Source organism: Triticum dicoccoides, chromosome 5B (assembly GCF_002162155.2).
Source record: "Triticum dicoccoides isolate Atlit2015 ecotype Zavitan chromosome 5B, WEW_v2.0, whole genome shotgun sequence".
NCBI classification, from domain to species: Eukaryota; Viridiplantae; Streptophyta; class Magnoliopsida; order Poales; family Poaceae; genus Triticum; species Triticum dicoccoides.
Genome location: NC_041389.1, coordinates 635,404,518 through 635,476,606, shown reverse-complemented (window position 1 = coordinate 635,476,606; position 72,089 = coordinate 635,404,518).

Here is a 72,089-nt window from a genome sequence, read left to right as displayed (position 1 = left end):
GATGCCAGATCAAAATTCGGGGGCCGCCTCCTAGTTGGCGTCACGCGACTCGGTGATGTAGAACCACCCCGATTGCCACCCCTTCACGGTCTCCATGAAGGAGCCTTCAAGCCAGGTGACATTGGGCATCCTGCCCACCATGGCGCCTCCGCACTCCGCTTTCTCACCCCCACTATCTTCAGCTTCACGTTAAAGATCTTTAGCCACAGGCCAAAGTGGGGCGGGATGCGGAGGAAGGCCTCGCACACGACGATAAACGCCGAGATGTTGAGGATGAAATTTGGGGCTAGATCATGAAAATCTAGCCCGTAGTAGAACATAAGCCCGTGGACAAATGGGTGAAGGGGAAATCCCAATCCACGGACGAAGTGGGAGAGAAATACAACCCTCTCATGGGGTTCCAGAGTGGGGATGATCTGCCCTTTGTCCGGGAGCCGGTGCGTGATGAATGCGGCTAAGTATCCGGCCTCCCTAAGCTTCGTAATGTCCTCCTCCGTAACAGAGGAGGCCATCCACTTGCCTCCCGCTCCGAACATGATTGAAATGGCTTAACGGAGAAGGTGAGAACTTGGGCGCTGGAGCTCGAGAGTGCGAGAGCAGATGAGCAATGGAGGAAGAAGGCGTGGGTGAAAAAGGGGAATCCTTATCTCTTTATAAAGGTGGTAGGAGCCATGTGCCTCCCCTCTTGCCCGTTGAAATCGCTTATTCCCCAAGCACCATGGTTGATGGCACGGTTGGGTTACCCACACCCATATTGATGAGAATCCCGTGATAAGAGGACACGATCTCTGCTTCGACAAGACGTGACAAGGAAACCGCCTCGCAGTATGTGCAGTAGCTGGTTGTAAAAAAATAGTTCGAATAATGACCGGGCCGTGGCATGATGTCACTCTACAAAAGTTGTCAGCAGATTAGATTTGTGGAGTATTGTTCTCTCTACGGTGGTACATGGAATTTGTTTTGCAGAGCCGGACACGATTCTCGTGTTCAAAATCTTCTATGGAGTATTCGGAGGAGGAACCCGCCTTGCAATGCCAAAGACAAACTGCGCACCGGACTCATCGTCATTGAAGCCTGGTTCAGGGGCTACTGAGGGAGTCCTGGATTAGGGGGTATCCGGACAGCCGGACTATATACTTTGGCCGGACTGTTCGACTATGAAGATACAAGATTGAAGACTTCGTCCCGTGTCCGGATAGGACTCTCCTTTGCATGGAAGGTAAGCTTGGTGATTCGGATATGTAGATCTCCTTCTCTGTAAACCGACTCTGCATAACCCTAGCCCCCTCCGGTGTCTATATAAACTGGAGGGTTTAGTCCGTATGACAACAACAATCATAATCATAGGCTAGCTTCTAGGGTTTAGCCTCTACGATCTCATGGTAGATCAACTGTTGTAATACTCATATCATCAAGATCAATCAAGCAGGAAGTAGGGTATTACCTCCATCGAGAAGGCCCGAACCTGGGTAAACATCGTGTCCCCAGCCTTCTGTTACCATTAGCCTTAGACGCACAGTTCGGGACCCCCTACTCGAGATCCGCCGGTTTTGACACCGAGAGGGGGCGCCACCTCCCGTGGTTGCCTCTCCTCTCCACTGAGGCCCATGTGGCTCATTAACTTTACCGGGGGGGGGGGGTTCCGGTAACCTCCCGGTACTCCAAAAAATCCCCGAACCTCTTCGGAACTATTCTGGTGTCCGTATATAACCTTCCAATATATCAATATTTACCTCTCTACCATTTTGAGACTCCTAGTCATGTCTGTGATCTCATTCGGGACTCTGAACAACCTTCGGTCACCAAAACACATAACTCATATAATACAAATCGTCATTGAATGTTAACCGTGCGGACCCTATGGGTTCAAGAACTATGTAGACATGACCGAAACACCTCTCCGGTCAATAACCAATAGCGGAACCTGGATGCTCATATTGGTTCTCACATATTCTATGGAGATCTTTATCGGTCGAACTACAATGTCAGTATAGTTATTCCCTTTGTCATCGTTATGTTACTTGCCTGAGATTCGATCGTCGGTATCTTCATACCTAGTTCAATCTCGTTATCGGCAAGTCTCTTTACTCATTTCGTAGTGCATCATCCTGTGACCAAATAATTAGTTACATTTCTTGCAAGGCTTCATATGATGTGCATTACCGAGAGGGCCCAGAGATACCTCTCTGATACTCGGAGTGAAAAATCCTAATCTCGATCTATGCCAACCCAATAAACACCTTCGGAGATACCTTTAGAGCATCTTTATAATCACCCAGTTAAGTTGTGACGTTTGATAGCACACAAGTCATTCCTCCGGTGTCCAGGAGTTGCATAATCTCATAGTCAGAGGAATGTATATTTGACACGAAGAAAGCAATAGCAATAAAACTAAACGATCATTATGCTAAGCTAACGGGTAGGTCTTGTCCATCACACCATTCCACTAATGATGTGATCCCGTTATCAAATGACAACTCATGTCCGTGGCTAGGAAACTTAACCATCTTTTGATCAATGATCTAGTCTAGTAGAGGCATACTAGGGACACGTTGTTTTGTCTATGTACACTAGTAGAAAACATGGCTTTGGTTCAGGCCGGGCCAACCCATTAGTCCCAGTTCAGTCACGAACCGGGACCCATGGGGGCATAGGTCCTAGTTCATGAGGCCAGGGGGCCGCCCGGGCCTCGTGGGGGCATTATTGGTCCCGGTTCGTCTGGCCCCTTTGGTCCGAGTTCCAGACATGAACCGGGACCAATGGGCCTTGCTCCTGGCCCACCACCATTGGTCTCGGTTGGTGGCTTGAACCGGGACCAAAGGGCGTCCTTTAGTCCCAGTTCCAGCCACGAACCGGGACCAATGAGATGCCTATATATACCCCCTCACCCGCGAGCAGAGCATTCCACTGCTTTGTTTTTCTGGCCGGCTGTTGGAGAGCTTTGTGGTGCTCTAGCTCACCTCCTATGCACATGAGGTGTTCAATGAAATGCCCGAGCCACACTTAAGCTTTCTCCTCTCGAAGCTCCTTGTCCAAGCTCCATTTTCCTCGAGATTTGTCTAGGTTTGGCGGTCCATCCTATCCCGTCCCCGTCCTCACCGCCGTTGATTGCCCACGCCAATCTCGTCGCCTGCACCACCGTTGTGAGCCTCTTGATCTTATCTTCTTTCAAAAAAAAAGTTCTTACGTGTATGATTTAAATAGATACTTGTGTAGTTTTCTTACTTATTATTGTTTGTTATTATATAGTGCGATGGTTTTGATATCCTCCTCCTTCGGCCCTCGTCCTGTTTATGATTCAGGTTTGGTATATATATTTACTTTTATAACTATTAGTTTCATTTAGTGTTTATGAAAATTATGCCGAGCAACGTGCCATAGATTTTTTTTATCTAGGGGGTATGTGAACCGGAAATTCCAACCGACCCTATTGTCGAGAGGTTAAATTTAGTTGAAGAAGAAAACAATTACTTGAAGGAAAAATTGAAAAAAATTGAGGAGGAGAAGATGATATTGGAGTTGCATGTTGCGGATGTCGTCGATGATCACAAGATCGAGATGGATGCAATGCGCTTGAAGATTAGAAAGATTAGAAAATATGCCATTCATACTGAGGCTTGGTATCATTATGCCGTTGGATCAATTGTTACCTTGGTTGTGATTATGATTGCATTTCTTGTTGCATTGAAATGTTTTACATAGTTTCAATGTATGGTTTAATTAGATGCTCTGGAGAGCTATATGTTGTTCAATGAGAACTATGTATGTACTTTGGTTTTAATATGATGATGAACTTCTATTAATTTGGTCACTTATCTATTCATGATGTACGCAGAGATGAACCGACAATGGATGTACGGTAACAGACGCACCTCCGGGTACATTAAGGGCGTGAATAATTCTCTCGCAGTGGCTGAGGAAAACAAGCAGAACGGTTTTATGTGTTGTCCATGGCCTATATGTGGGAATACGAGGTCTTATTCTGAAACCATTCACACCCACCTTCTTTATAAGGGTTTCATGCCACACTATAATGTTTGGACCAAGCATGGATAAAGAGGGGTTACGACGGAAGACAGCAAAGAAGAAGAAGATGATGACAACTATGTGCCCCCTGAATACGGTGATGCTGCAACGGAGGAAGCTGAAGATGCTTCAACTTGGGAAGCTGCAGATCAAGAGGAACCAAACGATGTGCCTGATGATGATCTTCACCGGGTCATTATTGATGCAAAGAGACAATGCAAAAGTGAAAAGGAGAAGCTGAAGTTCGATCGCATGTTAGAGGATCACAAAAAAGGGTTGTACACCAATTTCAAAGATGGCAACACAATGCTCGGTACCGTACTGGAATTGCTGCAGTGGAAGGCAGAGAATGGTGTGCCTGACAAAGGATTTGAGAAGCTACTGAAAATATTAAAGAAGCTTCCAAAGGATAACGAGCCCGACAGTACGTACATAGCAAAGAAGGTCATATGCCCTATAGGATTGGAGGTGCAGAAGATACATGCATGCCCTAATGACTGCATCCTCTACCATGGTGTGTACAAGGATTTGAATGCATGCCCGGTATGCGGTGCATTGCGGTATAAGATCAGACGAGATGACCCTGGTGATGTTGACGGCGAGCACCCCAGGAAGAGGGTTCCTGCCAAGGTGATGTGGTATGCTCCTATAGTACCACGGTTGAAATGCCTATTCAGAAACAAAGAGCATGCCAAGTTGATGTGATGGCACAGAGAGGACCGTAAGAAAGATGGAAGTTGAGAGCACCCGTTGATGTGTCGCAGTGGAGAAAAATTGAGAGAAAGTACTGGGAGGAGTTTGAAGGTGACGCAAGGAATGTATGGTTTAGTTTAAGCGCGAATGGCATTAATCCTTTTGGGAAGCAGAGCAGCAATTACAACACCTGGCCCATGACTCTATGTATCTATAACCTTCCTCCTTGGTTGTGCATGAAGTGGAAGTTCATTATGATGCCAGTTCTCATCCAAGGCCCTAAGCAACCCGACAACGACATTGATGTGTACCTAAGGCCATTGGTTGAAGAACTTTTACAACTGTAGAATGGAAACAGTGTACATGTGTGGGATGAGCACAAACAGGAGGAATTTGACCTCCATGCGTTGATGTTTGTAACCATTAATGATTGGCCTTCTCTCAGTAACCTTTCAGGACAGACAAACAAGGGATACCACGCATGCATGCACTGTTTAGATGACACCAAAAGTATATACCTGGACAAATGCAGGAAGAATGTGTACCTGGGGCATCGTCGATTTCTTCCCACCAACCATCAATGTCGAAAGAAAGGCAAGCATTTCAAAGGCGAAGCAGATCACCAGAACAAACCAGCCACACGTACCGGTGATCACATACTTGCTATGGTCAATGGTGATGCCCCCGATTCAATCGTACACTAATCATGCACGCAAATGTGTATGATCAAGATCAGGGACTCACGGGAAGATATCACAACACAACTCTAAAAGTAAAATAAGTCATACAAGCATCATATTACAAGCCAGGGGCCTCGAGAGCTCGAATACAAGTGCTCGATCATAAACGAGTCAGCGGAAGCAACAATATCTGGGTACAGACATAAGTTAAACATGTTGCCATAAGATGGCTAGCACAAACTGGGATACAAATTGAAAGAGGCGCATGCCTCCTGCCTGGGATCCTCCTAAACTACTCCTGGTTGTCGTCAGCGGCTTGCACGTAGTAGTAGGCACCTCCGATGTAGTAGGAGTCGTCGTCGATGGTGGCGTCAAGCTCCTGGGCTCCAGCATCTGGTTGCGACAACCTGGTAGAATGGAAAGGGGGAAAAAGGGAGAAAAGCAACCATGAGTACTCATCCAAAGTACTCGCAAGCAAGTATCTACACTACACATGCATGGGTATATGTGTAAGCAGGCAATATCGGTGGACTGAACTGCAGAATGCCAGAATAAGAGGGGGATAACTAGTCCTATCGAAGACTATGCTTCTGGTAGCCTCCGTCTTGAAGCATGTAGAAGAGAGTAGATTGAAGTCCTCCAAGTAGCATCGCATAGCATAATCCTACCCAGCGATCCTCCCCTCGTCACCCTGTGGAAAAGCGATCACCGGGTTGTCTGTGGAACTGGTCTGGGTGTGTTTTATTAAGTATTCGGTTCTAGTTGTCATAAGGTCAAGGTACAACTCCGGGTCGTCCTTTTACCGAGGGACACGGCTATTCGAATAGATAAACTTCCCTGCAGGGGTGCACCACATAACCCAACACGCTCGATCCCATTTTGCCGGACACACTTTCCTGGGTCATGCCTGGCCTCGGAAGATCAACACGTCGCAGCCACACCTAGGCCTAACAGAGAGGTCAGCACGCCGGTCTAACTCCTATGGCGCAGGGGTCTGGGCCCATCGCCCATTGCACACATGCATGTTGCGTGGGCGGCCGGAAGCAGACCTAGCCTTCCTAATACAAGAGCAGGCGTTCCAGTCCAATCCGGTGAGCGCCGCTCAGTCGCTGACGTCTAGAAGGCTTCGGCTGATACCACGACGTCGAGTGCCCATATCTTTCCCGCGTAGTTGGTTAGTGCGTATAGGCCAGTGTCCAAACTCAGATCAAATACCAAGATCTCGTTAAGCGTGTTATTATGAAGAAACCGTGAACACCGACCAGGGCCAGGCCCACCTCTCGCCTAGGTGGTCTCAACCTGCCCTGTCGATCCGCCACAAAGTAACAGTCGGGGGCCGTCGGGAACCCAGGCCCACCTCTACCGGGATGGAGCCACCTGTCCTTCCAGCCCCCACATCGGAATCACTTGTGGGTACTCAACGAGCCAACCCGACTTTAGTCACCACCTGTATAGTATGTAGATATGTATTGTATATACCTGTGAGCACCTCCCGAGTGATCACGGCCCGATAGTATAGCAAGGCAAACTGACAAGAATGTAGGGCCAATGATGATAAACTAGCATCCTATACTAAGCATTTAGGATTGGGGGTAAGGTATCAACAACTATAGCAACAATGACAGGCTATTCAACAGAATAGGATCAATCGAAACAGTAACATGCTATACTACTCTAATGCGAGCAATAGAGAGAAGAATAGGCGATATCTGGTGATCAAGGGGGGGGGCTTGCCTGGTTGCACTAGCAAGAGGGAGGGGTCGCCAACTCCGTAGTCGAACTGGGCAGCAGCAGCGTCGGTCTCGTAGTCTACCGGGGAGAAGAGGGGGAAGAAACAATAAATACAATACAAACATAAGCATGACGATGCATGACATGACAATGAGCGATGCTAGGTGTGCCCTAACGCGTCAGTAGGTGGTACCGGCGAAAGGGGGAAACATCCGGGAAAGTATCCCCGGTGTTTCGCGTTTTCGGACAGATGAACCCGAAATGAAATGTTGCAGGTTCACTATGCTAGGGATTTGTGGCGGACGAACGGGCTGCGTATCGTATTCGTCTCGTCGTTCTGAGCAACTTTCATGTACAAGGTTTTTCCATCCGAGCTACGGTCTATTTACTATTAATTTTTAAAGTTTTAAAATAATTTTCTAAGTTATTATTTATTAATTAATTCGAAATTAGTATTATTGCATCAACATGGTGTCAGCATGACATCAGCAGTCAACAAAGATGTTGACTGGTCAAACTGACGCGTGGGTCCCGGCTGTCATTGGCTGGTTAATTAACTAATAGTTAATTAGGTTAATTATTGATTAGATTAATCTAATTATGATTAATTAAATTAATTAATTAATTAGTTAGTTAATTAAATTTATTTTATTATTATTCTTCTTTTTAATCTTTTTTTATAAAATCGTTCTAGGGCTAGGCCCCACATGTCATAGGCACGGGGGTGCCTTAGCGGGCGTGCGGGTAGGCGGTAACGGGCATCCGACGGGGCGAGCCCTGGCGCTGGGTGCGGGCATCGCCCGAGCGGGTGCTCCGAGTAGGCGAGGCCGAGGGCCGGAGGGGGAGTGGTCGTGGCCGAGCCAGACGGCGAGGGCGCGACCCGGACGTGCTGGTCACGACGGTGGCTGGGACCAGCAGGGGGAGCGGGGCATGTGCGGGAGGGGGCCGGAGTGGCCAGAGTGGCGCGGTGCGGGCGTGCACACCTGTGAGCGATGCGTGACGAGGGAGAGGCGAGCGCGAGGGGGGGCGACCGAAGGGAGTTCACATGAGGGGGCTGAGCAGTCCGGCGGGGAAGGCGGCCGAGGTGGAGATGCGAGGCAGTGGTGGGTGTCGGTGTCAAAACCGGCGGATCTCGGGTAGGGGGTCCCGACCTGTGCATCTTAGGCTGATGGTAACAGGAAGCAAGGGACACAATGTTTACCCAGGTTCGGGCCCTCTCGATGGAGGTAAAACCCTACTTCCTGCTTGATTAATATTGAAGATATGTGGAATACAAGAGTAGATCTACCACGAGATTGTAGAGGCTAGACCCTAAGAGCTAGCCTATGATGGTATGATTGTAATTGTGATCGGCCTTCTAAGGACCATCCTCTGTTTATATAGACACCGGAGACCTAGGGTTTACATGGAGTCGGTTACAAGGAAGGAAACATAATATTCGAATCACCAAGCTTGTCCTCCACGCAAAGGAGAGTCCCATCCGGACACGAGCCAAAGTCTTGAGTCTTGTATCTTCACGCTTCTATAGTTCGGACGATGTACATAGTCCAGTTGTCCGGATGTAACACCCACGATGCGGCTATATCTTCCACGTGTAGAAGCATGACTTAGAGGCATAACCGCATTGTGGTTTTGTCGCAAGAAGGGTCATCTTCACACAATCCCATGTAATGAACAAGAATGGGATAAAGAGTTGGCTTACAATCGCCACTTCACACAATGAACATATAATAAATCATACATCATTCAGAGTACACACATAGTCCGACTACGGACGAAGCCAAAAGAAAAGAAGATAACCCAACTGCTAGATCCCCGATCGTCCCAACTGGGCTCCACTACTGATCAACATGAAACGAAACATAGCAACAACTAAGATCTTTGTTGAGCTCCCATCTGAGCTCGGTTGCATCGCCTGCACTAGTATCATCGGCACCTGCAACTGTTGTGATAGTATCTGGTGAGTCACGAGGACTCAGCAATCTCAAAACCCGCGAGATCAAGACTATTTAAGCTTATGGGAAAGGAAAGGGGGTAAAGTGGTGAGGTTGCAGCAGCGACTAAGCATATATGGTGGCTAACATACGCAAATAAGAGCGAGAAGAGAGCAAATGGAACGGTCGTGAACTAGCAACGATCAAGAAGTGATCCTGAACTCCTACTTACGTCAAACATAACCCAAAAACCGTGTTCACTTCCCGGACTCCGCCGAGAGGAGACCATCACGGCTACACACGCGGTTGATGCGTTTTAATTAAGTCAAGTGTCAAGTTATCTACAACCGGACATTAACAAATTCCCATCTGCCTATAACCGCAGGCACGGCTTTCAAAAGATTATACCCTGCAGGGGTGTCTCAACTTAGCCCATGACAAGCTCTCGCGATCAACGAAGGAATAGACCTTCTCCCAGGAAGACCCGATCAGACTCGGAATCCCGGTTTACAAGACATTTCGACAACGGTAAAACAAGACCAGCAAAGCCTCCCGCTGTGCCGACAAATCCCGATAGGAGCTGCACATATCTCGTTCTCAGGGCACACCAGATGAGCCAGACGACGGGTTGGCATAGACCCTGGTTGCCCAGGGGGCGCCGGACATCACTCAGTTTGGACCAGCACCCGGAGGAGCACTGGCTCGGGGGGTAAATAAAGATGACCCTTGAGTCTGCAGAACCCAAGGGAAAAGGCTTAGGTAGGCAAATGGTAAAACCAAGGTTGGGCCTTGCTGGAGGAGTTTTATTCAAAACGAACTGTCAAGGGGGTCCCATAAATCACCCAACCGCGTAAGGAACGCAAAATCCGGGAACATAACACCGGTATGACGGAAACTAGGGCGGCAAGAGTGGAACAAAACACCAGGCATAAGGCCGAGTCTTCCACCCTTTACCAAGTATATAGATGCATCAATTAAATAAGAGATATTGTGATATTCCAACATAATCCTGTCCATCATGGAGCAATCTTCAACTTCACCTGCAACTAGCAACACTATAAGAGGGCTGAGCAAAGCGGTAACATAGCCAAGCAACGGTTTGCTAGGAGGGGTGAAAAGGTTAGAGGCTGACATGGCAATATGGGAGGCATGGTAAACAAATGATAGGTAACGCAACATAGCGATAGAACGAAGCAACTAGCAAGCAAAGATAGAAGTGATATCGAGGGTAATGGTCATCTTGCCTAAGATCCCGCAAGGAAGAAGAACGAGTCCAAGAAGAAGACAAACAGACGTAGTCGAACGAATCCTCACAACTTCGGAACGAAACCGAAGCTAACGAGAGAAGCAAACCGGAAAGAAGTAAACAACATGGTAAACACACAAGCATAATCATGGCATGATGCACAATCAAGTATGATGCATGTCTGATTTAATGAGGCATGGCATGGCAATATGGACAAACAACACTACAAGTTAAGTGGAGCTCAATATGCAACGAGTTGCATATTGACGAAACACCACATCAATTATTTAGTTCTCTCTCGGTTAGGCTAACCAACAATATTAAATGTTGTCAAACATGGCAAGAGGTGAAACATAATCGAACTAACTATTTAGGCAAGTTTAAATGAGGACGGAAACAACAAACAACTATTCCGGAAAGTCCTCATGTCATTTAGCAATTTAATGCAAACACAAATTTAAACATTTTAAATGTTGTTATCATGATGCGGATGACATAATCAAGTTTATGCAATTTTTATGAAAATGTTGACATCTAATATGATAGGGAGCATTTGGTCACCATGGTGGAACAAAAGGGGTGCCACGGCAACGATAACGAAAATGGTGCCACGGCAATGATAACGAAAATGGTGCCACGGCAGCATATCCGAAAATATTGCCACGGCAACATATCGGTTCCGGTAACTCGATTGAGATACCGATGCAAGAGAGAAGTGTGCGGATGAGTGCAACATGCTAGAGATGGTGGGGTGATCCCGGATTACCGGGTTCCCATGGGACGGCAGCATGGAAACGAGTGACAATTCGGACACGGTGCAAACATATCGTACATCTCATACATGCAAGGGCATCTCATCGCGGTCGTCTCGGGTTATACCTTTGAAGCATGCGTTTTCGGAGCGGTTCGGGTCGTCGAGGGAAGTAGTTGTTCACGTGGCAACGGTAGTGGTACATATCGTAGTGGAAGTAGTTGTTCAAGTCCCGTGGATGTTCGGGGCCCACGGGGTCTTCGAGGGTCGACGGTAGTGGTACACACGACGATGAGGTACTTGTCGGTCCGATCTTGGCGGTGTAGATGTACACGTTGTCGGGGTACTTGTCACATCACCGGGTGTAGTTGTACACGTGTCTTCGGGTTCGTAGTTGTACTTGGCGAAAACCGAGATGGTCTTGACGATCCGGTGAGACGACATGGTTCGGGGCGGTCTCGGTCTTGGTCCTGAACTTCAGGAGGTCACCGGTCGAAGTGGCCCACGCGAGCACTCACGCGCGGGCAAGAGAGCGAGCGCTGATGCTCACGCGTCGAGCAGGGAAAACAGAGGTGGAGCCGGTCGAAGTGGGCGAGCAGAGATGTGTCCTCCACCCCACTCAAACGAAGCAGAGGCGGGGCAGGGGGCTTGCTGCGGAGGCTGGCGCTCGGGAGCCGAAGACGGCGGCCGGGACTGGCGGCAGAGGCAGGAGGCCAACAGCGGTGCCGCGATCTCCGATGATGCAGCACGACGGAGAGGCGCGGGGACGGCTGGGGACGAGGCCGCAGGCAGCCAGCAGCGGCTCCGGTGGCCGACGGACGGGGCTCCAGGAGAGGTGGAGAAGGGCGGCGAGGGGCTCGGCGATGGGGACGCCTGATGCAGGAGGGGGAAGGGCGAGGCCCCGGCGCTGGGGAGGAAGAGAGGCTGCGAGGGAGATGAGGGAGGAGGGTTCGGGCGCGGTGGAGGCGACGAGGGGATCGGGAGGAGCGGGGCTCTCCCTGGCGATGCGGGGAGTGCCAGGGAGATGGGATCGGGCGCAGTAGGTGGGGGGATCGAGCGAAGGGCTCTCCCTGTCGATGCGGTGTGTGGCGGCGGGCAGGGACCGAGAGGGAGAGAGATGGATCGAGGGGATCGGTCTCCTGGCGGCTAGGGTTAGAGGGGTCGGCTGGGCCTTGGGCCGTAGCTACAGGAGACCCAAATGGTCGGCTGGGCTGGGCTGGAATCTCTCTCTCCTCACACACATGACAGAAGAGAGAAAAAAATAAAGAAAGAAAAGGAAAGAAAGAAAAAGGTTAGAGAAGGGACTTGGGCATGGGGATTATTTCCACGGACTCGTAAAAATGTGCACGGTCCATGAAAAATAGGAGTGGCAAGATTGCAGGAATTAAATTCAAAGTCATTTGAATTTAATTCAAAAGGTTTGAGCAAGGACTAGGAATTAGAGGTTTCCAAAAATGCTGGGATTTTTGGTGGAGCTCCGGAAGATGATGAAAGAATAATGGCAAAGTTGGAGATCAAGAATTAAGACAACAAAGGCATTAGGATATTTTGTAAGTGTGTTTGCGGTAAATCCAAATAATTGGAATATTTACTATAGCTCTCTAAATATCGAGAGGATATGTTTTAAGAGAATCACCATGTGAATTCCCTCGATTTAAATGGATCAAAGATCCATGCCATTTATTTAGTTGAGTTGAGATGCAAAGGTTAATGACATGATGCAGTGCACATGATGCAAGGATGAATGCAATGAACAAAACAAATCGCACGATGAATCTCGGAAAATAAGGAAGGCATCTGAAGCACCGGGCTCGGGGCGTTACAACACTCCACCACTACAAGAGGATCTCGTCTCGAGATCTAGGATGGCACCGGAGGGAAGCGGAAGAGCAAGAGAGGGGGTAAAACTAAGTTGCTTCTTCAACAAAGAGTGAAACCAAAGGACCTTAAGAGGTTGAACAAATTGAAAGAAAAAATACAAAGGAGATGAACGAGATTGCAAACAATCTGTTAGAAAAGAGGAACAAGGAACATTACAGGAACTTGAGGGTTGCAAAGACATGAATCAAGAGTTTAATGGACAAGATAAAATTTGAAACCACTCCGGTTAAAACGAGATGAGAGAGGAAGAATTCGGGCAGCACTCCGGTTGAACATGGAAGGAATAGAACATGAACTTGAGAAGATGGGATGATACCTCAAGAAATCAACAACATACTGCCTCCGGAACGAAAGAATAGAAGCTAGATTGTTGGGATAAACGGACGGAGAAGAAAATGACAACTTTTGCCACAAATGAACTTGAAAGCATCCTTGCAAAGTATGATTTAACGGAGTTGTTGGAAAATCAACAACGAAAAGCACAAGCTTGTTGCGGGCTTATGGAAAACATCTCAAAATTATGAGGTGACAACCGGCCATGAAAGAGAGAAAGCTTCTTCCACCGAGGTGATAAAGAGATAACTTGGATCATTGATAAGCACCACAATTAGCAACATTCCTTAGGGAGGCTTTAGGTGAAATCTATACCGAGATAACTCCAACGAAGAGATTAATGGATTTAAAAATACCTCATTCTTGACAACATCTGAATCATGAAACATGAAGGAAATTGTCAAGAGTGACATGACACCATCTCAAGAGATAAGGTAGGAAGAATCGCACTTCGAAATGCAAGAAGAAGAATACTTGAACTCCTCACAAAAAAAACATGTGTTGAGCACCATGTTTATTTTAGAGTGTAGCTTGGCGGATCTTAACTTCGAGAGAAATCTTGAAGAACAATTGAAGGCTGAAAGGAATCCTTGATGAGCCACCATGTAGAGCCTCCATGAAGAACTCCGGTAAAAGAAAAGATGAAGCATCTGGAACCGAGAAATGTGACATGATGAACAACTCTGGAAAAGAAGAAACTAGATCACTTGGATGAAATAATAATAAGAATTATGTCATGCCTATCCTTCACCAATTTAAATTGATGACAAGCAACGGATTTGGCATACTACTTATTCTCATTGAAAAATGATTACGGATAGAGATATAGCGCAAACTTCAGAAGGAATCGATGGAACCACCGATGGGATTGAAATAACAAAAGAACGAGTGAATTGATATGATAACGAAGGAAGAGAAATCTTGAACAAACCACCGTAAGAATTGAAAATGAGATTAGCAAAGTCACAAATCACCGGGAAGAATTGGAAAATGAATGAAGATACTTGACAGAATTTAGATACAAGAGAACAAAGAGATCATGAGCTGACTATAGGATATCTGGACGATGCACCGGAAGAATTCGAGAACGAGAGCTAAAAGCTGAGAATGAATAATATTCATAAATGATGGCCTTCAGATGATCGAGAAAGGAAAAGAAACTCATGAAATGCGCCGGATGGTTGAAAAGAATTCTCACAATCGAAAACAATTATGAGGATGGCATGAAGCTAGAACCATGAATCTTGAAGAGAATGGAGCAAGATTTAAGAGAACCTCTTCTTCGGTCTTCAAATGTTGAGAATGATTATGAGAACCACCATGCATTGTTGAGATACACCGGAACAACGAAGAATAGAAATGATGAACCAACGATGAAAATGTTTTAAAAGCGATCTTGAAGAAGGAATATGACTGATGCAAATTCATACTTACGTCAAACTTCAAAAGAATTTGGGAATAGCTCCGGGAAAATTAGGAGAGTCAGGAAAGATCCTGGGAAAAGACCTGTGGGTTAGGGCCCACTCAAAAGAAAACACCGTTGAACAATTTTGAAGAGAGATTGCACCGGTTCAATAAAATGACTTGAATGAGATAACAACCTCGAAATAGCTAGAAAGGATTAAGAATGGAAACACGAATCTTCCGAGATATCTTGAGCACTACGGATATGAACTGGGCAAGGTGAATAAATAAGAGAGCCTTGGACAAGAAATTCACATGGGAAGATATGTGAACCAAAAGGAAGAGATATGATCAACATCGAAGCTTGAAATTAATCCACCGGAAAGAATATGAGAATGAAGAATGATGAACTTGAAACTCCTAGCCAACTTCATGATAATCACCGGGTAAGAACATTGAAAGAAACGAATGAAGAGACTTCTCACAAATAAAAGGATACCCGATTAAGAAATTTGAGTCCTTGAAGAAAAGAAAGGGTGGGAGGGTGGGAAAATAAAGGCAACTTGGGATGGATGAAACAAACACCGTTGAGAAAACTTAGAATTGATCTCGCAAATATTGAAATGATCGGATCCACTTGAAGAGAAGCACGCCGGTAGGAAGAGAATTAACATGACGATCTCGATGATCAAGAAGGATAAGTATTCACATAGCAATATGAGAACACCGTTTATGAAAGGTATGGATTCAACATTTGACTTCGAAGCAACTCGAATACCACAAATAAAACAAAACAAAGGATTTGGCTTGCAGAATAAGCCGGAAACAAACATATGATAGAGATTTCGTCCGAAGTTTTCGTGGTGGGGCCCACACGGGCTCGAGTGTACAACACCATCATGTACAAGGCAGTGCACATGACATACGAAGTGTCCCCGAACCAGCATAGCCAAGGGTTCTTTAAGACACAACAAGACCACTGTAAAAACAACCGTGGAAAGGCGGACCACTAGACGTCGAACCCCAATCTCATATCATGCATCTGTCGAAAAGATATTCTAGGAGCTACTTGAATTCCCACCTATAAACTCCCGAAACTTTCTGGTTATGCAATCTGGTGTTGGGGATACAGGGGAAGCAATATATATCTCACCCAAAACTAACAATCCCTACATCCAAGCTGTATCCATCCGTCAACACATAACCAAGAAACCTTCGGAAATCGTGTACCTCAACCTTCAAAAAGCATCCGTTATATGAGTTATGGCAATACTCTCGAGCTCGCCCCAGTACTGGGTTATCGAGGTTATCTCACCAACAACTGCATAAAAGAGATTTTCGATGTCGGCAAAACTCAGGTATTCCAGAACTGCAACGATAAAATTATGACGACAACACCTCGGAGCTCAACTCCCCTGGTCAAAGCCACATAATAGACAGGAGGCACCAAGAACAATGTTCTCGTCACAAAACCATCGGAACGATTCCAAGATACCCGCGTGATCCTAAAATTTTTTTAGTGAAATTTGAGGAGAGGAAAGACAAAACATCTACGTCAGGAGACCTCACCAGAGCGACGAAGGGACTGAGGAGTAAAAAGAATCCTACTCTCCGATATATATAATCCTAAGACTCAAAACATTTTTGTTCTAGACTCAACAACTCCAGCAAACAATTAAGCAGGGGGCTCCTAAGTCGGGGATGGCTCTGATTACCAACTTGTAACACCCACGATGCAGCTATATCTCCCACATGTCGAAGCACGACTTAGAGGCATAACCGCATTGTGATTTTGTCACAAGAAGGGTCATCTTCACACAATCCCATGTAATGAACAAGAATGGGATAAAGAGTTGGCTTACAATCGCCACTTCACACAATGATCATATAATAAATCATACATCATTCAGAGTACACACATAGTCCGACTACGGACGAAGCCAAAAGAAAAGAAGATAACCCAACTGCTAGATCCCCGATCGTCCCAACTGGGCTCCACTACTGATCAACATGAAACGAAACATAGCAACAACTAAGATCTTCGTTGAGCTCCCATCTAAGCTCGGTTGCATTGCCTGCACTGGTATCATCGGCACCTGCAACTGTTGTGATAGTATCTGGTGAGTCACGAGGACTCAGCAATCTCAAAACCCGCGAGATCAAGACTATTTAAGCTTATGGGAAAGGAAAGGGGGTAAAGTGGTGAGGTTGCAGCAGCGACTAAGCATATATGGTGGCTAACATACGCAAATAAGAGCGAGAAGAGAGCAAATGGAACGGTCGTGAACTAGCAACGATCAAGAAGTGATCCTGAACTCCTACTTACGTCAAACATAACCCAAAAACCGTGTTCACTTCCCGGACTCCGCCGAGAAGAGACCATCACGGCTACACACGCAGTTGATGCGTTTTAGTTAAGTCAAGTGTCAAGTTATCTACAACCGGACATTAACAAATTCCCATCTGCCTATAACCGCAAGCACGGCTTTCGAAAGATTATACCCTGCAGGGGTGTCCCAACTTAGCCCATGACAAGCTCTCGCGATCAATGAAGGAATAGACCTTCTCCCAGGAAGACCCGATCAGACTCGGAATCCCGGTTTACAAAACATTTCGACAACGGTAAAACAAGACCAGCAAAGCCTCCCGCTGTGCCGACAAATCCCGATAGGAGCTGCACATATCTCGTTCTCAGGGCACACCGGATGAGCCAGACGACGAGTTGGCATAGACCCTGGTTGCCCAGGGGGCGCCGGACATCGCTCAGTTTGGACCAGCACCCGGAGGAGCACTGGCCCGGGGGGGTAAATAAAGATGACCCTTGAGTCTGCAGAACCCAAGGGAAAAAGGCTTAGGTAGGCAAATGGTAAAACCAAGGTTGGGCCTTGCTGGAGGAGTTTTATTCAAAGCGAACTGTCAAGGGGGTCCCATAAATCACCCAACCGCGTAAGGAACGCAAAATCCGGGAACATAACACCGGTATGACGGAAACTAGGGCGGCAAGAGTGGAAGAAAACACCAGGCATAAGGCCGAGTCTTCCACCCTTTACCAAGTATATAGATGCATCAATTAAATAAGAGATATTGTGATATCCCAACATAATCCTGTCCATCATGGAGCAATCTTCAACTTCACCTGCAACTAGCAACGCTATAAGAGGGCTGAGCAAAGCGGTAACATAGCCAAGCAACGGTTTGCTAGGAGGGGTGAAAAGGTTAGAGGCTGACATGGCAATATGGGAGGCATGGTAAACAAATGATAGGTAACGCAGCATAGCGATAGAACGAAGCAACTAGCAAGCAAAGATAGAAGTGATATCGAGGGTAATGGTCATCTTGCCTAAGATCCCGCAAGGAAGAAGAACGAGTCCAAGAAGAAGACAAACAGACGTAGTCGAACGAATCCTCACAACTTCGGAACGAAACCGAAGCTAACGAGAGAAGCAAACCGGAAAGAAGTAAACAACATGGTAAACACACAAGCATAATCATGGCATGATGCACAATCAAGTATGATGCATGTCTGATTTAATGAGGCATGTCATGGCAATATGGACAAACAACACTACAAGTTAAGTGGAGCTCAATATGCAACGAGTTGCATATTGACGAAACACCACATCAATTATTTAGTTCTCTCTCGGTTAGGCTAACCAACAATATTAAATGTTGTCAAACATGGCAAGAGGTGAAACATAATCGAACTAACTATTTAGGCAAGTTTAAATGAGGCCGGAAACAACAAACAACTATTCCGGAAAGTCCTCATGTCATTTAGCAATTTAATGCAAACACAAATTTAAACATTTTAAATGTTGTTATCATGATGCGGATGACATAATCAAGTTTATGCAATTTTTATGAAAATGTTGACATCTAATATGATAGGGAGCATTTGGTCACCATGGCGGAACAAAAGGGGTGCCACGGCAACGATAACGAAAATGGTGCCACGGCAACGATAACGAAAATGGTGCCACGGCAGCATATCCGAAAATGGTGCCACGACAACATATCGGTTCCGGTAACTTGATTGAGATACCGATGCAAGAGAGAAGTGTGCGGATGAGTGCAACATGCTAGAGATGGTGGGGTGATCCCGGATTACCGGGTTCCCACGGGACGGCGGCATGGAAACGAGTGACAATTTGGACACGGTGCAAACATATTGTACATCTCATACATGCAAGGGCATCTCATCGCGGTCGTCTCGGGTTATACCTTTGAAGCGTGCGTTTTCGGAGCGGTTCGGGTCGTCGAGGGAAGTAGTTGTTCACGTGGCAACGGTAGTGGTACATATCGTAGTGGAAGTAGTTGTTCAAGTCCCGGGGATGTTCGGGGCCCACGGGGTCTTCGAGGGTCGACGGTAGTGGTACACACAACGATGAGGTACTTGTCAGTCCGGTCTTGGCGGTGTAGATGTACACGTTGTCGGGGTACTTGTCACATCACCGGTTGTAGTTGTACACGTGTCTTCGGGTTCATAGTTGTACTTGGCGAAAACCAAGATGGTCTTGACGATCCGGTGAGACGACATGGTTCGGGGCGGTCTCTGTCTTGGTCCTGAACTTCAGGAGGTCACCGGTCGAAGTGGCCCACGCGAGCACTCACGCGCGGGCAAGAGAGCGAGCGCTGATGCTCACGCGTCGAGCAGGGAAAACAGAGGTGGAGCCGGTCGAAGTGGGCGAGCAGAGATGCGTCCTCCACCCCACTCAAACGAAGCAGAGGCGGGGCAGGGGGCTTGCAGCGGAGGCTGGCGCTCGGGAGCCGAAGACGGCGGCCGGGACTGGCGGCAGAGGCAGGAGGTCAACAGCGGCGCCGCGATCTCCGATGATGCAGCACGACGGAGAGGCGCGGGGACGGCTGGGACGAGGCCGCAGGCAGCCAGCAGCGGCTCCGGTGGCCGACGGACGGGGCTCCAGGAGAGGTGGAGAAGGGCGGCGAGGGGCTCGGCGACGGGGACGCCTGATGTAGGAGGAGGAAGGGCGAGGCCGCGGCGCTGGGGAGGAAGAAAGGCTGCGAGGGAGATGAGGGAGGAGGGTTCGGGCGCGGTGGAGGCGACGAGGGGATCGGGAGGAGCGGGGCTCTCCCTCGCGATGCGGGGAGTGCGAGGGAGATGGGATCGGGCGCAGTAGGTGGGGGGATCGAGCGAAGGGCTCTCCCTGTCGATGCGGTGTGTGGCGGCGGGCAGGGACCGAGAGGGAGAGAGATGGATCGAGGGGATTGGTCTCCTGGCGGCTAGGGTTAGAGGGGTCGGCTGGGCCTTGGGCCGCAGCTACAGGAGACCCAAATGGTCGGCTGGGCTGGGCTGGAATCTCTCTCTCCCTCACACACATGACAGAAGAGAGAAAAAAAATAAAGAGAGAAAAGGAAAGAAAGAAAAAGGTTAGAGAAGGGACTTGGGCATGGGGATTATTTCCACGGACTCGTAAAAATGTGCACGGTCCATGAAAAATAGGAGTGGCAAGATTGCAGGAATTAAATTCGAAGTCATTTGAATTTAATTCAAAAGGTTTGAGCAAGGACTAGGAATTAGAGGTTTCCAAAAATGTTGGGATTTTTGGTGGAGCTCCGGAAGATGATGAAAGAATAATGGCAAAGTTGGAGATCAAGAATTAAGACAACAAAGGCATTAGGATATTTTGTAAGTGTGTTTGCGGTAAATCCAAATAATTGGAATATTTACTATAGCTCTCTAAATATCGAGAGGATATGTTTTAAAGAGAATCACCATGTGAATTCCCTCGATTTAAATGGATCAAAGATCCATGCCATTTATTTAGTTGAGTTGAGATGCAATGGTTAATGACATGATGCAATGCACATGATGCAAGGATGAATGTAATGAACAAAACAAATCGCACGACGAATCTTGGAAAACAAGGAAGGCATCTGAAGCACCGGGCTCGGGGCGTTACACCGGATACCCCCTTATCCAGGACTCCCTCAGTAGCCCCTGAACCAGGCTTCAATGACGTTGAGTCCGGCGCGCAGTCTTGTTTTCGGCATTGCAAGGCGGGTTCCTCCTCCGAATACTCCAAGATGATTATCGAACACGTAGACCGTGTCCGGATCCGCAAGATGATCTTCGCACACCATAGTAGGGAACATATCATAAATATGTTCTGCTGGCAATTTTTATACATCATGCCCTTGCATCATGGCCTGGTCCAATACGGACCTGCGTCTCCTGCTCCACCTCGACTCGCGTTGCAAGGCGGTTTTATCGGCACGTCATGCCAAAGCAGAGATCGTGTTCCCCTTAATACGGGATTTTCATCAATGTGGGAATATGTGACCCCACGGCGACTGTTGGTATCATTCCGTGTATTTTAGATAAGTCTCAAGCGGTCACGCTGAGGACTCTTGGTATTCATCCCTTTTATAAAGGGGTCAAGGCCTACGCCTCTTCTCCACCTCTCCTGCTCCTTCACGCACCTCGAGCTCCAGTACTCAAGACCTAAACTACAACACCCCAGATCCTCCAGGATGTTCGGATCCGACACAACATGCCGGTGGGCGGCCTCCTCGATTCAAGAGGAGGACATTGCGAAGCTTAGGAAGGCCGGATACCTGACCACCGATATACAACACAGGCTCCCCCCCTCGGGGCAAGTTGTCCCTACGCCGGAGCCCAGCGAGAGCGTCGTGTTTGTTCCTCACTTCCTCCGAGGCCTAGGCTTCACCCTCAACCCCTTTGTAAGGGGGCTCATGTTCTACTATGGGTTGGATTTTCACGATCTGGCTCCAGACGCCATCCTCCACATCTCGTCTTTCATTATTGTGTGCGAGGCTTTTCTCCACATCAACCCACACTTCAGCTTATGGCTGAAGACCTTCAATGTGAAGCCGAAGATGATCGAGGGGCGACATGCGGAGTGCGGAGGCGCTATAATAAGCAGGAACGCCGATGCTCCATGGCCAGAGGGTTCTTTTCCGGAAGTATCCGACGTATGGCAACGGAGATGGTTCTATGTCACTACTCCGAGAGGCACAAAGTGGGTCGCTGCCCCCGAGTTCCGCTCTGGCCCTCCGTCACAGTTAGCGTCTTGGACCGACGTGGGACGGAATTATGGGCCTGCTGGCGATGTACCAGAACTGCAGAATCGTATCCGGGAGCTTATCGAGAGGGACATAAATCTTGTCAGCATAATGCAAGTGATGCTAGTCCGGCGGATGTTGCCTTGCAAACGTCGACCTCTCTGGATGTGGGAATTCAATCCGGAGGGTCCGCGGACTATTAAGCACTTCTTTGGCCTGAAGCTCGAAGGAATGGGTAAATTATTCTTCGGACCACAAGTAAAGTGTCCGGACACCATTGAGGATGCGGGCCTAAGCTGCAATCGCCTAGATGCCCAAGTAAGTAACCTTAAAGCCGGATACTTCATTTATATTTATCATGACTATTATTCCAACAATCCCTCCGCAGCCAGGAATGGCTTGAGAAGGCGAAGAGAATCCGGTGTCCGGCGCCACTTCCTGAAGGCTCGCCTGGTCCAACCATTGCAAAGATGCTGGACCGAGCGCTCAGCAAAATCCCTTCAGGGAAAGGCGAAGGAAAGGGCAGTGAAGCCGAACTTCACGCGCTACGCATCCAGACCGGGGAAATCGTTACCCATCCTATGGAGGATAGCCGGGAAGGGGAGATCAAAGCCTCCTCCTCACGCGGGAAGAAAAGGGCCGCCTCCGAAGATTTGGTAGCCGAGACGCCCAAGCAAGGGAAGAAAACATCACCAAGGGGCTCTGCCGTGACGGGCGTCCTCACCACGTCGTGCCCACCAACGGGCCAGCCCTCCAACGAGCCGTAAGTTATTCATTGATTTGAAGGCGTGATGTTACTCCAAGATCCATAACCAGGACTTCGTCTTTTGTAGTCCGGCGAGCAGCTCTTCTCAACAGAGTTCGTCTTCGGGGGATCTTCGTCCGAAGATGATGGAGAGTGAGACTCCACCCAACTCTCCGCCTCATGAAGCAGGTGACATGGAGGTGTCATCACGGAGGAGTACGGATCTGCCGAAGCCGGAGGCTAACACGTCAGCTGCCCTGAGCCCGGAGCGTTTGGCTTCTACGGGGGGCGATGAGAAGGGTCCGGCGCAGTTCAGTGTCCAGCCGGACGTACTGACGGGCCGTTTGGAGCGAGCCGCGCTCTCGGAGGAGCACCGCTCTTTAATGAGCACGGTGCTCACGAAGATTCCATCCGCTACCAGCGGTTTGAATGATGCATTTACAAGCCTGCTCAAAGGCTTTGAGGTATGTAGTGAAAAATGCACAACTTTTTGGTTATGAAGCACGCTCTAGGTGTGCTCCCTATAGATAGTAGCCCTTGAGACTCTGGTGCCCGCCATAGGTGGCAAACGGGGGATCATATACTAATGGATGCCCCGTACATGTGTGCAGGTTTACAAGGATCCGGCAGTCAACCAGTCTGTTGAAGTTGCCGAACTAAGGAGGCAGATCGGATCCATTGATGCCGATATCACGCTGGTGAATAAACGGCTTGAGGAGTCACAGGGTATGTGCTCGGTTCTCCTTATTATTATGTATAGGAAAATGCAAGAGGGGCATAATATTAATGCCATGTGTTTGCACTACAGATGGTGCTGCTGGCATGGAGGCCCTAAGGGCAGAGCTTGCTCAGGCCAAGGAACAAGCTCGGGCTAGCAATGCGGCTGCCCTAAAGGCAGCCGAAGAGTTGAGAGCCGAACAGGCTGCTCATCGTTGAAGCGAAGAAAAGATGGCCAAAATGGCTGAAGAATTGAAAAATGCCGCCGACTGGTATGCGCTCCTGGAAAAGGAGAGTAAGGCTAGTTTGGCCGAGCTGGACAAGGCACTGAATGCCGCCAGGGAGATGCGGACCGAGATCCGAGGTATGCGGGAGGAACTCCAACAGGCCGACAAAATCATGGCTGGGGGCTCGTACCTAATGCGGACGAAGTTTTTGGATCTGAAGTATGCGCCCCTGGCTGGGCGCTTTAGTCCGGCAGACGCGTATGCGGACCTGACGAATAGTACAGCTGACGCTGTCAAGTTCTTTGAGGATCAAGGTGATAAGGAAGTGGAGAAGCTTTTCTAGTCGCAATTCCATGCTCCCACTCGCCCACTGCCGCTAAATGAGAAGGTGGCTGCTATGGTGGAGCTCCACAGGCTGTGCGGTCTTGCAATGCGGTCTGTAACAGATCATCTTTGGCCACAGGGGCCTAAGCCGGACAGCTACTTTGGTTTGGTCCAACAATTCCTTGGGGCCGTGTCTCTGATTGATGCCATGAGGAGTTCGGCGTGCATAGAGGGTGCGCGGATGGATCTAGCCCGCGTTAAAGCCTATTGGACGGATATGGCTGCCACTGTAATAGCGAGCCACGATCCGGCGGGAGGCCAATATCCGGCCGAGCACTACTTGGCGCAAGTCACGGAAGGTACCCGCCTAGTAGAGGCGCAGTGCTCGAAGAATGTTTTATGCGAGTGATAAGTCGAATCATTGTAGAAAACAATGTTTTAGATTAATTATGAGGCTATGTTTATACTTTTGCCCGGAAGTATGATTGTATCCCCTTTGTGGCCATTTTTATTTGTATAAGAAGTCCGAAAGATAGCAGTCGTTGGCTTCAGCCCTCACGCATACAATGCGGGGGTGTTCGCAAAAAATATGCTTAATCACACTTGATCCAACGTCTTGGTCCATTAAGGAGGTGAGCGCATGTCGAACTAGGCAACCGGACTATATAGTTGTAACACTTTCGCTTAGCCATGGGAGTATAATGGTGGGGCTACTATGTAGCCTCTTGTACCTTCGCGTGCATCCGAATACGGGCGCGTGTGTACATGGCCGGAAAACGGCCCTTCGTTAATGCGCAGGAGTCTTTAGGGATTCCGGTGAGTCTTCGAGTGGTTGAACAGTCTCTCGCTGTATCATGACAGTCAGTTTTTGGCTTTCTCGACTGAGGCGCTCATCCGGAATAACCAGGGCACAATCGCAGTAGTTCTCCTTTGGCCTGCCTTAGCCGGATGATAACAGAACGTAAGGCGGCAAACCCAGGAGCCGGGCAAACCCAACATTTGACCAAAGACATGATTCGGAGCTGATGCATATACGGCCAAACTCGTGTGGCAAACACTCCCGAGGGTATTCGATCTTTTGTAAAAGAAAATAGGCTGACAAGAGCCTATTATAAGCCCTTAATTTCTAGGTACATGCAATTTAGTCTACCGTGGCCAAATGCCAATAATGGCAGTATCCTCTGTGGGTATAGAACCCATTGGATGGTTAAACAACAAGAGGCAGTAGAAAAGGTTTACACAGGGGCTTAATCTAAAAAGAAACCTATTGCACGGGGCCCTGCTGCACGTCTGCGCCTTTGTCTCTGTTGTGCCGTATCCTAGAAGGGTATCGTGTGAACATTGTCCGTAAAAAAAAGAACTCGTAGGAGAGTGCAACATAAGTATGCAATTAATAATAAAAGTGTAAGATGTTGGCCGGCCAATAAGGTCGAGCCAAGTGTGGGGCTGTATTGAATATAGACAGCCCCTGGTTTCCGTTATGGGATTACAAATACGGTGCCCTGTTTGAATTTTATCCGGGCTACCGGACTCGTCTAACCGTGTCTGTGGTCGTAATGACCAGTCATGTTTTCTAATATTGGAGGCCGCTTATAGTCCGGCCGCTAGGGCCGTCGCGTATTCCTCTATGCGTGAAGGGCGCTCTATGATTCCGCTAACGGTGATGATGCCACGGGGACCGGGCATCTTGAGTGTAAGGTGGCCATAGTGCGGCAATGCGTTGAAGCGGGCGAAGGCCGTTCTTCCTAGCAATGCATGATACTGTTTTGGAAGGGTGCAACAGTGAAGAGCAGCTCTTCGCTTCTGGAGTTGCCTGGGGAGCCAAATGTTACTTCCAGCACGACGGAGCCCCTGGCGCAGGCTTCAACGCCTGGTATCACCCCTTCAAAGGTGGTGTTGCTTTGTCTAATTCTGGATGGGTTTATCCCCATTCTGCGGATAGTGTCCTCATATATTAAATTTAGACTACTGCCGCCATCCATGAGGACATGGGTGAGACGGTATCCGTCGATTATTGGGTCAAGCACCAAGGCTTGTGATCCTCTGTGCCGAATACTAGTTCGGCCGTCCATGTGATCGAAAGTGATCGGACGAGACATCCAGTAATGAGATGTAGGTACGATGGGCTCTACATTGTGTGCGTCTATGGGCGCACGTCCATGCCTGCTCGTGGATGTGTGAGTCGCGTGGATCATGTTTACTGTTTTAACCTATGGCGGGATTTTTTTCTGTCCCCCAGTGTTCGGCTGGCGAGGTTCATCCTCGTCTTCGCTAGGTGTATCCCTCCCCTTGTGTTCGACATTTAATTTGCCGGCCTGCTTGAAGACCCAGCACTCTCTATGGGTGTGGTTCGCAGGTTTCTCGGGGTGCCATGAATTTGGCATAGTCTGTCCAGGACTCTGTTCAAACCAGACGGTCCCTCTTTACTGCATTTGAATGGCTTATTTTGCTGATCAAGTCGAGAGCCCCTGAATCCGGCATTGACTATCGTGTTATCCGGGCTATCTTCCTTGTTTGGGCGTTTGTTTTTATTACGCCGTGGCTTCCCGTTGCAATCCCTTATTTCGGATGTGCTGGGGTCGCTGGTGCCTTTACGAGCCAACCAGCTATCTTCACCTGCGCAAAAGCGGGTCATAAGGCTTGTTAAGGCTGCCATTGTCCTTGGCTTTTCTTGGCCGAGGTGTCGGGCGAGCCATTCGTCAGGGATGCTGTGTTTGAAAGCCGCTAAGGCTTCCATCCGGACAGTCGACAATTTTATTCTTCTGTCATGACCCCGACTCGATGCCACATCGATCCAGCATGTAACACCTCATATCACTTTGCGGCCTCACGCACGGTATTCCCACGGTTATCATCTTACCTTTGCCTGGGACCGTTTGCGCCTTTTGGCACACATATATGACAGTGTCTCTAGCATCCATATGGTAAAGAGCCCGGGCTGACATGGCTAGTCGTAAACCCAAAGTGGCACAGACTTACAGGGACAGGCATCCATGACCCAGCATCGAACGTGTCGGTCATCAGCAAGTGAATCCGGGCTGTAGCACTGGGCTAACAGGACTCCGGTAAACCGGGTTGTAGCGGGCTAACAGGACTCCGATATCCATCGCGTGACATTTCCCCGAAGGGACAGACACAGGAACGAAGAAGGACACATGCCGGCCAGCCTAAGTGTTCCGGAGCAGTAGCAAGCTATCGAGGCTCAGTGGAGGCACTAGGAGACATTTCCCGGTAAGAGAGGCTACTAAGAATAAACAACTAGATAGTCAGATCCCACACATACCAAGCATTTCAATCATACACACAATATGCTCGATATGTGCAAATACAACAAGGCATCACAACATGACTCTACGACACCAGTACTTTATTTAAGGCTCAGAGAGCCATACATATCATACACACAAGTACAGGTCACACGACCCAGCATTCAAGTCATACAGACATACAAGCAAACAGCGGAAGTAACTTGTCTGAGTACAGACAACTAGTAAAATAAAAGAGGCTTGGAAAGCCTGGCTATACTACGTGGTCCTTCACAAGCTTAGGGTCACCACCTGGGCCTCGGTCTATTCATCGTTGTCAACGTCTACGAAGAACCCATCAGAAGGGGTTGCAGCGTCTTCTGAAAAATGTAAATTAAAGCAACATGAGTACAAAGGTACTCAGCAAGACTTACATCAGATCCTACATACATGCACATTATCAAGAAGGGTTGGTGGGGTTATTGTAGCAAGCCAGCTTTGATTATTGGCTAAGCTATCCTACGATACACCAACTTGAAATGGTTTTGCGCACACGAGTCCACTACTCACCATTCCAATACACCACCGAGGATCCACCTCTGTCATCCTACGGAGGAGCCATCCTCGGCACTCACGCTTATCTTGAGATTTTTAGTAGTATCCATTTACTTGTCTATGAACTGTATAGGCAACCAAGTAGTCCTTTACCACGGACGCGGCTATTCGAATAGATCATGCTAACCCTGCAGGGGTGTACTTCTTCATACATGTTTCCACCACTTAGCGTCTGCACACGACATGTGCTCGGCAGACTTCAAGCGACGTGGGTGTAGACCACGACCTACCTAAACACCTAAGTCTCTAGTCCAGGTTTATCGCCTATCCAGGTTCCATCCGCAGGGAGTCCGGCCGAGGTTTCCCATACGGCCCCGAACAATGTGTACAGGGTTCCGTGACACCTAATGGGTGCCCGGTATTCCCGGCCACGTACCTACCGCATCACAGCCCACCCCTACAGTCAGCGCTGTCCATGGCCTCCAGTAGGCTACAAACACCAGAAACTACTTGCAACTCCTGGACAGAGGACTAGGGTGAATAAGAAGTCGAGCGGGGTCATATTTCAAGGCCCAATGCATGGTAGTAGCTGTATCTTAAATCACACATACAGATCTCAGTGCTTAAGGCCGGCTTCAATGAAACAACCCACCATGTACTCCTACATGGCCTTTCATCGATACCTTTACCAAACCGTGTTCACCACATCACACTCATTACCGGCACGATCATTTCACTCTAGCCCATCACCCAGATGAACCAGACCTGACACGACTCTAGGCATAGCAGGCATAGCAAGGTAGGAACAACACATACATATGGCTCAAACAACTCCTACACATGCTAGTGGGTTTCATCTAGTTACTGTGGCAATGACAGGTCATGCAGAGGAAATGGGTTCAACTACCATAGCACACAGCAGTTTGAAACGCGTTGTCTTAATGCAGTAAAAGAGAGCAGGAGCGAGAACATGGGATTGTATCGATATGATCAAATGGTTGGTTGCTTGCCTGGTGGGTCGATGCACTGATATTGTTCTTCGTTAGGGTAATCGTGGTACTCCTCGGAGGCAGAACCTGCCGCAGAGAACACCGATACACAACATCACCAAACAATATGCAACAATATGATGCATGCATGAGACATGGCAATATGAGTGTGTTGGGCTAATGCAACTAAGACCAGATGGGTTTGAACCATTTTGAACCAAAGATTCAATTTCCAAACTCATATATGGTCATTTAAGGTGCTTTAACTTGTTCTGCAATAAACAGTAGGTTAGCTTGTTTAAACATGCATGAAACTAGTACAGATGGATAGGTTGGATTTTTCTGATTATTTTTCATATATAACACTTTGCATTTGGAGCTATGGTTGAATTACTATGAATTTTTGAAGTTTAGAACATGTTCTGAAATTTATAAATCATTTTATATTTATTTTAATTCCAGAAAATGATTATTGCGTCAGCATGATGTCATGCTGACGTCAGCAAGTCAACAGACTGGTCCAGGTCAAACTGACCAGTGGGTCCAGGGTGTCAGTGCAATTAGTTTAGCTAAAAAAATTAATTAGAACTAAACCGGATTAGTTAACAGGGCTGGGCCCCACCTGTCATTGACTCAACAGAGTCAACCAGGGCCCACCCGTGGTCAAAGTCAAGTCGGCTGCACCGGCGTTTAGCCGCCGGCGAGCCCGACGCGGCGGCGGAAGTGATTTTGGCCGTTCCGGCCACCAAATGGGTCGCGGAAGGCATCTAAGTGGAGCTGGGGACAAACCGCAGCTCTTGGTGGAGTTAGTTGGGGTCGGGGTGGCCGGAATCGGCGCCGGCGACGACCTAGGCGGCCGCCGGAGTTCGGGTGGAGGCGAACTCGGGGCTAGGGTGTGCGGTGAGGTGCGAGGAGTGTATGGTTAGACCCTACGCGACGTGGTGAGTGCGCTGGACACCGAGAGGTGACCGGAGGATGGCCGAGAGCACGTCAGTGACGATCTCCGTGGCGGTGCGTGCGGGTGATCTTCGTGCGGTTGCTACACAGCTCGGGGGCGAGAGAGGAAGGGAAGGGGAGGTAGCTAGGCTCACAGGGCACTCGTGGAGGCAACCGGCGGGGTCGGGGACGGACTGATGCGGCGACGGCGTTGAAGGGGATCTCCGGCGACGGCGGACTCGGGCGAAGTCAGTGCGGTGGACTCGGGCCACACCAGCACGCGGGGCTCGGCTAGCTCGACGAAGAGGATGGCGGAGCTCCTAGACATGGCGAGACGGAGCACGGACAGCGGGGAGCGCGGCTATGGCGATGGGGCGGCGGTGGTGGCGTCGGCCATGGCTGGGGAGCGCGAGGGAGAGGAGCTGGGGGGAGGAGCTGGTGTCTACGGGGTCGGGGAGAGGGAGAGGGGTCGATCCCCGTCATCAGCTGGACGAGGGGAGCGGCGAGGCGGCGGGCAACTACGTGGCACGCATGTTGTGCTCGCCGTCGAGCAGCTGCCTGCCTGCCTGGCCAAGCCAAGCAGCTCGTTGGAGCGGTGGCTGGGCTGGGCCGGCAGGTGGGCCTGCTAGGTGGCGCCAGGTAAGTTTTTTTTTCCTATTTTCCTGTTTCTGCTTTTATTCTGTAAGTTTGTTGAATTTCTAAAAATACCTAGGCAACTCCAAAATTTACCAAACTGCACCTGGTCCTTAGTTGGAATATTTCCAGCAAGGAACATTTTAGTTTGGGAATATTTGAGCATTTGAAATATTTTATAAATTTTAAATGCCCAAATTCAAATATTTATGACTTAATACAAAGACCTTAGGATGACCTAGAAAATTGTGCATCACTTTTGGCAGAGGTTCTGAACCAAGACAAAAATGATGGACATTTTGGAAGGGCATTTCAGGTTCATTGAAAATATTTTTAGTGAACCCTAGTTGGATTCAGAGGGGGCTAGGGGTTCTGTCATCCTCATTTCAAGTTTCTGTTGAAAAAAATAGACATGATGCAACACTCTAATGCATGAACTAGCTAGGGTGTGACAACTCACCCCCACTCAAAAGAATCTCGTCCCGAGATTTAGGTTCCTCCGGAAAGAAGGTGGGGTACTCAAGTCGAAGACGATCCTCCCTTTCCCAAGTTGCTTCCTTCTCAGAATGGTGCAACCATTGACCCTTGAGAAACTTGATATTATGACGTCGAGTGGTACGCTCGGCTTGATCAAGGATACGAACGGGGTACTCTCGATACGTGAGGTTATCTTGAAGATCAAGCGTTTCGTGGTCCACTCCACGGATAGGATCCGAGAAGCAACGCCTGAGTTGAGAAACGTGGAAGACATCGTGGACTCTGGAAAGATGTGGAGGTAGTTCCAATTAGTAGGCAACTTCTCCTCGTTTAGCGAGAATGCGAAAGGGTCCAATGTAACAAGGAGCCAATTTGCCTTTGATATCGAAACGATGGGTTCCCTTCAGAGGAGTAACCCGAAGGTAAGCCTTCTCGTCAACCTCAAAAGTCATATCCTTATGTTTTCGGTCGTATTGACTCTTTTGACGAGATTGGGCTGTTTTCAACTTTTCACGAACAATGCGAACTTGCTCTTCTGCTTCCTGGATCATGTCCGGGCCAAAGAATTGTCTTTCCCCGGTTTCTGACCAGTTCAGAGGCGTTCGACACCTTCATCCATAGAGAACTTCAAAAGGGGCTTTACCCAAGCTTGATTGATAGCTGTTGTTATAGGCGAATTCGGCAAATGGAAGGCATTTCTCCTAATCCATTCCGAATGAGATAACAGAAGCTCGAAGCATGTCTTCTAGAATCTGGTTGACACGTTCTACTTGACCACTTGATTGAGGGTGAAAAGCAGTGCTAAAGGAAAGGCGGGTTCCCATAGCATTTTGGAAACTTTCCCAAAATCGAGAGGTGAGGAAACTTCCTCGATCCGAGTTAATTTCCAGTGGAACACCACGGAGAGACACTATTCGGGAGATGTATAAGTCTACTAATTGACTAACGGTTATACTCTCGCGAACAGGTAAGAAATGGGCTACTTTGGAAAGACAATCGACAACGATGAAGATAGCGTTATTCCCTCTCTTGGTCCTGGGAAAACCAGTAATGAAATCCATACCAATTTTGTCCCATTTCCATTCAGGAATAGCTAAGGGTTGAAGGGTGCCGGCAGGCCGTTGATGCTCTGCTTTTACACGACGACAGACGTCGCAGCTAGCAACAAACTGAGCAATGTCTCTCTTCATCCTAGTCCACCAGAACCTCTGGCGTAGATCCTGATACATCTTAGTACCACCGGGATGAATGGTGAGAGGAGATTCATGAGCCTCCTTAAGGATCAACTGCCGTAAATGCTGATTCTTGGGAACCACTAAACGGTTCTCAAAGTACACAACACCATGATCATTTGTGGAGAAACACCTAGCACCTCCGCTAGCAATGTTCTCCTTGATCCTAGATATTCCTTTATCTCGCTTTTGGGCAGTGATAATTTGATCCATAAGAGTAGGTTTCGCCACCAAGGTGGAAAGAAAGCCTTGAGGAACAATGTGAAGGTTAAGCTTCCGAAATTCCTCATGGAGAAGCGGTTGACTTTGTTGTAACATCAGATTGTTACAATAAGATTTACGACTTAGTGCATCAGCCATGACGTTAGCTTTTCCTGGGGTGTAAGTTATCCCTAAGTCGAAATCCGTAATCAACTCAACCCAACGTATTTTCCTGAGATTCAAATCCGGTTGGGTGAAGATGTACTTCAGACTTTGGTGATCGGTGAAGATTTCGCAACGATTACCGAGGAGGTAATGTCGCCAGGTTTTAAGTGCATAGACTACAGCTGCAAGCTCTAGATCATGAGTAGGATAATTCTCCTCATGTGGGTGCAATTGCCGTGAAGCATAAGCAATTACGTGATGATCTTGCACGAGAATGCAACCTAGTCCTTGTCGCGAGGCGTCACAATAAATAACAAAGTCCTTAGAGAAATCTGGTGGTACCAATACGGGAGCAGATGTCAGGCGTCTTTTCAGTTCCTGAAAACTATGCTCACATTGTGGAGTCCACTCGAACTTTTTATCTTTCTTGAGGAGTTCAGTTAGAGGTTTGGCAACTTTGGAGAAGTTCTCGACAAAGCGGCGACAATAGATCGCTAAGCCAAGGAAACTCCGAACTTGCTTGACCTATTCAGGTGGAGTCCAATTAAGGACGGCTTGAACTCGCTCGGGATTGACGGCAATACCTTTACCAGAAATTACATGTCCTAGATAGGTCACTTCAGGCAACCAAAATTCGCATTTGGAGAACTTGGCACAAAGGCGATGCTCTCGAAGTTTCATCAACACTAGCCTTAGATGTTCGACATGTTCTTCCTCGTTCTTGGAGTAGATGAGTATATCATCGAGGTAAACCACGACGAATTTATCCAAATACTCCATGAAAATTGAGTTCATTAACCGAGAAAAGGTTTCTGGGGCGTTGGTTAAACCGAAGGATATGACGGTGTACTCATATTGGCCATAACGAGTAACAAAGGCCGTTTTAGGAATGTCCCCGTTCCGGATTTTGATTTGATGGTAGCCCAATCTCAAATCCATTTTAGAGAAGACTGAGGATCCAGCGAGCTGATCATACAGGTCGTTGATCCTGGGGAGCGGATACTTGTTCTTGATTGTGACCAGGTTGACTGGTCGATAATCTAAAACCATCCGGTCCGTACCATCCTTCTTCTTGATGAAGAGGACGGGGCAAGCCCATGGAGACGAACTAGGACGGATGAAACCCTTTTTAAAGGACTCATCAAGTTGTTTCTTAAGTTCGGCTAGTTCAAACGGTGCCATCTTATAGGGTCTTCTAGAAATTGGGACAGTTCCTGGAATGAGATCTATTATGAACTCGAAATCTCTGTCAGGTGGAACACCTGGCAATTCCTCTGGAAAGACATCCGGAAAGTCGCTGACTACCGGAACGTCTTCGAGGTCTGGCAACGGGCTGGCGTTAAGAGAATATAGCTATCGCTTGGCTACTCGGGTCAAGACATTGACTATCTTCCCCGAAGGATGGGTGAGTTGAACAGTCCTAGAGAAGCAATCAATCTTGGCATGATGGGCTGACATCCAGTCCATGCCCAAAATGATATTAATATCCGAAGATTTGAGAGCTATCAAAGATGCGAGAAAAACAAGTCTGTCGACTTGAATTTCATTTCCATGGCTTACTCTAGAGGTTTGCCATCTAGAACCAGGAGTAGAAATTTCCATAGTGGACGGCATGTCACAGAATGCGGTGTTATGCAAACGAGCATAATTTTCGGATATGAAAGAATGAGATGCTCCAGTATCGAAAAGAACAGATGCCGAATGGCAATTAACAAGGAGCGTACCAAGAACAACGTTGGGATCCTCTTGAGCTTCTTCGGCAGAGATACAGTTGACATGGCCACGTGCAGCGGTGGCCGGCTTGGCGTAGAACACTTTCCCTGTTGGCTTGCCACGGCCAACAGCTTTTCCAGATTGGTTGGGGTTGGTCTGGGGGCACTCGCGCAGATAGTGGCCCGATTCTCCACACTTAAAGCAAGTCACAGAGCTGGTACGTGGAGGAGCATTGTTGGTTGGACCACCATAGGGCTTGGCTGGTGTAAACTGTTGGGCGGGGCGAGGCGCCTGAAAGGATGGCCTCGATGTGAACCTGGGTGGCAGGGCAGTGTTAGGCACCCACACGCGGCGCTTCTGAGGACCAGCACCTGATGAGGAACCCATGTCACGGCCATGCTTGCGTGTTGCTTCATAATCAGTCTGACCAGACTCAGCACTGATGGCTTTGTTAACAAGCTTCTGAAAAGATGTGCACTCATGCAGACGGAGGTCGCGGCGAAGCTCAGGACTAAGTCCCTTACGGAACCTTGCTTGCTTCTTGGCATCAGTAGAGACTTCCTCAGTTGCATATCGTGCAAGGTTATCGAACTCCCTGCTGTAAGCATCCACAAAAAGTCGACCTTGAGTGAAACTGCAGAACTCCTCACGTTTACGGTCCATGAGACCCTCCGGAATGTCATGTTCACGGAAAGCCTCGCTGAATTCAGCCCAAGTAGTGACATGGCCCGCTGGGCGCACAGCTCCATAGTTCTCCCACCATAGACTGGCGGGGCCTTCAAGATGATATGCAGCAAAGGTGACCTTATCAGCCTCAGCTACTAGCGCAGAACGCAGTTTGTGAGTAATACTGCGAAGCCAGTCATCGGCGTCGAGAGGCTCGACGGAGTGGTGGAAAGTGGGTGGATGTAACTTGATGAAATCACTGAGTGACACCAAGTTATTCCTCTGATGGTGTGCCGTGTTTTGCTCGATGCGCTCCAAAAAACGGTTAGTCTCCCGCTTGTTTCTCTCGGCTTCCAGCATAACTTCGGCCAGAGAGGGAGGGTGAGGCAGGTTTGTTCCCCCAACTCTGCTGCCTTCGGCCTGCTCTGGGGGAGCAGGGTTGGTGCGGGTGTTAACCATCCTAGGAAAACAAAGCAATGGTTTAGTCCAGGATGATAGGATTTTGACATAGAATGTAGAATGTAATGGATAACTTGGAATGTAAGATGAGCATCCGTATGACATGGTAGATACAGAAACTGCTTCTTTTATTCCATCGTCATACACACCATACAAGGTTTAGTACAGGACCAAACAAAGTACTGCTACGGTGAAAAAAAAGGATTACATCTCATCGGAGGCATTCGGAGCTCCTATACATTATTTTTCTACACCTCCGGAAGGCGGTACAAACTAAGGCATATCCCACGAGTCACGCAGGACGGTGGACAATACAGCTAGTACGATACTGGTGATACTACTACTAACTCAGACAGCTCCGTAGTAGTCTTCATAGAAGTCACCTCCATAGCCTGGGAGTTCAACGTGATCATCCGGAAACAGTCGGTCCCGCGGAGCTTGTGGACCATAGGGACTAGGATGAGGTCTTGGACCAATAAACGGTGGCCTACGGGGACCACGAGGTGGGGTGATGCCTCCTACATCACGTCAATCCATCACGTCTGGCAGAGCAGATCTCACAGGATAGAGATCTCGCATATCCATATATTCAGCTTGCACAGCCGGTGCAAACCGAGTCAAAGTGGCCCAATGATCAGCACGGGTATTGAAAAGCTCTAGTCTCAAGGCCCGATTTTCACGGTCCTTGTCTTCAAGCAACTGTGCAGTGGTGCGGGTCCATGAATCCTCCTGGGTGGAGTCAGCATAGATAGCCTGGAGATACCCTTGGGCTCCTGGAAGTGATGTTGGCATATACCTAAAGTCAGAGTCCCGAAATAGGCCAGTCCTGACTCGCATGATGGTCATCATAGAGTAGGCAGCATCCTGCACAGCCATCTCAATAGTAACCCCAAGTCCATAGGAGCAGTGGAGGGGCTCGGTAGATCCAGGATAAGATGGAAATATCCTGACAGTGCAAAGATATTGACTTTGATTAAAGTCTCGGAATTGCTCTTCGACCGTGTACTCAGGATACCAACGGTATCCAGCCTCAGTCATTACCCTGACCAACATAGCAGTATGGCCGGGTACATCTAGACATCGAGTCAAACGAACCACTTGATTCTGAGGATGGGTCGCCATCTGGAACATGATAAACACAAGGTATTAAGATTTCTAGCAGAAATTGGACAGCATAACGGCTGTAAATGCTCAAAAGGGATTTTGAGGCATTTGACAAAGCATTGCATAGACACTCAACAACATCATATCAAGGTTCTGGGTCCATCTTAGCAACATAATGGGGTAGTAGAGCTGAACTAGGCTTGTATCCATCAAACCTATAAGGTACTACTGATTAGTAACACGTGAACCTAATAGGGCGAAGAGATCCTAATTCCTTAACCCCCGGTGGAAGAATAGACTGACTCAGATCAGAATGTCATGAGATAGAGGAGTAAAAAGAGCCTTACGTTCCATCCCACAAACAATTCCCCTACATATAACTAAAGCATTTCTAGACTCAACATCGACCAGTTTGGCTTGGAGAACCTACAGGCAGTCCGGCTCTGATGCCAACGCTGTCATGACCCCGACTCGATGCCACATCGATCCAGCATGTAACACCTCATATCACTTTGCGGCCTCACGCACGGTATTCCCACGGTTGTCGTCTTACCTTTGCTCGGGACCGTTTGCGCCTTTTGGCACACGTATATGACAGTGTCGCTAGCATCCATATGGTAAAGAGCCCGGGCTGACATGGCTAGTCATAAACCCAAAGTGGCACAGACTTACAGGGACAGGCATCCATGACCCAGCATCGAACGTGTCGGTCATCAGCAAGTGAATCCGGGCTGTAGCACTGGGCTAACAGGACTCCGGTAAACCAGGCTGTAGCGGGCTAACAGGACTCCGGTATCCATCGCGTGACATTTCCCCGAAGGGACAGACACAGGAACGAAGAAGGACACATGCCGGCCAGCCTAAGTGTTCCGGAGCAGTAGCAAGCTACCAAGGCTCAGTGGAGACACTAGGAGACATTTCCCGGTAAGAGAGGCTACTAAGAATAAACAACTAGATAGTCAGATCCCACACATACCAAGCATTTCAATCATACACACAATATGCTCGATATGTGCAAATACAACAAGGCATCACAACATGACTCTACGACACCAGTACTTTATTTAAGGCTCAGAGAGCCATACATATCATACACACAAGTACGGGTCACACGACCCAGCATTCAAGTCATACAGACATACAAGCCAACAGCGGAAGTAACTTGTCTGAGTACAGACAACTAGTAAAATAAAAGAGGCTTGGAAAGCCTGGCTATACTACGTGGTCCTTCACAAGCTCAGGGTCACCACCTGGGCCTCGGTCTACTCATCGATGTCAACGTATACGAAGAACCCATCAGAAGGGGTTGCAGCGTCTTCTGAAAAATGTAAATTAAAGCAACATGAGTACAAAGGTACTCAGCAAGACTTACATTAGATTCTACATACATGCACATTATCAAGAAGGGTTGGTGGGGTTATTGCAGCAAGCCAGCTTTGATTATTGGCTAAGCTATCCTACGATACACTAACTTGAAATGGTTTTGCGCACACGAGTCCACTACTCACCATTCCAATACACCACCGAGGATCCACCTCCGTCATCCTACGGAGGAGCCATCCTCGGCACTCACGCTTATCTTGAGATTTTTAGTAGTATCCATTTACTTGTCTATGAACTGTATAGGCAACCAAGTAGTCCTTTACCGCAGACGCGGCTATTCGAATAGATCATGCTAACCCTGCAGGGGTGTACTTCTTCATACATGTTTCCACCACTTAGCATCTGCACACGACATGTGCTCGGCAGACTTCAAGCGAAAGCCGACGTGGGTGTAGACCACGACCTACCTAAACACCTAAGTCTCTAGTCCAGGTTTATCGCCTATCCAGGTTCCATCCGCAGGGAGTCCGGCCGAGGTTTCCCATACGGCCCCGAACGATGTGTACAGGGTTCCATGACACCTAACGGGTGCCCGGTATTCCCGACCACGTACCTACCGCATCACAGCCCACCCCTACGGTCAGCGCTGTCCACGGCCTCCAGTAGGCTACAAACACCAGAAACTACTTGCAACTCCTGGACAGAGGACTAGGGTGAATAAGAAGTCGAGCGGGGTCATATTTCAGGGCCCAATGCATGGTAGTAGCTATATCTTAAATCACACATACAGATCTCAGTGCTTAAGGTCGGCTTCAATGAAACAACCCACCATGTACTCCTACATGGCCTTTCATCGATACCTTTACCAAACCGTGTTCACCACATCACACTCATTACCGGCACGATCATTTCACTCTAGCCCATCACCCAGATGAACCAGACTTGACACGACTCTAGGCATAGCAGGCATAGCAAGGTAGGAACAACACATACATATGGCTCAAACAACTCCTACACATGCTAGTGGGTTTCATCTAGTTACTGTGGCAATGACAGGTCATGCAGAGGAAATGGGTTCAACTACCGTAGCACACAGCAGTTTGAAACGCGTTGTCTTAATGCAGTAAAAGAGAGCAGGAGCGAGAACATGGGATTGTATCGATATGATCAAATGGTTGGTTGCTTGCCTGGTGGGTCGATGCACTGATATTGTTCTTCGTTAGGGTAATCGTGGTACTCCTCGGAGGCAGAACCTGCCGCAGAGAACATCGATACACAACATCACCAAACAATATGCAACAATATGATGCATGCATGAGACATGGCAATATGAGTGTGTTGGGCTAATGCAACTAAGACCAGATGGGTTTGAACCATTTTGAACCAAAGATTCAATTTCCAAACTCATATATGGTCATTTAAGGTGCTTTAACTTGTTCTGCAATAAACAGTAGGTTAGCTTGTTTAAACATGCATGAAACCAATACAGATGGATATGTTGGATTTTTTCTGATCATTTTTCATATATAACACTTTGCATTTGGAGCTATGGTTGAATTACTATGAATTTTTGAAGTTTAGAACATTTTCTGAAATTTATGAATCATTTTAGATTTATTTTAATTCCAGAAAAGGATTACTGCGTCAGCATGATGTCATGCTGACCTCAGCAAGTCAACAGACTGGTCCAGGTCAAACTGACCAGTGGGTCCAGGGTGTCAGTGCAATTAGTTTAGCTAAAAAAATTAATTAGAACTAAACCGGATTAGTTAACAGGGCTGGGCCCCACCTGTCATTGACTCAACAGAGTCAACCAGGGCCCACCCGTGGTCAAAGTCAAGTCGGCTGCACCGGCGCTTAGCCGCCGGCGAGCCCGACGCGGCGGCGGAAGTGATTTTGGCCGTTCCGGCCACCAAATGGGTCACGGAAGGCATCTAAGTGGAGCTGGGGACAAACCGCAGCTCTTGGTGGAGTTAGTTGGGGTCGGGGTGGCCGGAATCGGCGCCAGCAACGACCTAGGCGGCCGCCGGAGTTCGGGTGGAGGCGGGCTAGGGTGTGCGGTGAGGTGCGGGGAGTGTATGGTTAGACCCTACGCGACGTGGTGAGTGCGATGGACACCGAGAGGTGACCGGAGGATGGCCGGGAGCACGTCGGCGACGATCTCCATGGCGGTGCGTGCGGGTGATCTTCATGCAATTGCTACACAGCTCGGGGGCGAGAGAGGAAGGGAAGGGGAGGTAGCTAGGCTCATAGGGCACTCGTGGAGGCAGCCGGCGGGGTCGGGGACGGACTGATGCGGCGACGGCGTTGAAGGGGATCTCCGGTGACGGCGGACTCGGGCGAAGTCGGTGCGGTGGACTCGGGCCACACGAGCACGCGGGGCTCGGCTAGCTCGACGAAGAGGATGGCGGCGGAGCTCCTAGACACGGCGAGACGGAGCACAGACGGCGGGGAGCGCGGCTACGGCGATGGGGCGGCGGCGGTGGCGTCGGTCATGGCTGGGGAGCGCGAGGGAGAGGAGCTGGGGGGAGGAGCTGGTGTCTGCGGGGTCGGGGAGAGGGAGAGGGGTCGATCCCCGTCATCAGCTGGACGAGGGGAGCGGCGAGGCGGCGGGCAGCTGCGTGGCACGCATGCTGTGCTCGCCGTCGAGCAGCTGCCTGCTTGCCTGGCCAAGCCAAGCAGCTCGCTGGAGCGGTGGCTGGGCTGGGCCGGCAGGTGGGCCTGCTAGGTGGCGCCAGGTAAGTTTTTTTTCCTATTTTCCTGTTTCTGCTTTTATTCTGTAAGTTTGTTGAATTTCTAAAAATACCTAGCCAACTCCAAAATTTACCAAACTGCACCTGGTCCTTAGTTGGATATTTCCAGCAAGGAACATTTTAGTTTGGGAATATTTGAGCATTTGAAATATTATAGAAATTTTAAATGCCCAAATTCAAATATTTTTGACTTAATACAAAGACCTTAGGATGACCTAGAAAATTGTGCATCACTTTTGGCAGAGGTTCTGAACCAAGACAAAAATGATGGACATTTTGGAAGGTCATTTCAGGTTCATTGAAAATATTTTTAGTAAACCCTAGTTGGATTCAGAGGGGGCTGGGGGTTCTGTCATCCCCATTTCAAGTTTCTGTTGAGAAAAATAGACATGATGCAACACTCTAATGCATGAACTAGCTAGGGTGTGACATCTTCTTAGTGAGGAATCTGTTCCAAAGCTTGCGGGCGGACTCTCCGGGCTGTTGGATTATGTGACTTAGATCGTCTGCATCCAGAGGCCGGACATAAGTCCCTTCAAAATTGGCCCTGAAAGCGTCTTCTAGTTCCTCCCAACTCCGATTGAGTTTTCGGGGAGGCCTTTCAACCAGTGTCGAGCTGGTTGATACGTCTCCAACTTATCTATAATTTTTGATTGTTCCATGCTATTATATTACCTGTTTTGGATGTTTATGGGCTTTATTCTACACATTTATATCATTTTTTGACTAACCTACTAACCAGAGGCCCAACCCGTAATGCTGTTTTTTTGCCTATTTCAGTATTTCGAAGAAAAGGAATATCAAACGGAGTCCAAACGGAATGAAACCTTCGGGAGCGTTATTTTTGGAACAAATCTGATCCGGAGAGCCTGGAGTGCAAGTCAAGAAAGCTCCGAGGGCCCCATGAGATAGGAGGGCGCGCCCCCCTGTAGAGCGCCCCCCTGTCTCGTGGGCCCCTCGGGCGTCCACCGATGTACTTCTTCTTCCTATGTATATCCACGGACCCCGAAAACATCGAGGGGCACCACGAAACACAATTTTCACCACCGTAACCTTTTGTATTCGTGAGATCCCATCTTGGAGCCTTCGCCGGCACTCTGCCGGAGGGGAAATCGACCATGGAGGGCCTCTACATGAACATCCTTGCCCCTCCTATGAGTTGTGAGTAGTTTACCACAGACCTACGGGTCCATAGTTATTAGCTAGATGGCTTCTTCTCTCTTTTTGGATCTCAATACAATGTTCTCCCCCTCTCTTGTGGAGATCTATTCGATGTAATCTCTTTTTGTGGTGTGTTTGTCGAGATCCGATGAATTGTGAGTTTATGATCAGATTTATCTATGGATATTAATTGAATCTTCTCTGAATTCTTTTATGTATGATTGAGTTATCTTTGCAAGTCTCTTCGAATTATCGGTTTGGTTTGGCCTACTAGATTGATCTTTCTTGCCATGGGAGAAGTGCTTAGCTTTGGGTTCAATCTTGCGGTGTTCTTACCCAGTGACAGAAAGGGTTGCAAGACATGTATTGTATTGTTGCCATCGAGGATAACAAGATGGGGTTTATATCATATTGCATGAGTTTATCCCTCTACATCATATCATCTTGCTTAATGTGTTACTCTGTTCTTATGAACTTAATACTCTAGATGCAGGCAGGAGTCAGTCGATGTGTTGAGTAATAGTAGTAGATGCAGGCAGGAGTCGGTCTACTTGTTATGGATGTGATGCCTATATACATGATCATGCCTAGATAACGTCATAATTATTCGCTTTTCTATCAATTGCTCGAGAGTAATTTGTTCACCCACCGTAATACTTATGCTCTCGAGAGAAGCCTCTAGTGAAGCCTATGCCCCCCGGGTCTATCTCTTATCATATTTTCTTTCAATCTACTTTTATTTGCATCTTTACTTTCTTGCATCTATATTATAAAATACCAAAAATATATTTATCTTATCATACTATCTCTACCAGATCTCAGTTTCGCAAGTGGCCGTGAAGGGATTGACAACCCCTTTTGCGTTGGTTGCGAGTTCTCAGTTTGTTTGTGTAGGTGCGTGGGACTTTTGAGGAGCCTCCTACTGGATTGATACCTTGGTTCTAAAAAACTGAGGGAAATACTTACGCTACACTTGCTGCATCACCCTCTCCTCTTCGGGGAAAACCAACGCTAGCTCAAGACGTAGCAAGAAGGATTTCTGGTGCCGTTGCCGGGGAGGTCTTCGCTCAAGTCACGACATACCAAGTACCCATCACAAACTCATCTCCCTCGCATTTACATTATTTGCCATTTGCCTCTCGTTTTCCTCTCCCCAACTTCACCCTCGCCGTTTTATTCGCCCCCTCTTTCCCAATCTCCTCCTCTCTTTTCCGCTTGCCTTTTTCTGTTTGCTTGTGTGTTGGATTACTTGTTGCCATGGCACAAGATAATACCAAGTTGTGTGATTTCTCGAATACCAATAATAATGATTTCCTTAGTACTCCGATTGCTCCTCTTAATGATGTTGAATCTTGTGAAATCAATACTGCTTTGCTGAATCTTGTTATGAAAGATCAATTCGCCGGCCTTCCTAGTGAAGATGCCGCTACTCATCTAACTTTTTTTGTTGATTTATGTGATATGCAAAAGAAGAAAGATACGGATAACAATATTGTCAAATTAAAGTTATTTCTGTTTTCACTTAGAGATCGTGCTAAAGTTTGGTTTTCGTCTTTGCCTAAAAATAGTATTGATTCTTGGAACAAGTGCAAAGATGCTTTTATCTCTAAGTATTTTCCTCCCGCTAAGATCATCACTCTTAGGAACGATATTATGAATTTTAAACAACTTGATCATGAGCATGTTGCCCAATCTTGGGAAAGAATGAAATTGATGCTTCACAATTTCCCTACTCATGGTTTGAATTTATGGATGATCATACAAAAATTTGATGCCGATTTGAACTTTGCCTCTAGAAATCTCTTAGGTTCGGCCGCGGGAGGCACCTTTATGGAAATTACGTTAGGAGATGCTACAAAATTGCTTGATAATATTATGGCTAATTATTCTCAATGGCACACCAAAAGATCTTCTAGTAAAAAAGTGCATGCTATAGAAGAAATCAATGTTTTGAGTGAAAAGATGGATGAACTTATGAAGATGTTTGCTACTAAAAATACTCCTCTTGATCCTAATGATATGCCTTTGTCTTCCTTGATTGAGAATAATAATGAACCTATGGATGTGAATTTTGTTGGTAGGAATAGTTTTGGAAACAATGCTTATAGAGGAAATTTTAATGCTAGACCATTCCCTAGTAATCCCTCTAATAATTATGGAAATTCCTACAATAATTCTTATGGTAATTTTAATAAGATGCCCTCTGATTTTGAGAATAGTGTGAAAGAATTTATGATTTCTCAAAAGAATTTTAATGCTTTGCTTGAAGAAAATTTGCTCAAAGTTGATGATTTGGCTAGGAACGTTGATAGACTTTCGCTTGATGTTAATTCTCTTAAACTTGGATCTTCTTCTCCTAAACATGATATCAATGAGTCTCTCAAAGTAATGAAAATCTCCATTGACGAGTGCAAGGAAAGAACCGCTAGATTGCGTGCTAAAAAAGAAAGCTTTATAAAAGCGTGTTCTTCTAGTCTACATGAAAATAATGATGAGGATCTTAAAGTTATTGATGTGTCTCCTATTAGATCTATGTTTTGCAATATGAATTTTGATGATTATGGGACTGATGATGAATCAACTTTGCCTAGAAGGCGTCCCAAAATTCGGAGTCTTTAGATCTTGATGCTAAATTTGGTAAAAGAGAGATTGGATAACTCTCAACTTCTAATAATGTTGAACCTACTATCTCGGATTTCAAGGAATTTGATTATGATAATTGCTCTTTAAAAGGTTGTATTTCCTTGTTACAATCCGTTGTTAATTCTCCTCATGCTTATAGTCAAAACAAAGCTTTTACCAAACATATTGTTGATGCCTTGATGCAATCTTATGATGAAAAACTGAATTTGGAAGTTTCTATACCTAGAAAACTTAATGATGAGTGGGAACCTAATATAAAGATTAGAATTAAAGATTTTGAGTGTTTTGCTTTGTGTGATTTGGGTGTTAGTGTTTCCACGATTCCGAAAACTTTATGTGATATTCTATATTTCCATGATCTTGATGGTTGCTCTTTAAATTTGCACCTTGCGGATTCCTCCATTAAAAAGCCTATGGGAAGGATCAATGATGTTCTTATTGTTGCCAATAGAAATTTGGTGCCCGTAGATTTTATCGTTCTTGATATAGATTGCAATCTTTCTTGCCCTATTATTCTTGGTAGACCTTTCCTTAGAACGATTAGTGCGATTATCGATATGAAAGAAGGGAACATTAGATTCCAATTTCCCTTAAAGAAAGGCATGTATCACTTTCCAAAAAAGAAAGTCAAATTACCTTATGAATCTATCATGCGTGCTACTTATGAATCTAGTGCCAAAGATGGCACCAGTTAGATCTATCCTTGCTTTTATGCCTAGCTAGGGGCGTTAAACGATAGCGCTAGTTGGGAGGCAACCCAATTTTCTTTACGTTCTTTGTTTTTGTTCCTGTTTAGTGTTAAATTTTGTTTCTACTTTCTGTTTAGATGTGTTTTTATCTTTTGTTTAGTGTTTGTGCCAAGTAGAACATATAGGATAAACTATGATGATGGTTGATTTGATTCTGCTGAAAAACAGAAACTTTGCGCTCATGAGAAAAACAAATCAATAAATCACAGAAACGTGCTTTTGCATTGATTATTTTTGCTGCTGATCAATAAACAAATTGTCCAGTAATTCCTATTTTTGTAGTATTTTTAGATTTACAGAAGTTTGCGTTAGTTACAGATTGCTACAGACTGTTCTGTTTTTGACAGATTCTGTTTTTCATGTGTTGTTTACTTATTTCAATGCATCTATGGCTAATAAATTAGTTTTTAAACCATAAGGAAGTTGGAATACAGTAGGTTAAACACCAAAATAAATAAAGAATGAGTTCATTACAGTAACTTATGTGGTGGTTTTGTTTTCTTTCACTAACGGAGCTTATAAGATTTCCTGTTGAGTTTTGTGTTGTGAAGTTTTCAAGTTTTGGGTAAAGATTTTATGGACTATGGAATAAAGAGTGGCAAGAGCCTAAGCTTGGGGATGCCCATGGCACCCCAAGATATTCAAGAATAGCCAAAAGCCTAAGCTTGGGGATGCCCCGGGAAGGCATCCCCTCTTTCGTCTTTGTTCATTGGTAACTTTACTTGGAGCTATATTTTTATTCACCACATGATATGTGTTTTGCTTGGAGCGTCGTGTATTATATTGGTCTTTGCTTGTTAGTTTACCACAACCATCCTTGCTGTAACACACCTTTTGGGAGAAGCCTATTTGATTAGAATTTGCTAGAATACTCTATGTGCTTCACTTATATCTTTTGAGCTTGATAGTTTTTGCTCTAGTGCTTCTCTTATATCTTTTAGATCATGGTGGTGGATTAATTTTATAGAAATTGCTAGTCTCTCATGCTTCACTTATATTATTTTGATAGTATCTTAGAACAGCATGGTATTTGCTATGGTTTTAATTTGGTCCTAGAATGATGAGCATCCAAGTTGGGTATAATAAAAACTATCATAGAAAGTGAATTGGATGCTATGATCAATTTGATGCTTGATAATTGTTTTGAGATATGGAGGTAGTAATATTAAAGTCATGCTAGTTGGGTAATTATGGATTTAAAGAATGCTTGTGTTGAAGTTTGTGATTCCCGTAGCATGCACGTATGGTGAACCACTTTGTGATGAAGTTGGAGCACAATTTTATTTATTGAATGTCTTCCTTATGAGTGGCAGTCGGGGACGAGCGATGGTCTTTTCCTACCAATCTACCCCCCTAGGAGCATACGCGTAATGCTTTGGTTTTTGATGACTTCTAAATTTTTACAACAAGTATATGAGTTCTTTTGACTAATGTTGAGTCCATGGATTATACGCACCCTTTCACCTCTCCATTATTGCTAGCCTCTCTTGTATCGTGCAACTTTCGCCGGTACCATACACCCACCATATACCTTCCTCAAAACAGCCACCATACCTACCTATTATGGCATTTCCATAGCCATTCCGAGATATATTGCCATGCAACTTTCCACCATTCCGTTCATATGACACACATTACTTTTGTCATATTGCTCTTTGCATGATCATGTAGTTGACATCGTATTTGTGGCAAAGCCACCATCATAATCTTCATACATGTCGCTCTTGATTCATTGCATATCCCCGTATAGAGTCGGAGGCATTCACATAGAATCATATCTTGTTCTAACTTTGAGTTGTAAATCCATAAAAGTGTGATGATCTTCATTATTAGAGCATTGTCCCAGTGAGGAAAGGATGATGAAGACTATGATTCCCCCACAAGTCGGGATGAGACTTCGGACTTTCCAAAAAAAAGAGAAAGGCCAAAAAGAAAAAAAAGAAAGGCCAAAGAAAAAAAAAGGAAAAAGAAAAAAAAAAGAAAAAAAAGAATGAGAGAAAAAGAGAGAAGGGACAATGCTACTATCTCTTTTTCCACACTTGTGCTTCAAAATAGCACCATGATCTTCATGATAGAGAGTCTCATATATTGTCACTTTCATATACTAGTGGGAATTTTTCATTATAGATCTTGGATTGTATATTCCAATGATGGGCTTCCTCAAAATGCCCTAGGTCTTCGTGAGCAAGCAAGTTGGATGCACACCCACTAGTTTTCTTTTGTTGAGCTTTCATATATTTATAGCTCTAGTGCATCCGTTGCATGGCAATCCCTACTCACTCACATTGATATCTATTAATTGGCATCTCCATAGCCCGTTGATACGCCTATTTGATGTGAGACTATCTTCTCCCTTTTTGTCTTCTCCAGAACCACCATTCTATTCCACATATAGTGCTATGTCCATGGCTCACGCTCATGTATTGCGTGAAAGTTGAAAGAGTTTGAGATTATTAAAGTATGAAACAATTGCTTGGCTCATCATCAGGGTTGTGCATGATTAAATACTTTGTGTGATGAAGATAGAGCATAGCCATACTATATGATTTTGTATGGATAACTTTCTTTTGGCCATGCTATTTTGTGAAGACATGATTACGTGCTTAGTATGCTTGAAGTATTACTATTTCTTATGTCAATATGAACTTTTATTTTGTATTATTTGGATCTGAACATTCATGCCACAATGAAAGAAAATTACATTATGAATTATGCTAGGTAGCATTCCACATCAAAAAATTCTCTTTTTATCATTTACCTACTCGAGGACGAGCATGAATTAAGCTTGGGGATGCTTGATATGTCTCCAACGTATCTATAATTTTTGATTGTTCCATGCTATTATATTACCTGCTTTGGATGTTTATGGGCTTTATTCTACACATTTATATCATTTTTGGGACTAACCTACTAACCGGAGGCCCAACCCGTATTGCTCTTTTTTTGCCTATTTCAGTATTTTGAGGAAAAGGAATATCAAACGGAGTCCAAACGGAATGAAACCTTCGGGAGCGTTAATTTTGGAACAAATATGATCCGGAGAGCCTGGAGTGCAAGTCAAGAAAGCTCCGAGGGCCCCACGAGATAGGAGGGCGCACCCCCCTGTAGGGCGCCCCCTGTCTCGTGGGCCCCTCGGGCGTCCACCAATGTACTTCTTCTTCCTATATATATCCATGGACCCCGAAAACATCAAGGGGCACCACGAAACACAATTTTCACCACCGTAACCTTCTGTATCCGTGAGATCCCATCTTGGAGCCTTCGCCGGCACTCTGCCGGAGGGGCAATTGACCATGGAGGGCCTCTACATCAACATCCTTGCCCCTCCTATGAGTTGTGAGTAGTTTACCACAGACCTACGGGTCCATAGTTATTAGCTAGATGGATTCTTCTCTCTTTTGGATCTCAATACAATGTTCTCCCCCTCTCTTGTGGAGATCTATTCGATGTAATCTCTTTTTGCGGTGTATTTGTCGAGATCCGATGAATTGTGAGTTTATGATCAGATTTATCTATGGATATTAATTGAATCTTCTCTGAATTCTTTTATGTATGATTGAGTTATCTTTGCAAGTCTCTTCGAATTATCGGTTTGGTTTGGCCTACTAGATTGATCTTTCTTGCCATGGGAGAAGTGCTTAGCTTTGGGTTCAATCTTGCGGTGTTCTTACCCAGTGACAGAAAGGGCTGCAAGACACATATTGTATTGTTGCCATCGAGGATAACAAGATGGGGTTTATATCATATTGCATGAGTTTATCCCTCTACATCATATCATCTTGCTTAATGCGTTACTCTGTTCTTATGAACTTAATACTCTAGATGTAGGCAGGAGTCAGTCGATGTGTGGAGTAATAGTAGTAGATGCAGGCAGGAGTCGGTCTACTTGTTATGGATGTGATGCCTATATACATGATCATGCCTAGATAACGTCATAATTATTCGCTTTCCTATCAATTGCTCGGCAGTAATTTGTTCACCCACCGTACTACTTATGCTCTCCAGAGAAGCCTCTAGTGAAACCTATGGCCCCTGGGTCTATGTCTTATCATATTTGCTTTCAATCTACTTTTATTTGCATCTTTACTTTCTTGCATCTATATTATAAAATACCAAAAATGTATTTATCTTATCATACTATCTCTATCAGATCTCACTTTCGCAAGTGGTGGTGAAGGGATTGACAACCCCTTTTGCGTTGGTTGCGAGTTCTTGGTTTGTTTGTGTAGGTGCATGGGACTTTTGAGGAGCCTCCTACTGGATTGATACCTTGGTTCTCAAAAACTGAGGGAAATACTTACGCTACACTTGCTGCATCACCCTCTCCTCTTCGGGGAAAACCAACGATAGCTCAAGACGTAGCACTGGTCCCTTCAGCTTTAGGGGAAGGTATATGATGGCGTGGAGGTCATCCCCACGAGCCATGTGAATATGCAGGATAAAATCCTCGATCCAGACCCCTGGGTCTGTGGTGTCGTCGTATGCTTCTATGTTCACATGTTTGAAGCCTTGTGGGAATTCATGGTCCAATACGTCTTCGGTGAAGCACAGGGGGTGAGCAGCCCCTCTGTATCTGGACGCGCTGTGGCATGTAGTCAGCTGTTGTTGTGTCCGAAGTTTATTCCGGATTGGTGCCTGGCTTGTATGAGTGTTTGGGTGACCATATTCCTTCGCCGGGGTGTGTCTTTTAGATCCATAGATTGACCTGGCTGCACTGGCCTTCTTATCCAGATGCTCATGTAGATCATGCGCAGTGTCCATAGCCGCTCCGTTATGGTTGTGAAGCGGTACGTCTGGTTTCTTGGTCGAATTTTCTTTTGGTGGAATGGCCGCGTCGTCGAATTCTGGCAGTAGCTTGCGCTTCAGATAGCTTTTCGTATGGCGGTCATCGCCATATCTTTCTTCAGTGTCTAGCACTTTATTCCATCTTTGGCTGAGCTTTTCCTGTGCGGCTTGAGCCATTGCTTCTGCTTTTTTAGACTTCTTGCGGTGGCCATAAGCTTTCTGTGGAGGTTGTCTCGTTCCACTTGTTTGTCCGGGATGATGAATGCATCGTCGTCCGGACTGTCTTCCTGTTCTGGGGCGGCTTCATGAGCTCGTCCCTCCGGATCATTGTGATTGGGTATTTACTCCGAACTTGATTTGGCGTGACCTGGCTCATCTGGCTCCATCGCTGGGTCCATGTGGTCATTGTTGATTTCGGAGTTTGCAGGTACATCGACCCTTCTTGCGCTCTTGTCGCTATTTTGGCAATTACTGGACTTTGAGCGGCGCCTGCGCCGACTTTTTGGCTTTTGCACGGGTGTTTTATCGTCTGGATTATCACTTCCATCCTTATTGGGCGTATCTACCATGTATATATCGTGTGACAAGGTAGTAGTCCCGCGCCCCAGGGATTTTGGAGCTTCTCCTGCATCATCGTCCATACCGTTGATGTCTTCGTAGTCGAAGTCAAGCACGTCGGTTAAATCTTCGATCGTGGCGATGAGGTGGGTGGTGGGTGGGCAGCGAATTCCTTCGTCTCCTTCTTCCCACTCAAGCCAGACATAGTTCGGCCCAGAGTCTCCTGACAAGGAGAGAGACTTTAAAGAGTTCAGTATGTCGCCGAAGGGCGAGTGCTGAAAGATGTCCGCAGCGGTAAACTCCATTACCGGAGCCCAACATGGCTCGGCTGGCTCAGGAGTGTGCGGACCGGAACCAACAACCGGATGCAAGTCCGGGGGTCCGGGGATACAGGTCTCCACAGATATGTGGCCTGTGTTCGGCTCCACCGCCGATGAGCGTGCGGCCTGCGGGGCGGGGTCCATCCCTCCGTCCTCGGGCCACACAACCTGTTCCGGATTTAGATCCGGGGCTATTGCAGGGATGATGTTCCGAGCATTGTCCGACAGTAGGTCTAGGTCGTGCTCATCGTGACTGTCCAGCGTTCCTGGCACGGGCTCGAGTCCGTCAAAGATCAAGTCTCCGTGGATGTCTGCCGTGTAGTTCAAGTTTCCGAACCTGATGTGGTGGCCAGGGGCGTAGCTGTCGATCTGTTCCAGCTGGCCAAGCGAATTGGCCCGCAGTGCAAAGCCGCCTGGACACAAAGATCTGTCTGGGGAGAAAAGTCTCACCCTGGACCGTGTTGTTGACGATTGAAGACGCCATCAAGCCTTGAAGCAATGACACAGAGGAACTCTCAATGAAAGCACCAATGTCGGTGTCAAAACGGGCGGATCTCGGATAGGGGGTCCTGACCTGTGCGTCTTAGGCTGATGGTAACAGGAAGCAAGGGACACAATGTTTACCCAGGTTCGGGCCCTCTCGATGGAGGTAAAACCCTACTTCCTGCTTGATTAATATTGAAGATATGTGGAATACAAGAGTAGATCTACCACGAGATCGTAGAGGCTAGACCCTAAGAGCTAGCCTATGATGGTATGATTGTAAGTGTGATCGGCCTTCTAAGGACCATCCTCTCCGGTTTATATAGACACTGGAGAGCTAGGGTTTACATGGAGTTGGTTACAAGGAAGGAAACATAATATTCGAATCGCCAAGCTTGTCCTCCACGCAAAGGAGAGTCCCATACGTACACGAGCCGAAGTCTTGAGTCTTGTATCTTGACGCTTCTATAGTCCGGACGATGTACATAGTCCGGCTGTCCGGATACCCCCTTATCTAGGACTCCCTCAGTGGGGCCAGGGGGGTCCGGTGGCGGCGTGATGGAGGCCGTCGGGGGCGCCGGAGGGGCGCGGCTGAAGGGGCACAAGCGCGCGCGAGAGCAATGCTCCGGGGGCGGTGATGGAGAGCGTGGCCGCGGGCGATGTCGAGCAGTGCGTGGGTGAGGGACAGAGGGGACAAGAGGAGCAGGAGGTGCTCACGGCGGCCGTAGGGGATGTGCAGTGGGGCTCGAGGTGGTCGACGGGGACGACGACGATGTAGGGGACGAGGCGACGAGGGCGTCCGGCGAGGAGGGTGGCGATGCAGCTCCGGGCGGCGGGGATCGCCGGCGGCGTCGACGCGGTCCAGTGCGGTTCGTTCCCCTTCCCGATCCTGATCTGGATCAGGGGGGAGGAGAGAGCGACATCGGGGGGGAGTGGGGTGAGTGGTGCGTTGGGGGGCTAGGGTTACGAGGGTACAGGGGGTTAAGGGAGTGAGGGGGGCCGACGTGGGCCGGTTGGTTCGACGGCCAGTTGGGCCGTTCGGCCCAATTGGCCAAGGGGGTTTCCTCTTTCTTATCTTTTTTTCATTTTCTGTTTTGTCCTTTTTCCTTTTATTTATTTTTCCTTTCCTAGTTTCTCTTATTTTCTAAATACTTTAGTTTTGGTAAAATACAAAAGTTGTACCTAATTTAGTATATTTAATTATGCCACATTCCGAACATTTTAGTTTTAGCGTTTGAAAACTTTTGATGTTTGTCTTTATTTTAAATTTGAATTTGAATCATATTTGAAGCATCGCGAGACTAACAACAGTAACCAAGGTGACGTGGCATCATTAGCGTGGAATCACTGTAGCCTGATTACCCGAGCGTCACATCAATGATTTAAAAGTAATCTTTGGAAAGGGTCCCTGTCGGTGTCAAAACCGGCGGATCTCGGGTAGGGGGTCCTGATCTGTGCGTCTTAGGCTGATGGTAACAAGAAGCAAGGGACACAATGTTTACCCAGGGTTCGGGCCCTCTCGATGGAGGTAAAACCCTACTTCCTGCTTGATTAATATTGAAGATATGAGTAATACAAGAGTAGATCTACCACGAGATCGTAGAGGCTAAACCCTAGGAGCTAGCCTATGATGGTATGATTGTAATTGTGATCGGCCTTCTAAGGACCATGCTCTCCGGTTTATATAGGCACCGGAGAGCTAGGGTTTACATGGAGTCGGTTACAAGGAAGGAAACATAATATCCGGATCGCCAAGCTTGTCTTCCACGCAAAGGAGAGTCCCATCCGGACACGAGCCAAAGTCTTGAGTCTTGTATCTTGACGCTTCTATAGTCCGGACGATGTATACAGTCCGGCTGTTCGGATACCCCCTAATCCATGACTCCCTCAGTAGCCCCTGAACCAGGCTTCAATGACGATGAGTCCGGCGTGCAGTCTTGTCTTCGGCATTGCAAGGCGGGATCCTCCTTCCAAATACTCCAAGGTTATTATCGAACACGTAGACCGTGTCCGGATATGCAAGATGATCTTTACACACCATAGTAGGGAACATAGCATAAATCCGTTCTGCTGGCAATTTTCATAAGTTTGCATCGTGGCCTGGTCCAACATGGACCGGCGTCTCCTGCTCCACCTCGACTCGCGTTGTGAGGCGGTTTTATTGGCACGTCCTTCCAAAGCAGAGATCGTGTCCCTCTTAATACGGGATCTTCATCGATTTGAGCATATGTGACCCCACGACGACCGTTGGTATGATTCTGTGTATTTTAGATAAGTCTCAAGCGGTCACGCTGAGGACTCTTGGTATTCATCCCTTCTATAAAGGGGTCAAGGCCTACGCCTCTTCTCCACCTCTCCTGCCCCTTCTCGCACCTCGAGCTCCAGCACTCAAAACCTAAGCTCCAACACCCCAGATCCCTCAGTATGTCCGGATCCGATGCAACAGGCCGGTGGGTGGCCTCCTCGATTCAAGAGGAGGACATTGCGAAGCTTAGGGAGGTTGGATACCTGACCGCCGATATCCATCACAGGCTTCCTGCTCCGGGGATAGTTATCCCACGCTGGAGCCCAACGAGAGCGTCGTGTTTGTCCCTCACTTCCTCCGAGGCCTAGGCCTCACCCTCGACCCCTTTGTGAGGGGGCTCATGTTCTACTATGGCTTGGATTTCCATGATCTAGCTCCAGACACCGTCCTCCATATCTCGTCGTTCATTATCGTGTGCGAGGCTTTTCTCCATGTCAACCCACACATCGGCTTATGGCTCAAAACCTTCAATGTGAAGCCGAAGATGATCGAGGGGCGATATGCGGAGTGCGGAGGTGCCATAATAAGCAAGAACACCGATGCTCCATGGCTAGAGGGTTCTTTTCCGGAAGTATCCGATGTGTGGCAACGGAGGTGGTTTTATGTCACAGCTCCCAGAGGCACAAAATGGGTAGCTGCCCCCGAGTTCCGCTCAGGCCCTCCGTTAGAGTTAACGTCTTGGACCGACGTAGGACGGAACTATGGGCCCGCTGGCGATGTACCAGAACTGCAGAATCGTATCCGGGAGCTCATTGAGAGGGACATAAATCTTGTCAACATAATGTAAGTGATGCTAATCCGGCGGATGTTGCCGTGCAAACTTCGGCCTCTTCGGATGTGGGAGTTTAATCTGGAGGGTCCGCGGACTATTAAGCACTTCTTCAGCCTGAAGCTCGAAGGACTGTGTAAATTATTCTTCGGACCTCAAGTAAAGTGTCCGGACAACATCGAGGATGCGGGCCTAAGCTGCAATCACCTAGATGCCCAAGTAAGTAACCTTAAAGCCGGACACTTCATTTATATCTATCATAACTATTATTTTGAAAATCCTTCCGTGGCCAGGAATGGCTCAACAAGGCAGAGAGAATCAGGTGTCCGACGCCACTTCCTGAAGGCTCGCCTTGTCCAACCATTGCAAAGATGCCGGGCCGGGCGCTTAGCAAAATCCCTTCAGGGAAAGGTGAAGGAAAGGGCAATGAAGCCTAACTTCACGCGCTACGCATCCAGACTGGGGAAATCGTTACCCATCCTATGGAGGATAGCCGGGAAGGGGAGGTCAAAGCCTCCTCCCCACGCAGGAAGAAAAGGGTCGCCTCCGAAGATTTGGAGGCGGAGACGCCCAAGCAAGGGAAGAAAGCATCACCAGGGGGCTCTGCCGCGACGGGCACGCTCACCGCGTCATGCCCACCAACGGGCCAGCCCTCCACCGAGCCATAAGTTATTCATTAATTCGAAGGTGTGATGTTACTCCAAGATCCATAACCAGGACTTCGTCCTTTGTAGTCCGGCGAGCAGCTCTTCTTTCGTCTTCGGGGGACCTTTGTCCGAAGATGATGGAGAGTGAGACTCCACCCACCTCTCCGCCTCATGAAGCGGGCGACATGGAGGTGTCGTCACGGAGGAGTCCGGATCTGCCGATGCAGGCAGCAAACACGTCAGTCACCCTGAGCCCGGAGCGTTTGGCTCCCACGAGGGGGCGATGAGAAGGGTCCGGCATAGTGCAGTGTCCGGCCGGACGTACTGACGTGCCTTCTGGAGTGAGCAACACTCTCGGAGGAGCACTGCTCTTTAATGAGCATGGTGCTCACAAAGATTTCATCTGCCACCAGCGGTTTGAATGAGGCATTTACAAGCCTGCTCAAAGGCTTTGAGGTATGTAGTAAAAAATGCACAACTTTTTGGTTATGAAGCACGCGCTAGGTGTGCTCCCTATAGATAGTAGCCCCTGAGACTCTGTTTACCCGCCATAGGCGGCAAACGGGGGATCATATACTAATGGTTGCACCGTACATGTGCGCAGGTATACAAGGATCTGGCAGCCGACCAGTCTGTTGAAGTTGCCGAACTAAGGAGATAGATCGGATCCATTGATGCTGATATCACGTTGGTGAATAAACGGCTGGAGGAGTCACAGGGTACGTGCTCGGCTTCCCTTATTACGATGTACAGGAAAATGCAAGAGGGGCATAATATTAATGCCATGTGTGTGCACTGCAGATGGTGTTGCTGCCGTGGAGGCCCTGAGGGCCGAACTTGCTCAAGCCAAGGAACAAGTTCGGGATAGCAATGCGGCTGCCCTAAAGGTGGCCGAAGAATTGAGAGCCGAACAGGCTGCTCATCGCCGAAGCGAGGAAAAGATAGCCGAAATGGCTGGGGAGTTAAAAATGCCGCCGACCGGTACGCACTCCTCGAAAAGGAGAATAAGGCTAGTTTGGCCGAGCTGGACAAGGCACTTAATGCCGCCAAGGAGATGCGGACCGAGATCCAGAGTATGCGGGAGGAGCTCCAATAGGCCGACAAAATCGTGCCAGGGGGTGAGGGATTCCTGGATAAGGGGGTATCCGGACAACCAGACTATGTACATCATTCGGACCATAGAAGCGTCAAGATACAAGACTCAAGACTTCGGCTCGTGTCCGGATGGGACTCTCCTTTTCATGGAAGACAAGCTTGGCGATCCAGATATTACGTTTCCTTCCTTGTAACCGACTCCATGTAAACCCTAGCTCTCCGGTGTCTATATAAACCGGAGAGGATGGTCCTTAGAAGGCCGACCACAATTACAATCATACCATCATAGGCTAGCTCTTAGGGTTTAGCCTCTAAGATCTCGTGGTAGATCTACTCTTGTATTCCACATATCTTCAATATTAATCAAGCAGGAAGTAGGGTTTTACCTCCATCGAGAGGGCCCGAACCTGGGTAAACATTGTGTCCCTCGCTTCCTGTTACCATCAGCCTAAGACGCACAGATCGGGACCCCCTACCCGAGATCTGCCGGTTTTGACACCGACAGGGGGCTCATACGTACTGCGGACGAAGTTCTTGGATCCGAAGTATGCTCCCCTGGCTGGTCGCATGAGTCCTGCAGACGCATATGCAGACTTGGCGAATAGTATAGCTGACGCTGTCAAGTTCTTCGAGGGTCAAGGCGATGAAGAAGTGGAGAAGCTTTTCTCGTCGCTGTTCAATGCTCCCACTCGCCCGCTGCCGCTGAATGAGAAGGTGGTTGCTATGGCGGATCTCCACAGGCTATCCGGGCTTGCAATGCGGTCTGTAATAGACCATCTTTGGCCGAAGGGGCCTAACCTGGACAACTATTTTGGTTTGGTGCAGCAATGAGCCGTGTCTCGGATTGATGCCATGAGGAGGTCGACGTGCATAGAGGGTGCGCGGATGGCTCTAGCCCGCGTTAAAGCCTATTGGACGGATATGGAGGCCACTGTAATAGCGACCCAGGATCCAGCGGGAGGCTAATATCCGGCTGAGCACTACTTGGCGCAAGTCACAGAAGGTGCCCGCCTAATAGAGGCGCAGTGCTCGAAGAATGTCTTGTTTGAGTGATGGTTCGAATCAATGTAAAAACAATGTTTATTTTGAATACAAGGCTATATTTGTACTTTTTGCCTGAAAATATGATTATGTCCCCTGTACGGCCGTTTTTATATGTATAGGTAGTCCGAAAGATAGCAGTCGTTAGCTTCAGCCCCCACGCATAAAATGCGGGGGTGTTCGCGAAAAATATGCATAATCACACTTGATCCAACGTCTTGGTCCATTAAGGAGGTGATCGCACGTCAAACTAGGCAACCAGACTATATAGCTGTAACACTTTCGCTTAGCCATGGGAGTATAATGGTGGGGCTACTATGTAGCCCCTCGTACCTACGCCTGCATCCGAATACGGGCGCGTGTGTACATGGCCGAGAAACGGCCCTTCGTTAATGCGGAGGAATCTTTAGAGATTCCGGTGAGTTGTCGAGTGGTTGAACAGTCTCTCGCTGTATCATGATAGTCAGTTTTCGGCTTTCTCTAGTGAGGCGCTCATCCGGAATAACCAGGGCACAATCGGTGATAACGGAACGTAAGGCGGCAAACCCAGGAGCCGGGCAAACCCAACATTTGACCAAAGACATGATTCGGATCTGATGCATATACAGCCAAACTCGTGACGCCGAACACTCCTGAGGGTATTCGGTCTTTTGTAAAAGAAAATAGGCTGACAAGAGCCTATTATAAGCCCTTAATTTCTAGGCACGTGCAATTTAGTCTGCCGTGGCCAAATGCCAATAACGGCAGTATCCTTTGTGGGTATAGAACCCATGGGATGGTTAAACAACAAGAGGCAGTAGAAAAGGTTTACACAGGGGCTTAATCTAAAAAGAAACCTGTTGAACGGGGCCCTGCTGCACGTTTGCGCCTTTGTCTCCATTGTGCCGTATCCAAAAAGGGTATCGCGTGAACCTTGTCTGTAAAAAAAAGAAAAACGCGTAGGAGAGTGCAACGTAAGTATGCGATTAATAATAGAAGTGTAAGATGTTGGCCTGCCAATAAGGTCGAGCCAAGTGTGGGGCTGTATTAAATATAGACAGCCCCTGGTTTCCGTTATGGGATTTCATATACGGTGCCCTGGTTGAATTTTATCCGGGCTACCGGACTCGTCTAACCATGTCTGTGGTCTTATTAACCAGTCATATATATGATATTTGGAGGTCGCTTACAGTCCGGCCGCCAGGGCCGTCGCGTGTTCCTCTACGCGTGAAAAGCGCTCTATGATTCCGCTAACGGTGATGACGCCACGAGAACCGGGCATCTTGAGTGTAAGGTAGCCATAGTGCGGCAATGCGTTGAAGCGGGCGAAGTCCATTCTTCCTAGCAATGCGTGGTAGCTGCTTTGGAAGGGTGCGATGATGAAGAGCAATTCTTCGCTTCTGGAGTTGCCTGGGGAGCCGAATGTTACTTCCAGCACGACGGAGCTCCTGCTGTTGGCTTCAACGCCTGGTATCACCCCTTCAAAGGTGGTGTTGCTTTGGCTAATTTTGGATGGGTTTATCCCCATTCTGCGAACAGTGTCCTCGTATATTAAATTGAGACTACTGCCGCCGTCCATGAGGACACAGGTGAGACGGTATCCGTCGATTATTGGGTCAAGCACCAAGGCCTGTGATCCTCCGCGCCGAATACTAGTTCGGCCATCCATGTGATCGAAAGTGATCGGACAACACATCCAGTAGTCAGATATGGGTACGGTGGGCTTTTCATCGTGCGCATCTCTAAGCGCGCATTCCCGCCTTCTTGCGAATGTGTGAGTCGCGTGGATCATGTTTACTATCTTAACCTCTGGCGGGAATTTTTTCTGTCCCCCAGTGTTCGGTTGGCGAGGTTCGTCCTCGTCTTCACTTGGTGTTTCCCTCCCTTTGTGTGCGGCATTTAATTTGCCGACCTGCTTGAAGACCCACCAGTCTCTATGGGTGTGGTTCGCAGGTTTCTCCGGGGTGCCATGAATTTGGCATAGTTTGTCCAGAACTCTGTTCAGACTAGACGGTCCCTCTTTACTGCCTTTAAATGGCTTCTTTTGCTGATCAGGTCGAGAGCCCCTGAATCCGGCGTTGACCATCGTATTATCCGGGCTCTCTTCCTTGTGTTGGCGTTTGTTTTTATTACGCCGTGGCTTCCCGTTGCCATCCCTTATTTTGGATGTGTTGGGGTCGCTGGTGCCTTTACGGGCCAGCCAGCTATCTTCACCCATGCAACAGTGGGTCATAAGGCTTGTTAAAGCTGCCATTGTCCTTGGCTTTTCTTGGCCGAGGTGTCAGGCGAGCCATTCGTCATGGATGCTGTGTTTGAAAGCCGCTAAGGCTTCAGCGTCCGGACAGTCGACAATTTGATTCTTCTTAGTGAGGAATCTGTTCCAAAGCTTGCGGGCGGACTCTCTGGGTTGTTGGATTATGTGACTTAGGTCGTCTGCATCCGGAGGACGGACATAAGTCCCTTGAAAATTGGCCCTGAAAGCATCTTCGAGTTCCTCCCAACTCCCAATTGAGTTTTCGGGGAGGCTTTTTAACCAGTGTCAAGCTGGTCCCTTTAGCTTTAGGGGAAGGTATTTGATGGCGTGGAGGTCATCCCCATGAGCCATGTGAATATGCAGGATAAAATCCTCAATCCAGACCCCTGGGTCTGTCGTGCCGTCATATGCTTCTATGTTCATAGGTTTGAAGCCTTGTGGGAATTCATGGTCCAGTACTTCTTCGGTGAAGCACAGGGGGTGAGAAGCCCCTCTATATCTGGACGCACTGTGGCATGTAGTCGGCTGTTGTTGTGTCCGGAGTTTATTCTGAACTGGTATCTGGCTTGTATGAATGTTTGGGTGACCATAGTCCTTCACCGGGGTGTGTCTTTTAGATCCATAGATGGACCTGGCTGCACCGGCCTTCTTATCCAGATGCTCATGTAGATCGTGCGCAGTGTCCGCAGCCGCTCTGTTATGGTTGTGAAGCGGTACGTCTGGTTTCTTGGTCGAATTTTCTTTTGGTGGAACGGCCGCGTCGTCGAATTCTGGCAGTAGCTTGCACTTCGGATAGCTTTTCGTATGGCGGTCATCACCATATCTTTCTTCGGTGTCTAGCACTTTATTCCATCTTTGGCTGAGCTTTTCCTGTGTGTCCTTGAGCCGTTGCTTCTGCTTTTTTAGACTTCTTACGGTGGCCATAAGCTTTCGGTGGAGGTTGTCTCGTTCCACTTGTTCGTCCGGGATGATGAATGCATCATCGTCCGGACTGTCTTCCTGTTCTGGGGCGGCTTCATGAGCTCGTCCCTCTGGGTCATTGTGATCGGATATTTGCTCCGAACTTGGTTTGGCGTGACCTGGCTCATCCTGCTCCATCGCTGGGTCCATGTAGTCGTGGTTGCTTTCGGAGTTTACAGGTATATTGACCCTTCTTGCGCTCTTGTCGCTATTTTTGCCATTGCTGGACTTTGAGCGGTGTCTGCGCCGCCTTTTTGGCTTTTGTCCGGGTGTTTTATCTTCCGGATTATCGCTATCGTCCTTATTGGGCGTGTCTACCATGTATATATCATGTGACAGGGTAGCAGTCCCACGCCCCAGGGATTCTGGAGCTTCTCCTGCATCGTCGTCCATACCATCGATGTCTTCGGAGTCGAAGTCAAGCACGTCGGTTAAATCTTCGATCGTGGCGATGAAGTGGGTGGTGGGTGGGCAACGAATTCCTTCGTCGCCTGCTTCCCACTCGGGCCGGACATAGTTTGGCCCAGAGCCTCCTGACAAAGAAAGAGACTTTAATGAGTTCAGCGTGCCGCCAAAGGGCGAGTGCTGAAAGATGTCCGCAGCAGTAAACTCCATTACCGGAGCCCAACCTGGCTCGACTGGCTCAAGAGTGAGCGGACCGGGACCAACGACCGGATACGAGTCCGGGGGCCTGGGGTTACAGGCCTCCACCAAGGTGAGACCTATGTTCGGCTCCAACGCCAATGTGTATGCGGCCTGCGGGGCGGGGTCTACCCCTCCGTCCTTGGGTAACGAAATCTGTTCCGGATCTAGATCCGGGGTTATTGCAGGGATGATGTTCCGAGCATTGTCTGACAGCAGGTCTAGTCCGTGCTCGTCGTGACTGTCCGGCGCTCCTGGCACAGGGCCGAATCCGTCGGAGATCGAGTCTCCGCGAATATCTGCCGTGTAGTTCAAGTTTCTGAACCTGATCTAGTGGCCAGGGGCGTAGCTGTCGAACTGCTCCAGATGGCCAAGTGAATTGGCCCGCAGTGCGAAGCTGTCGAACACAAAGATCTGCCCGGGGAGAAAAGTCTCACCCTGGACCGTGTTGTTGACGATTGAAGACGCCACCAAGGCTCGATGCAACGACACAGAGGAACTCTCAATGAAAGCACCAATGTCGGTGTCAAAACCGGCGGATCTTGGGTACGGGGTCCCGATCTGTGCGTCTTAGGCTGATGGTAACAAGAAGCAAGGGACACAATATTTACCCAGGTTCGGGCCCTCCCGATGGAGGTAAAACTCTACTTCCTGCTTGATTAATATTGAAGATATGAGTAATACAAGAGTAGATCTACCACGAGATCATAGAGGCTAAACCCTAAGAGCTAGCCTACGATGGTATGATTGTAATTGTGATCCGCCTTCTAAGGACCATGCGCTCCGGTTTATATAGGCACCAGAGAGCTAGGGTTTACATGGAGTCGGTTACAAGGAAGGAAACATAATATCCGGATCGCAAAGCTTGTCTTCCACGCAAAGGAGAGTCCCATCCGGACACGAGCCGAAGTCTTGAGTCTTCTATCTTGATGCTTCTATAGTCCGGACGATGTATACAATCTGGCTATCCGGATACCCCCTAATCCAGGACTCCCTCAGTCCCGACGGACTATCTGTTCCCAATGACGTCAAGGGACGCACACCCATGTGGAAGAACAAATCTTTATTTTGGGACCTACCCTACTGGAAAGACCTAGAGATCCGCTCTTTAATCGATGTGATGCACATGACGAAGAACCTTTGCGTGAACCTGCTAGGCTTCTTGGGCATGTATGGGAAGACAAAAGATACATCGGAGGCACGAGAGGGCCTACAATGTTTGCACGAAGAAGACGACATGCCTCCAAAGCAGTATGAAGGTCCTGCCAGCTACGCTCTTACCAAAGAAGAGAAGGAAATCTTCTTTGAATGCCTGCTCAGTATGAAGGTCCCGTCTGGCTTCTCATCAAATATAAAGGGAATAATAAATATGCCAGAGAAAAAGTTCCAGAACCTAAAGTCTCATGACTGCCACGTGATTATGATGTAACTGCTTCCGGTTGCATTGAGGGGGCTTCTACCGGAAAACGTTCGATTAGCCATTGTGAAGCTATGTGCATTCCTCAATGCAATCTCCCAGAAGGTGATCAATCCATAAATCCTACCAAGGTTAAGGAGTGATTGGCGTAATGTCTTGTCAGTTTCGAGCTGGTGTTCCCACCATCCTTCTTCAATATCACGACGCACGTCCTAGTTCATCTAGTCGATGAGATTTTCATTCTGGGCCCTGTATTTCTACATAATATGTTCCCCTTTGAGAGGTTCATGGGAGTCCTAAAGAAATATGTCCGTAACTGCGCTAGGCCAGAAGGAAGCATCTCCATGGGCCATCAAACAGAGGATGTCATTGGGTTTTGTTGACTTCATTCCTGACCTTAAGTAGATTGGTCTCCCTCAATCATGGTATGAGGGGAGACTGAGTGGAAAAGGCACGCTAGGAGGGGACTCAATAATATGTAGGGACGGGCATTCTTGGTCTCAAGCACACTACACAGCTCTACAGAATTCTACCTTGGTGACCCCGTATGTCGATGAACACAAGAACATTCTGCGCCCCAAACACCTGGACCAATGTGACGACTAGATTACATGGGAACACATCAGGACTTTCGGCAGTTGGTTGCAAACACGTCTCAGGGGTGACAACATTGTTTCTGATGAGATGTACTTGTTGGCCAGGGAACCATCTTCGGCTATAATGACTTACAAAGGGTATGAGATAAATGGGAATACATTTTACACGATCTTCCAAGATCAAAAGAGCACCAACCAAAACAGTGCTGTCCACTTTGATGCAGCAACCAAGAGGGGAAAGGACACATATTATGGTTACATAGTGGACATATGGGAACTTGACAATGGACATGATTTTAAGGTCCCTTTGTTTAAGTGCAAATGGGTCAATCTGTTAGGAGGCGGGGTACAGTTAGACCCACAGTACAGAATGACAACAGTGGATCTGAACAATCTTGGGTACATAGACGAACCATTCGTCCTAGCCAATGATCTGGCGCAGGTTTTCTATGTGAAGGACATGTCTACCAAACCCAGAAAAAGAAAAGATAAGGAAGCGAATACATCATACGATGAGCCAAAGCGCCACATAGTTCTTTAAGGAAAAATAGACCTCATGGTATTGGAGGGCAAGGCAGACATGTCTGAAGATTATGAAAAGTTTCATGAAATTCCTCCCTTCAAAGTCAAGGTTAACCCAAGCACCCTGTTAAACGATTAAGATTATCCATGGTTACGGCGAAATAAGCAAAGGGCACAAGCAAAGAAAAAGTGAAGACTTTCTGTCCACAACTATTATGATGATGCCTTTGATCTGGAATAGTACTGCAGTTACATGTGAAGAAATGAAATTCCTTTTGTAACAAATGAGTTTCTGTCCGAAACCCTAATACTTCGAAAGAGATTTTCTGTTTTGTACACGCAGTGCATCCAGTTTTTGTCGTAACCCTCTCAACTTTTTAGCACATGCTATGTGCGTGAAATGATGATACCATGCCAACTTTCAACCTTTTCAGAGTTCATTTGTAGTGTTTTCCAATTTCAGCGTCATTTAGCTCAAAAAAATCAGTAAATGCATGAAAAATACCAAATGAAGTCAGAAAGGGTTGAAAATTGATGATGTGGCTTTGAATGGTGCATTTTGAACACAAAAAAGTCTGGATTTCAGATAAGTTCAAAAAAATGAAATCCCTTTGTAACAGATGAGTTTTCGTCTGAAACCCTGATACTTCGAAAGAGATTGTCCGTTTTGTACACGAAGTGCATCCCGTTTTTGTTGTAATCCTCTCAACTTTTTAGCACATGTTATGTGGGTGAAATGATGATACCATGTCAACTTTCAACCTTTTCAGAGTTCATTTGTAGTGCTTTTCAATTTCAGGGTCATTTAGCTCAAAGAATGAACTAATAGCAAAAAGAATGAACTAATAGTAAAAGGAATGAACTAAAAATAATCAATTAAAATATTCTGTTATGATCAAATAAAACAAAACTAAAAAGCTTTTATAAAATTCCAATCGCAAAAGGAATCAACTAAAAAGCTTTTATAAACTTCTAGTATTATTGAAACTAAAATTATATAAAATTTATGCAACTAAAATTATCACAGTGTTTTCTGTTCAAAACATTAAAAGCAAAAAGAATTTTCATAAAGAATTTTTTGTTAGAAACTTTAATAGCAAAAAGAATTATCATAAAGAATTTTTTGTTAGAAACTAAAATAACAAAATCTGTTTTTGAATATGATAAAACACAGTAATATTAAATAGCAGGAAAAAGAATCACTCCAAAATTTGTTTTTATAGTAAAGTTAATCACAAACTAGTGACTCACACAAATTTCAAAGAACTCAAATTTAAACTATTCAAATATGAAAACTAATGGCACTAACAGAAAGTTTATAATTTTTGTGACCTAAAAATAAAAATAATTAAAAAAATAAAGCAAAAAACAAAAGAAAATAAATAATGCAAAAAACAAAACAAAAAGCTGGAAAAAAATAAAAAAATGCCACCTACTGGGCCACCACGGCCTGAATACGACTAAAAACCCAACCAGCCAAGTGGGCCAGGATTCAGGCCCGCAAAAGGCCTAGTAGGCCCACAGACATGTACAAAGAGGTTAGGCCCATAAGCCTGCTTTAGACACGAGCTCGACAGCTCAGGCCACTGCACCATATAAACAGGTGTGGCTCTCTCTCTCAGCTAGCGAGGTGGGACTAAACTCCCACCACCATGCCGATGTACAAGGCCCATTGGTCCTGGTTGGTGGCACGAACTGGGACCAATGTCCACCTTTGGTCCCGGTTTGTGGCACCAACCGGGACCAATGCCACCAACCGGGACCAATGCTCTGGGTATATAAGGTAGCACTTAGGATTTTCTAGTTCTCATCTCGCATTTGCCCCCCGACACCGCCAACAACATCGACGCTGCTAGGCTGCCCCGATGCCGCCCCCGCCATTGCCGTCGCCCGCGGCAGTCGTCGCCGAGGCTCGCCCCCGCCGTCGCCGTCACCGTGGGGAAGCACCACGCCGGCACCCGGCGCCCTCGCCGTCGCCGTCGCCCGCGCCATTCGCACCGAGGCTCGCCCCACCGTCACCGTCGCCGCGGGGAAGCACCACGCCGGCGCCCGCGCCCCATTCATCCCCGACCTCGCCGTCCTCGACCTCGCCTACGACCACGCTTTGAGCCCCTGCCTCCTCCCCTTTCCTTCTCATCTCCGTCCCCGCACACCACCTGTAAGCGCCACCGCCAACCATCATCGTCATCCCCGACCTCGCCGTCGCCGACCACCAGCGGCCTGTTTTTCATTTTTTTTTGTTATGATGTATGTATTTATGCTCTCTGTATATGCTGTATATGCAAAGAAAAATGTGTATTTTCTTGGTGATATATATGTTCATATGCTCATTTAAGAAAATCTTCATGTGCTCATTTAAGAAAATCTTCATATGCTCATTTAAGAAAATGTTCATATATGTTACATTTAAGAAAAAAAAGTACATGTATGTATGTTCATATGCAAAGAATATGCAAAGAATTTTTTTGGATGAAATGAGATGAGATGACATCTATGAGATGTTTTGTGGAGATGAGATGTGATGTTTGTGGAATTTTTTCATAGAAATTAGTGTGATACTTTTGTTCATGATGATCTTGCTCGATGAATGCTCTAAGTTAAAACTCATATTAAGTTTGTTCAAGGAAGAAGGAGAAGAAGAACGAGAAGAAGAGGAGAGGAAGAAGAGGAGAAAAAAAATAAGAAGAGGAAGAAGAATAAAAAATAGAGGAGAAGAAGAAGGAATAGAGGAGAAGAAGAGTTCTTCTCCTCTATTCCTTCTTCTTCTCTTCTTTTCCTTCTTCTTCTCCTCTATTCCTTCTTCTTCTCCTTTTTTTCTTGTATTTTTTCTTCTTATTCTTCTCCTCTTTTTTTTCTTCTTCCTCTTCTTATTTTTTATCGGAACGAGGGTGTCGAGGATCATGAAGAGGTCGAGGGTCGGAACTAGGGTAGTGGGTCGAGGGTCACCGAGGGGTCGAGGGTCGCCAAGGGTCGAATGTCGGTGTCAAAACCGGCGGATCTCGGGTAGGGGATCCCGAACTGTGCGCTAAGGCTAATGGTAACAGGAGGCCGGGGACACGATTTTACCCAGGTTCGAGCCCTCTCGATAGAGGTAATACCCTACTTCCTGCTTGATTGATCTTGATGATATGAGTATTACAAGAGTTGATCTACCACGAGATCGTAGAGGCTAAACCCTAGAAGCTAGCCTATGATTATGATTGTTGTTGTCCTACGAACTAAACCCTCCAGTTTATATAGACACCGGAGGGGGCTAGGGTTACATAGAGTCGGTTTACACAGAAGGAGATCTACATATCCGAATCGCCAAGCTTGCCTTCCACGCAAAGGAGAGTCCTATCCGGACAAGGGAAAAGTCTTCAATCTTGTATCTTCATAGTCCAATAGTCCTGCCAATGTATATAGTTCGGCTGTCCGGATACCCCCTAATCCAGGACTCCCTCAGTAGCCCCTGAACCAGGCTTCAATGACGATGAGTCCAGTGCATAGTTTGTCTTCGGCATTGCAAGGCGGGTTCCTCCTCTGAATACTCCATAGAAGATTTTGAACATGAGAATGGTGTCCGGCTCTGCAAAACAAATTCCATGTACCACCGTAGAGAGAACAATATTCCACAAATCTAATCTGCTGACAACTTTTGTAGAGTGACATCACGCCACGGCCCGGTCATTATTCGAACCGTTTTTTTACAACAAGCTACTGCACATATTGCGAGGCGGTTTCCTTGCCACGTCTTGTCGAAGCAGAGATCATGTCCCCTTATCATGGGATTCTCATCAATACGGGCGTGGGTAACCCAACAGCGCCATTAACAATGGCGCTTGGGGAATAAGCGATTTTAATCGGGCAAGAGGGGAGGCACATGGCTCCTACCGCCTTTATAAAGAGATAAGGATTTCCCTTTTTCACCCACGCCTTCTTCCTCCATTGATCATCCGCTCTCGCACTCTCGAGCTCCAGCGCCCAAGTTCTCACCTTATCCGTTAAGCCATTTCAATCATGTCCGGAGTGGGAGGCAAGTGGATGGCCTCGTATATTACGGAGGAGGACATTACGAAGCTTGGGGAGGTCGGATACTTAGCCGCAGACATCGCGCACCGGCTCCCGAACGAAGGGCAGATCATCCCCACTTCGGAACCCCACAAGAGGGTTGTATTTCTCTCCCACTTCGTCCATGGATTGGGATTTCCCCTCCACCCATTTGTCCATGGGCTTATGTTCTACTACGGGCTAGATTTTCATGATCTAGCCCCAAATTTTATCCTCAACATCTCGGTGTTTATCATCATGTGCGAGGCCTTCCTCCGCATCCCGCCCCACTTCGGCCTGTGGCTAACGATCTTCAACGTGAAGCCGAAGATAGTGGGGGGTGAGCAAGCGGAGTGCGGAGGCGCCATGGTGGGCAGGATGCCCAATGTCACCTGGCTTGAAGGCTCCTTCGTGGAGACCGTGAAGAGGAGGCAATCGGGGTGGTTCTACATCACCGAGCCACGCGACACCAACTGGGCGGCGGCCCTTGAATTTTGATCCGGCATCCCCATGTGGCTCACCTCCTGGGAAAAGAAAGGCTTGGCCTGGGGTGCCCCTGCGGAGTTGACCAGACTCGTGAACTGCATCAAGAATATGATGGGCAAGAATATCAAGCTCGTCAATGTCGTCCAAGCCATGCTCTTCCGTGGGATCCTCCCGTGCCAAAGACGGGCATTCAATATGTGGGAGTTTGATTCGGCCCAACACCAGATGCTGCGAGAGCTCTTCGACACGACGCACAAAGACGTCTCAAAGGTGTTGTTCAAGGCGTCCGAAGTCCCTCCTCCCCTCACCGAAGACCATGGACTCGGCACAAAGCGCATTGCCAATCCGGTAAGCCTTCCATCTTTCAAGATGAGCCTTTCCTGGTATATTTGGGGGGAAGTTTAAGCCACCGTGCTGATTTAACAGGCATATGTGGCGACGGCGGAGCGGATCAACTGTCCGTCTTCGCTACCTGAAGATCCAACAACCGCTCTCCTAACGGAGATGCTGGTCCCGGCACCTTACAAGGTGCTGGAGAAGAAGGCCAAGAAGAAGGCCACGGGGACTAGGAAAGGTCTCCGGCGCAAGGCCGTGTCGGACGCATCATTCGAAGACTTAGAGGTGCCCTCCTCCAACGAAAACGAGGAGGAGGAAGAAGAAGTCCCTCCCCCAACCAGGGAGGAGAAAAAAAGGAAGGCCGCCCCGTCCGGGGAGGCCGAGGGGTCCAAGAAGGGAAGAACCCTCCCTCCGGACCAATCCACCACCGCCGCCTACAACGACGAGGAGTGGCTGCCCAGGGACAAGCCCCGGGCAAAGTCGTAAGTGTCCGAATACTATCTTCCTGTATCCTTTGCTTTATTTGCTTTCTAATATGTTGAACATGATCATATAGTTCGTCCAAGGCCCATATAGGCGCATCCTCCTTGGATGGGTCTTTGAGTCCGTTGGAGATGAACAGCTATTCGCTCCCGACTACCACATCCCCCCGGCCCGCGGACGACATCGAGGTGTTGTCCCAGCAGATACCGTGGTAGGGGGAGGCGATTCTGGGGACGCCGCAAGGCAAAATCCCAAGCGCCGGGCTCATGGGGGGAAAGACCCCCATGGATCTTGATGACGGGGGCCGCGGCAAGTCCGGCTCTCGTCCGGACACTGCGCCGGAACTTTGAATGGTTCCGGATTTAGGTAGGCAGCCCCTCGCTAAGGAGGGCGAGCCGCCTGTTATGATGACCTCTGTCCAACCAGAGGCATCGGACAATTTGCTGGAAGCGCTTCACGGCGCTTCCCTTGATGAAGAGCACCGTACTCTTATGAGTACGGTGATTGAGAAGGTTCAGTCTGCCAAAAGCGGGTTGACTGAAGCATGCGCCAGCCTCCTAACAGGCTTTGAGGTAAATAATCACCTTATTAGAAAATATCATAGCATAGATAGTAGCCCCTAATGCTTTGTTTGGTGTTTGGGAGGAAAAGCCGAACAGAGGATCAAAAATGTCCGCAGGAGTCTAATCATGTTATGTGAATAAGCAGGCATCGCGGCTGGCCGCTGCCGCCTGCACTGCTAAGGTCTCCAGACTGAAGCAAAACCTTGGGCGGGCCGAGGAAGAGCTCGGCCTCGTGAAGAGGCAGCTCGAGGAAAACAAAGGTAAGTGATACCCCGTTCGTGCATTATACGGAGGAAAATTTATGATGCTAAAATAAGCAACCTGAATTTTAATAGGGGCCATGACAGAAGTGGCGGTCCTGAAGAAATCGTTGTCCGAGGCCGAAGACAGGGCGGCCAAGGAGTGCATCGAGCGCGAAAAGCAAGATGCTCGGGTAAATGAGGTCCAGCAAGAGCTCCAAGACCTCATCAATAAATGCGAGTCCCTGGAGCGTGACTCTAAGACGCAAGAGTCCGAGCTTGCGAAGGCCCTCCAGAGCGTGCAAGACGCCAAGGCCGAAGCCCAAAAGGCCCTTCAGGAAATTGAGACGGCCAAGAAGATAGCGGCGGGTAAGGCATTCATTATGCAAAGCAAGCATGTGAAGGAAACTTTCCTTTTACTTACCCGAATTTGGAGCTCTCCAGGAGTGTTCACCGATATTCCACGCAGCGTATCGGATGTCGCGGAGTTCTACCGGGCGGAAGAGGGGAGCTCGACGGAGAAGTTGTTCTGGTCCTAGTATATTGGGCCAAAACATCCGATGCCCTTGAGCGACCAGCTGAAGCAATTGGTCGAGTTACACAAGGCGGCCGAACTGGCCATGAAGGACTTTATAGTCCGACTGTGGCCTGGCGAGCCCCTGCCCGGTAGTTACTTCGGCCTTATAAAACGGATGGTGCATGCCTGTCTGCGGCTTGAAATCATTAAGCGGTCCGTCTGCATTGAAATTGCGCGCAGGGCCCTCGCCCGTGTTAAAGTGCACTGGGCGAAGATGGATGCCGAGAAGCTGGTGAAGGAGGGGCCACCGAAGGACAAAGAGCATCGTTACCCTGAGAAGTATTATGACGGTGTCCTGAAGGGTGCCCGCCTTGTGGCGGATGAATGTGCTAAGGAAGTGATATTTGAATGAAATGTGATCTTATCATCCTGTAATATGAAAACTAGTTCATGTGCGTTATGCAACGCTTGTTGATTTAAAATATTACCTTCCATGCGGCCGTTTATCAAATCTGAGAGTTGGCAAGTCGTCGGCTTCCGCCCCCGTGTAGCTAGTACCGGGGTGTTCGGGATAAATTTAAACACTCTTAATCCAAATTTTGGTCCTTTAAGGAGGTGTTTAGCGCAGCGAACAAGGCAATCAGACTATATAGCTTTATCACTCTCACTTGGCCATAGAAGTCTACAATTTTAAATTTTGGCGAAGCCCCTAGTATTCAGAAGGCCGAAGTTTGGGGCGCTATACACGCCCAAATTGAACAAGGCCGATTCCTCGCCCGAAGCGGAAAAAATCTTTAAGGATTTGAGACCTCTCGAACAGCGACCAGCTCTCGCCGCATCATGACAGTCAGTTTTCGGCTTTCTCTACTGAGGTGCTCGTCTGGAAGAACCGGGACACAATTGCAGTAGTTCTCCCTGCGCTACCTTAGCCGATATAGCGGAATGTAAGGCACCAAAACAAGGGAGCCGGGCAAACCCAACTATTGACCCAAGACATGATTCGGAGCTAATGCATATAATGCTATAAGTTCGGGGTGCCGCACTGTCAAAAGTGTTCGGACTTTTCTCGCCGTGTTATGGGGTACACTGAAGCCCCTGGCAAACTAAACGTAAAGTGTACGGGTGCGATTTTCAGTAAATAAACAGTATAATGTGGAATATGAAGAAAATGCAATAATAAGCTGACGCTTTATGTTTCTTCCACTGTTATTCGAATGATACGTCAAAGCGTATGTATACAAGAAGTGCGATAAGCAAAATAAGACTATTTAACATGTCCTAACCAAGGGTAAGCTATGTATGGGTATATAAAACATGTATAAATATCGTTAACAGAGACCACCTGGGTATTTCATTGTACGTCAAAGCTTCTGACCTCCTTGGTTTTCCTTTCCATGATGAGTCTGATAATCCAGCTATCTGAAAGGGCTTCCAGAAGATTGGGTCCTGGAAGAAAGAAAATGATGAAGGGATACGGGTCCCGTGGCGGTTGAGCCGCATTGTGGACCGCATCATAGATGTGCCTCCGCCCGTGCCCATGGTATTTTTAGTGCGTAATTATGTACGCGCGGCACAAGTTTTGCTGCTTGGCTGGGACTAGGATTGAGGCCGTATTGCTAATCCAGCTCTGGACGTGCCGGATGATCCTCCTGTGGGGTACTCCGGACTCGCTTGACGGTGTCCGGGTCCTTCATCGCCGAGTTGGTTGTTTGCCTAAGAAGGCTACTTTGTACTTCGGCCGCTAGGGCTGCCGTATGCTCCTCCGTACGCAGGGAGCGCTCTTCCATTCATTGTTATAACCCCGTGAGGTCCTGGCATCTTGAGCTTGAGGTATGTGTAGTGCGGCACCGCATTGAATCGAGCGAATGCGGTTCGTCCTAGTAGGGCATGATAACCACTACGGAAGGGGACGATATCGAAGATTAACTCCTCGCTTCGGAAGTTTTTCGGAGATCCGAAGACTACATCCAATGTGATTGAGCCCAAACAGGAGGCATCTACACCTGGTATTACACCTTTAAAGGTGGTTTTGGTGGGTTTGATCCTTGAGGGATCGATGCCCATTTTGCGCACTGTTTCCTGGTAAAGCAGGTTCAGGCTGCTACCACCGTCCATGAGGACTCGTGTAAGGTGGAATCCGTCAATGATTGGGTAGAGGACCAATGCGGCCGAACCGCCATGACAGATACTGGTAGGATGGTCCCTGCAATCAAAGGTGATCGGACAGGAAGACCATGGGTTGAACTTTGGGGCGACTGGCTCCATCGCATAGACGTCCCGTAGTGCACGCTTCCATTCCCTCTTGGGAATATGGGTTGCGTATATC